Here is a 71,751-nt window from a genome sequence, read left to right on the forward strand (position 1 = left end):
CTGATCCAGTGAATGCTGAGTTATCTGCATTCAATGCAGTAGAATATAGAGCACTTCTGCAGATGGAATTAAAAGTTATAAAGATACCTTTCATTTTTGAGAAGGGGCTTGAGCTCAATGATCAGATCACTCGTGCCATTTTTCTGTTGTCCTGTTTTCTAAAGAAATGGGAAGTCGATTATTCACTGGCCCATGCGGCATCTCTTCACCATCGCTGCTCCACATGAACCACTGCCGGCATCCCCTCCCGAGGAAGTGCTGTAATAGTGGCAGCATTTGGGGGGAGGCGTGGGAAGGCGGGGATGTGGAGCAAGGGAGGATGAGCAGACGTTGGTCTCCTCGGTCCCACTGATGAGTTGCACAAGTGTGGGTCTTAACCTACTGACTCAGAGCAGCAAAGCAGCAACGGTTTTGTTTTTCTTGTCCTATTTGGGAGCAGCATACCCAGCTGGAGTCTGAAACACTTCCTAATGTTCTTCGCCAAGTCCTTCTGCCAAGAATTTGTTGGGTTTGTTTGTTACTCTCTCCAGTCTTCATGCAGTCTGGTGCCCTTCCTGGCACTGTCACCTCCCAGTTTCCTGGTTGCTACTGGTGCTGGGATGGACCACCCTGTCTGCATCTGCTGTAGACAATTGCCAGGGCTCTGCATTGCTCTCCAGTGTCAGTGTCTGCTTTAAAATTGCTGCCTGCTTTCATAAAGAAACTTGCCTTTCAAATTACTAGCAGTGGTGTTTAAAGACATGTGGGACTTACCACCACCACCCTTTTTTTTTTTTTTTTTTTTTTTTTTAATTCTTCATAAACTTGGCCTTCATCACTGTCTTTGAGCCACCCAGCAATTTCACTGAGGTACTTGTGCATCCTTGCTTTGGGGTTTATTCTTCCATGTGTGCTTTCCCCCTTGTTGCTGTGCTGTAAGCTTCTGCATGAGATTTCCTTGTCCATTAGTTTATCATTAAAAGTGTTGGACTTCAATGGGTATCTTCAAATTCCAACAGTTGGTTACTGCGTGGGTTTGCCTATGTCATTGACACTGCGTGAATCTTATCTTTACAGCTCCTGATGTTGTCTTGTCCTTGTTGAGTCAGCCCGCTGGCTGTGTTGAAAGGGTGGTGCAGAATTGCATAGCCTCTGTTCATCTCTGATTTATGAGTAGATTTCTTTTGGTGATTATAAGCTAAAATTGCTGTCATTTACATGGTATGGCAGTCAGCACGGAGATGCTGAAGAGGCCTGCCGTCTGAAAGCAGGCATTGAGGATAACCTTTTAACTAAGTGATGCGTGAAGGTGGAGCACATGGTCGGTGAGAGGCTTAGCATGGAAATAAACCATGATTCTGTTATTTGTTCAGTAGCTGTGATCTGCAGCGGAAATCGATACACAGAAATTATTTTTTTAATACTATTTCTGTACGTGCTATTACTTAGCGGGGGGGGCGGAATGTCCTTTTTTCAGTGTTGCTGCAATTTCTTACGCTTTTCTCAAAAAGTCTTGAGCATTTGTACAAAGTGGCAGCAAAGCTTTTCACCAAGATGGATGGAATTGCCAGTTGGGAATACTTGTAAAATGTGTGGGAACTGATTTGTTTGGGAGGATTGGCATCTTACAGAAAAATAGTTTTCTGTCAGTTAACTAGAATTAAGTAGCAGGTACTTTTGGGGGGTAATTTCAGACAAGTTTATTGTTAGGGATTTCTAGCAAGACAGGATTTTTTTTTCACAGATGTGCTTTTTCATGTCCTGGATTGATAGGCATTGTTATTTCAAAAAGCAATTTAAAACCAGTGCAATGTGACTCTTAACAGCACAGAACGTGTTGCAACTTGGAAAGGGATGAAGCTAAATTACGTATGTCTTTGAGCAAGCTGTCATGGCTTGGGAGCTTAAGAGTTGAGCTTCAGCAAAGGTAGAGTCATATAAATGGGATTTCCAGCTTCCACCTGTGTGCAGCAGTTGGGTTTGAGATATCTGGAACATAAGAAAAATGAGACAGTGTTACTACTCTTCTGGCCTTACTGGTATAACGATGTGTCTTTAAAGGTTAGATGACAGCAGAACATTTTGCATGTGGGGTAGCCTGTTGCAGTTGAGCAAAATTATTACTTCTGAGCTCTGATGAGATCCTGTCAGTTATTCAATGTGACTTCCGATTTAAGCTTAAACCATTGCTTTCCTATCTTCCTTTTTCTCCCATCATCTCACCGACTACTGTTTTCTTCTTTATAAAATCTGGGGAACACAGCAAGCATGTCCTGAGGGCCAGCTGTGGGATCAGGCAGCATCTGACCGAACTCTGCATGTATGGAGCCTTTCGCCCCCATGTAGGTAGTTCTGCCAAGTCGGTATGGTCTAGCATGAAGAAATATAGTATGTGCCTAAGTGTGGCTGGATGGGGTGCACGCAGGAGACTGCCCAGCTGCCTGGAAGGCTTGTGTGTTTTTGAGAAGTCGGTGATGTTGGCAACAGGTCTTTCTGTCCACTCCCGTGGTAAAATCAAAACCAAAAGCCCGGAGACGGTTGTTACCATTGAGGGATGTGAGTCAGTGCTAACAGCCTAGATGTTTGTGGAAATGTTGCCTAGTGAAGCTATCAAACTTTTTTTTATGTTATACGCTTAACAGGGACTGCAACAATTGTTAATGTCTACGGGAGTGCTTTTGGCAGTTCTTTCTACAAAGAGATTGCGTCCCTGAAAACTCGGCTGGAGAAATGATAAAGCTAGGTCTTACTTTTCCCCTCTTGTTTTGGCACTCAGGTTTAACCTTCACCCTATCACAAAGTTCAGCGTGCATTAGTCCAGCCCAATAGAGCACATAAATTTTTATCCATATAGTCTTCTGGGTCCAGCAGTCTTTTTTATTTTTTTCTGTTTGCTTGGGTTTTTTTTTCCCCTGGGAATTCTTATCAAAACCAGTTGGCATCTTTGCAGTTTGGCAGTTTACTGGGCAATCAGCTAAATGGCTGCTGAGATTTAAAAAGCAGGAAAATGTTTACAATCTTTTACATATTTGTAAACTTGAAATATTTCAAGAAGTACTTTTACCTTTTTTGGTGGTTGTTGCTCTTTTGTTACTTCAAAGAACACTTTCTTCTTCCCAGTGTCTCAGTGCTGCTGTGTTAGTATTTCCAGGGCAATGTTTACATCCAAACAAAATCTGTTTTCTTTGAATTTTGTAATTGCAAACATTTGTGTCCATAAAATCCTTTCCACAAAACTCAGTCACTCTTTAGCTTAATTTTTTTGGTTCTGTGCAAAGTCTAAAACTCAGATCACATTCAGTTTTCAGTGTTTTTATTTTCCGAACCATGAAATATGAGTATTGTATCTGCACCTACATCAGCAGGTGCAGAAAATAATAGAATCATAGAATCGTCAAGGTTGGAAAAGACCTTTAAGACCATGAAGTCCAACCGTTAACCTAGCACTGCCAAGTCCACCACTAAACCATGTCCCTAAGCACCACATCCACACATCTTTTAAACACCTCCAGGGATGGAGACTCAACCACTTCCCTGGGCAGCCTGTTCCAATGCCTGACTACCCTTTTGGTGAAGAAATTTTTCCTAATATCCAACCTAAACCTCCCCTGGTGCAGCTTGAGGCCGATTCCTCTCCTCCTATCGCTTGTTACTAGGGAGAAGAGACCAACCCCCCACCTCGCTACAACCTCCTTTCAGGCAGCTGTAGAGAGCAATAAGGTCTCCCCTCAGCCTCTTCTTCTCCAGGCTAAACAACCCCAGCTCCCTCAGCCGCTCCTCATAAGACTTGTGCTCTAGACCCTTCACCAACTTTGTTGCCCTTCTCTGGACACGCTCCAGCACCTCGATGTCCTTCTTGTAGTGAGGGGCCCAAAACTGAACACAGTACTCGAGGTGTGGCCTCACCAGTGCCGAGTACAGGGGCACTATCACCTCCCTGGTCCTGCTGGCCACACTATTCCTGATACCAGCCAGGATGCCATTGGCCCTCTTAGCCACCTGAGCACACTGCTGGCTCATGTTCAGGCGGCTGTTGACCAACACCCCCAGGTCCTTTTCCGCCAGGCAGCTCTCCAGCCACTCCTCCCCAAGCCTGTAGCGTTGCATGGGGTTGTTGTGACCCAAGTGCAGGACTCAGCACTTGGCCTTGTTGAATCTCATACAGTTGGCCTCAGCCCATTGATCCAGCCTGTCCAGGTCCCTCTGTAGGGCCTTCCTACTCTCCAGCAGGTCAACACTCCCACCCAACATGGTGTCTGTCTTGCTGCACTTGGTGTGACTGTGCAGCTAATGAGGGACTTGAAGCAAGAGGCTTGTCAAAGTGCTGTGGGTTAGGAGGAAAAGCATTTTGTTTTCTTTCTTTCAATGTCATTTTCCTCGTCCTTTCTCCCTCACCAACAGTCTCGCAAGCCAGATATGTGACTTTGTTACCAAGTGCTCGTGGATAACAGGGGAAATCTTGCTGGCATTACATTGGATTGTTGGGAGGAATGACTGACTGTTTACATCTCCAAGAACATGGAGGTTTTCCAGAAGCAGCACAATAAATTTGGTGGTATTGAAGGGCAAAAAAAGTCACTTCAGGGGACTCCATCTTTCATTCCCTTTGCCATTTAGGAAAAGGAGATGCAGCTACACAGCTGAATGTGGTATCAGCTAGGGGAAAAGCAATGGGTACAGTATCTCCATGAGGTTTGGTACCAGAAAGTGAACATGCACATTGTTACTGCTATTGGTGCTTTGTAGGCCACTATATGAGCAGAAAAAGGAGCCCTGGCCAGCAGGTGAAGCTGGCCAGGCTGCTGGTGATGCTGACCCACCAAGCATGAGGCCACTTCACAGAACTGGTTATGGAGCTGTGCAGCTCAAGGAGGGAGCTTAAGAGATCACTGGTCTTCTTGTGCCTTAGGATGCTTTAAAAAAAAAAAAAAAAAAAAGACACATAAAGTACTTTCATTGTATAAGTGGAATGTGCAACAAATAATAACAACACATCAGCTACAGTTGCAAATGCTTTTTGAGAGGAGAGTGGGTGGTATCTGGTATGCACCATTTCCTAAACCACACATTTTTTATTTTAAACATTTTGATTGCATGCAAACAAAAAGGAATAAAATTGAATCTTTCAATACAAATAAGGTAGAGAACAATACACTTTACCAGTGTGTTAAGATTACTTAAAATGTTTTGTGGCTTTGTTAGTGAGCATTGAAGAACATTGTTGGTGGTTTTTTTTTTTTTTTTTTTTTTTGTCAGTGCTCAAAACATTGAAAACACAAAGTTTTAGCCTGTTACAACACTGTTGAGAGCAGCACAAGTTACTTGTGGCTCTGTACTGCAGAGAGGTGTAAGTAATCTCAGTTGTTCTCCATCAGAAGGGAGACGAATGGATAAGCATATGCTCTACCTGCCTCTTGTACGAGGGAGCTGTTAATATGGAGTTGTTTCCAAAGTGGAGAAGCTGAGAACAAGACCTTGGGTCACCTGGTTCCCCACTGGTTCACAACAACTGAACTGCTGGGCTCTGAGATACGCGGTACCTTTTTGCTTCTCTTGATCTCTCCAGCCCGCAGTCTCTGAATGAGCAGTTTCTGCACAGCACAGAAATGAAGAAACTCTTCTTTTTTGTGTTTTTTTCTGGTGTTCCTGCAGCTTAGTCTTGACACCTTGTCCTGTGAAGCTCCTGCAAGAGGGAATCGCTGGAACCAAGAAACAAGTGAGGAGCCTGGTAGAGATGTTTCCTCTTGAGCGTAAGAGAAGTGCAATGAATGCTACTAAGCTTTCCCAAGTCTGGGAAATGTTGGTTATAGCTTCGTTCATATCTCACAGTGGTGGAGGACCAGAAAAGGTAAACCTGCTTATTGCTATAGCTCGTGTTGCCTAGCAGTGTATGACAGTAAGCCCTGTTTATCATCACAGAGTAGCATGGGCATGGGATGGTTTGGCTGTGGTAGGAGGAGAAAATTATTTGACAAAACATGTCCTGGTGAGATGTCTGACTCTGTGGCTTAACCTGGCAAACCACAAGAAAGTAAAACATACTTTACCTCTCTTTCAAAATGCAGAAGTGACTTTCTTGAGATGAGGATGTTGCCTTGAGCACATGTGCCTGTTTGATGTAGCGAGTGTTTTAAAAATAGTGTTGCAAATGCTGGGCCTGGTCAAGCAAGAACCTGAAAGCTTTGAAATGTTAGCTCTAGATAGCTTTGTCTGTTAGTTTGCTCTGCTTAAAACTACTGGCAATTAAATTAACTGCTGTATTGCCATTTTAATGCCTGTGAAGTTCCACCACAGCTTTCCAGTGGTGTTATTGCTTACTTTATGAACAACAAGCAAAGGACCTATTCTTTTGATTTGGTTTCCCTCCACCCCCACCTGTGGGAGAAAGACCATTGTGAAAAGGAGAGCAATGATGTCAAACATCATGGTGAAGGCTAGAGTTATTTAGGAAACTGTAGAGAATGCCATTTATCTGATCCTCCCCTCTTTGTTGCTGCACCCTTTGAAAATAGGCAGGACCAGAGTCAAAGAGCCAGCAGGTGGGCCGGCGGAGTGAGCCCTTTGAGAGCTAAGGATGGGAGAGTTGTCTTAATATTTAGTTAATGACCTTCATCTGTGATATCCATTTTAAGGATTTGGGGGACGTAGGAAACACACCCACATGCACACCACATGCTAGTAGCGACACAGGACTCCAGAACAGGGATGAAGTTTGGGGCTGGCTATAGATTCCCTGCTTTTCCTCCTTGCCTCTCTGCCGCGCCTGCTGCGGAGGCTTTGGCAGGAGGGAAGGGTCAGTTCACCAGCCCCGTTCCCCATGACACCTGGGCTGGGAGTTCAAAAGCGGTGCTGGAACAGTTGTTAGTGCTGCTGGGAGAGCGGCGGGGTGAACTGTGGCTGAGGGCTGGTGGGAACGACACAGAAAATTAAGTGGTGCTGTGCTGGGGCTGCACCGCGATTGCCTGAGCTCGTCTTGGTCTGGGAGCTGATGGCAAAAGCAGGAATTTAGTTGATGTCTAGAAAAGCTGAGTTTTACAAATTTGTGTGTGAGCATGGGAAATTGTGACTATAGAGCTACAGGAGGCTGGAGAAAACACAGTCAACAGTAAACTATGGGAAGCACTCTTTTCTTAGAAACCTTTTCCAAGCAGCAAGGAAATAGCAAAGTCTGTCAGACTTTGCTGTGTGTCATGCTGAAGACAGTCAATACTGAGAGACGGGTCAGAAATTAGAGAGATGCATTGTACGGGTCAAATTGTTGAGTGTGGCATATGAATATTTCCTCACTCTGATATTTCCTATTGTGGTTTCCACTCCAGTCTTTGTCCTAGAATTACTTTTTTTTTTTTTTAATAGGAGTTCCCAGGAGACAGTCAGTGGCGGTGCCCTGAGTACAAATTGTTGAGAGCCCTCTGAGATATACTCATGGTTTATCTTCTGTGTGTGCTACTTTGCTTTTATATACGCTGGATTTTACCTACTGTTGTTCTGTGTAGTCTGATGGTTTGCCTCTGCAATTTCTCAGAATTTCCTTTAAAGATGGACTATCCAGCCTGCATAATTTTAAAATATCCCAGCATTCCTTCCAATTTCTTCTGGCTGCAGGTGCTTTCAATGTCTCTAAATACCTCTGCTAGGTAGCGGGTAAGAGAAGCTCAACTTCCATGTCCTCGAGTTTAGTGTGTTCCTGGCAGGTCTCTTGTCCTCTGAGACACCGTGCTGTTCTTTACAGTACAAGCTTCTGCTGCTCGTGTTTCTAAAACAAAGCTTAGCCATCTGACCTTGGATTCAGCATTATGCAAAAAAAAAATTTCTAAACCCATTTTGTTTAAAGTGAAGCCGCTCCTACTGCAACTATATAAAAATTGCTCCAGTTTTTCTCAACAGATGGGCTCCCTATGTTCAGCATCACACCTGTGTACATGTATCTATTATTACATCTATTTATAGAAGTATTTCCAATCAAGTGTTTTCATTGTTGAAGATGTTATTTTAACAAGTTGCAGCATCAGAATAGTTGTTTGGTTTGTTTTGGTTTTGTTTTTTTTTTTTTTTTTTTTTTCCCAGAAAACAGCAATTTCTGTAAAACAGAAAAGGTACTGAAAATCCATCATCTCAATTATTTTAAGATATTTTTGCTCCTTTTTACTCCATGAAAGGAAAATGGATTACTGTAGGAATTTGCACAGAAATTTCTTTACTGCAAATCCTTGGAAGTACATAATAATTGTCCTGCGATGCAACTTGTTAATGCATAAAGGTGTGTGCACTAATGAAAAAAAATGAGTCTTGGCTTTTACATTAATGGAGATGGCCTACTATACAAGTGGGATTTTTCAAAGCATTATTAAATCAGAAATGTTAAATCATTTCTCATTTTTTTTACTTAGAGGATAACCAAGCTGATGTGAACCAATTTCTGAGATTATATTTGTAGCACTATCTTTAGTTTCTATTTTGGTGGTCAGGCTTGGAGCCGGACTTTTTTTGTTAACTTTTCTGGCACAATGTAAAAATGGCTGTTTTATTGTCCCTAACATTTTGCAAAATCTCCCTTCAGAGCAGACTTTTCTAAATTAACCAATGCCTGTGCAGTTATTTTCTACTTCTTACAAAACTACAGCTGAAAGGAGCAATTAAAAAGCTTGATTGCTGCTTTAAACTTGGAATTTCATCTGTATTTAACAGGAAGAAACTCTTGTTTCAAGATTGTTTGCAGCCATTTCCCCATCAATGTTAATTGTGTTTTTGGGTGTGCGCAGACTGTAGGATCTAGCACTTAGGGATTTAGAAATGATGGGCTTTCATACAAGTGATTCCAGATGGTGGGATTTTTCCTCTGGACACTGTCTTGGCTCTTCCCAAGACGTAACTTGTACCAGCCATCCCACGATCACAGCATGCTGGCTCTAGAGAGGCATTTTGTGTAGCTTGGCTGTATTGTGCCACTGTAATGCTGCACTGAATTTCTCTCATCCAGGCTTTTAAGCAGAATAATAGCAAGCCTTCCCATTACCGGCACAAAAAGAAACACCTGAAAAACCCCCGGAGCTGCAGACAAGAAGCCCAGGAGAGAAAGCTGAACCCAGGGCACGTGCCTGCCTCTGGCACTGGCATGGCAGAGTCCCTGCAGCTTCCCTGTCACGACAGGGGAAGGGAGATGCTCAGTGCAGAGGCAGCTGAGCTCATCCCGGCGTTAGGTACCGCAGAGCTGTGGCAGCATCCCAGTGACGTAGGTCTGGCGAGTCCAAGTCCCTGCGCGGTGCTAAACCGCTCGCTATAAACAGTGCCTCCAGCGAGACAGAAAGACGAAGGAGGTGAACTGCTGCTCATCTGTCACTTTTGCACAAGGCAGATGTCCATCTCTGTAGTGTGAGCTACAGAGCCAGGGCTTTACTCACAACGCATTCTGAGCATACAAGAGCATTAGATCCAAGTCACACCAGACCAAACTGCGCCAATGATTAAATCTGCATGTCATGCTGTCAACTGCTCTATAGGAAGCCAAAGTATTTTGCCTGGCTACCTTTTCTCCTCTTCCCCCGAAACATAAAGTGAAGTTTATACAAATACATAAACCCCACATATGTAAATATAAAGCTAATTTCATTTTCAACTCTTAAATGAATGTCAATGGTCTATGCATAAATAAAGAAATAAACGGCCACACGTGTCTGTTTTATTCAAAACCACATTTGCAATTCAGAAATGTCTCTTGGAGGCATCAGACATTCCCCAGCTCTCAAGCAGAGAGGGAATCTTCTGTCAGGAAGTCCGCCGCCTCGGGTGCTGCGCTACCAATAGCTGTGGATGTGCTGCATCCACGGACTGCCACGGCAGCCCCTCTCTGCAGTTCAGGGGTGGCAGCTGCTACCTCACCAGTGCACCACAGAGCTTGTCACATAGATTCAAGGCACCTCTTGGTGGACCAACCTAGGTAAGTGGAGTGAGGACAGAAAACCAGATCACAAACAGTTGGTAAGACACAGCGTCTTTTGATTGCTCTCTTGGTGCACATCATTCTTGTATCCCAGGAAAATTTCCCTCCATCAGAAAAATATGTCCTGTTTTAAAACAGGATGTATCTTCACATGCACAGGGATGGGTATCCACTAAGCTTCAATATAATCTTTTCTTTCCTGGGTAATAAAAGTTCTCATCATCCTCCTGGGGCACTGATAGTCTTTTCATTTATTGCTTTTAGATCTCCCAGCAGACTACAGAGCAAACAACAAACGAGTACTTTGATTTTCACCAGCTTTTAGTAGATGGTATGTTTTCAGAAATCATTACACAGATTGTCCTTCTGGCTGGAGAAATGAGTTCTAACACACTGCAGAGCTTTAAGAGGGAGAATTCATTCTGAGGACAACCATGTATCCTGGGAAAAAGATGGGAAGAGATAAACAAAACAAATAAACATTTGGAATGGAAATGGTGAGTTAGTAGATGCCCAAAGTGGAAAGCAGAATTCAAGTGTATTTCTTCACATGCACGTGTAGTAGTTTGATATCTTAAATCAAGAGAAAGAGCACACAGAGTCCATCCATTTTTTTCCATCAACTGCCTGCGTGCTCACATCCAGCTAATATTTGTGTTTTCAGTGTAAACAGGAATACTGTAATGACTCCTGGCCAACCAAGGGACAATATATTGAAATTGTTAATTTGATATATTGTTAATTCTAATCTTTTTTCTTCCCATTACATTTAGATACTCATTTTGCTTTCAAGTCAAAAACTTACAAATGTGGAGGCTCTGCTGTTTGATTTTAACCATGTACACCCATAGTGCAGCTCACCAATAACCAAGTCTAAGCATAACATCATAAAAACTAGGCTGAGGAGTTCTGAGTTAGAGCATTAGGGATGGATCCATCCTCCTTTGCACTGTTCACAGGTCAGCTGAGGATTTCACTGGTGCGGGAGGATGTATGGCTAATGTGAATCAGCAAAGCTGGCCCTATACAGCGCTCACCTGGCCTCCTGCCAGCATCAGAGACGTGCCTGCTGAAAGCAAGAGGTCATGGTTAGTGCACCGCTGAAATATGCCTGTTGTTGGCATAAGGGTCCCTACTGCAAAGCAGCGTAATTCAGAGCAGCCCTCAGGATCCGTTTGGCAGCAGCCCATGGGTAAGAAGCTGCTTTGTCATTCTCCTTGGGATGTGCTGAACGAACCCTTAGCTGAGCAATGCAAAGAAGGCGCATTTCCAAGTCGTGTCAGTGAGTTACAGTGCAGCACTGGAAACGTGGCGCCGGTCAGTAACTCTGTGCAAGCTCCCATTCTGCCCTGTGCAAAGAAAGAGATGCGTTTTAGCGTGCTCTGGGGAGGGGTGAACTTTTGCAGCTTGCAAAGTACCTGCAACTGCTCTGGCTGAGTATCAGGCTGATTTTTCAGCTCCTTAAACAAACCAAAAGATTAAAAGAAAAAGCACTCTCAGTCTGTTTGAGCTGACTTTTTGTTCTTCTGATAAAAATACTTTTTTTTTTTTTTCAGATTAACCTAAACATTTTTAGAGAAAGTTGGAGGTGGTTACTAGACCTAGCCCTATTTCTTGATGATAAGGAAGAGACATCATTTGAGAAGGCACCTTTCAAGGACACAGGCCTACAATGTAGGATTATTTATTAAATCTGAAGTATGCCTCTTCTAAAGTTTCTTCTGAGCTTTCTATCATCTTTTACACGTACTCCCTACGCTGTTAGTTTCTTTCCTCCTCTGTTGTTTATCCTTGCTTTAATTTCTAAAAATTATTTTTATTGTGAGTCAGATTAAAAACACCCCTGTGAACTTTCTTCCCCTTGCCTGACACCTGGGGCCTTCACCATGCACCCAGTTTCCTATGACTGTCTCCTCATGTTGTATGCCGGAGCCTCTCTACGCCCCATCTCCCTATAGCAGCATCCTCCCCTTCTCTTCCTTCACCCAAGGCTCTGCATGTCCTCCCACCTGCTTCTCCTCACCACACCTTTGAGCGCCATGAATGTGCCTCTCGTTCTCGGTTCATCCTCACGCTCGCCCTCGCTGCGGTCCCTCCCCAGGTTCCCATCCCGGCCCCCTGCCGCCATCCCCGCCACCCGCCTCCACTCTGCTCCAGAGCCCCTCTCCGAACTTGGCCTTCAGACTAGGAGACTCTTTCCCACTTCTGCTGCTGTTTTGTTTCCCTTCTCACCCACTCCTAACTCAGCAGCTTGGGACCTGGCTAAAAACAGAGTGCTGTTTTTGCGACAAATAAATAAATTGATCTTTAAGGCACTCCATGGCTCTAATCAGCAAAGAAAAGGTGGAAATACTCTTGGCCTCATAGAAATCTCAAAGGTAAAAGGAGATACATTGTGGGAGTAAGGAGGACAGATGAAGCAAATGATATTCAATTTTGCAGCCCATTTTTTTGTTGCTCCATACTGCCATCATTCAATAATCTCCTTTTTCAGTGTGTCCCGTATGCCTGCAATACTGCCTAAACTGGCTTAATTTTTCCCCTTCCACTTTCCAGCCCTCAGGTTTCTGGCTCCTGGGCCCCTGTGCTCAAGAAATGAAACTAGAAACTCTCTTTCAAACCCATTGCTTTTGCTCAATCGTTGTAACTTCTGTTGGGCAAGCTGTAATTCCCCTTCCTCCGAGAGCAGGCCTTTTTGTTTCACATGCCTGAAAGTCAATTAGCTGCGGCCTCTCTCCCCAAGAGAAATCCGCTATGTTGCTGTTGCTCTCAAGTCTGCTCCCAAACACTACCAGTCCCTGCAAAAATGCATGTTCAGCACGCACAGTGTAATAAAACTACTGCCTAAAACTGGCTTGAGCAAATGCTGAACTCCAAGTAGTTCTGTGCTGTTGTAGCACAGCCTAGGCAGAGAGAAAAAAATACCTTCGAATTAACTTGACTGACATAACCAGTCCTCCTGTCGTCACAGAGCGATGATAGTTCCTGCTTATTTGCTACTGTGTGCTCTAGCACGTAGGATTCCCAGTATGTACTGTGGCCTCATTACAGGAGCAGCCATAGGACAGGAAAAAATCCAACCAAAACAACAACTCATCCCCTCTGCAATCTCACTTACAATCTACTGATGCGGAGCGCTGGGGCTGCATGGCGTCCCAGAGAAGCAGAGACTGCTGAACCAGGACAAAATGCTGCAGACAGCTGCCGACCGGTTTTTCCGACGTTAACTATTCCCACAGCAACCTACAGCCTTTTTGTGTGACTTCAGCACGTCTCACGCTGTGAGTCTGTAGCCAGAAGCACGTGTGCAAGCTGGTGAATGATTATCTGGAAAGATGAGGTAATGCAGTTTCACCTGTGATGTGAAACCTCCTGGCCTCCATGAGCATCTTGATAAGGCCAGCCCCACTCAGCCTGGCAGGTGCACGCCTTTTAAAAGACAACGTAGAGAAGCATATCTCAGGAATCAAACTACAGGTCTGAAAAGGTCTGAGACACAGCTTTGTGAGCCGCTTTTATTTTTTTCCTTCAGTCACAAGCCTTATCATGGGTATGACTTTGGGAACAGGATCATTGAGAATTAGGAGAATTCTAGTTAGAGAATTAGGAGTGCATTCAGATTTGCTACTAGGAAAATGAAACCAGCAGCACACTGTGTTAACAGAGCATTGTAATTAAGAAGGTAGGCAAAAACAAAAACCAGACCGAAACACTCCCATATTTTGAAGCCTTTAAAATCCCAAACTACGTCTAATCTTTGTAGCTTAAGCAGATATCACTGTTAGATGCCTTAGCTATCTGCCTTGGGCTGAGGTCATCTTCGAGCCAGGGGCTGATCTCATGACAGGTATCACATCACATCACACGTTCCTTCCCTGCTCTCCCCAGGGCTAATAATACATGAACAAACCAGTAACTACACTGAAGATTTCTTTCAAAAAAATACCATAGGTACATCAGTTTAAAAATTAGTTAAGATGTGGCACTGTTAAATATAAAATGCATTTTCTTAAAAGCTAATGATGTACTGCTCCTTATTTGTGGGAAAGTCACTTTTATAACATTTTACTGAATGAGATTAAGTCAAAGCTGTTCACTTAAGAAATGAAGCACTCTTTTAAAACCAATTAAGTTACCCAGTCTGTTTCAACTGGGGGAAGCAAAGCAAATGAGAGACTGACGTGATCCAAAACCCCCTGACTTCAGAGGGAGTTTTGCTGATTTTTGGATTAGGTTCTCCTGTAAAAAGTGACATAAGTCACAGTAATGGACACAGAAGCTGTGCTACTGAATCACCTGGCAGCACAAATTTGATGATATCAGATGTGAACACCTCTGCAGTATGCTGAATCAGAGTGCAAAATATGTTATGTGTGTCAGTTTTATGCCAGCCATAGGAGGACAAACAATACCTCAGCCAAAATAAGGTGTTATAATACTTTATATAATACCTTAGGTATGCCTTGTATAATAACAATTCAGACAGACTATGCAAGTCGCTAGGACAAGACATACCTCCTACCTACATTTTTTGAACCAGTATGAACCAGCAGAGTGAGTTTGTCCAGCACTTTGCAGTCCATGCCTGTTAGATACGGTACGAGACACCCTAAATCATCTTGTCAAACCACAGCCTAAGCACCTAATAAAACAAGCTATTTCATACAAAGTTTCAATCTCACAAGCACAGCTGAAGTCTCCTCTGAAAACAGACGTGTGGTCAGGGGAACCCCTCTTGTGCTCGGAATTAAGTAATTAGCTGAAAAAATTGCACAAAAGGGGCATTAATCCATGATTTCCACATTTCAGTTTGGCCATAAACCTGCCAACGTTTAGCTAATACCCCAGAAATCATTCCGGGCTGGAAGGATACCTTTCCACCTTCAGCTGGAAATATTAAACAAGATGAAGTTTTCTGCGTGGTGGGATCCAAACACTGGTGCTGTAACATGTTTGCGCAATCTCTGCAGCAGGGTTTCTGAAGAGGTTCATCTAGGTCCAGAGGTTCTCAGCAGTACCAGAGGTGCACCTGAAAATATGAAAAGGGCACAACCTAGAAGAGTGTTTTCCTGTCGTTAAAATATGAAGCGCTGTTCCTTCCCTTACTTGGCTCTTTAATAGAAGAAGCCAAATATCAGGAAGAATGTTTACATATGCCTCCACAAAAATCAAGGACGCCTTTGCAAATCATTTGCACCAGAAATCGTCTATTTGAAAAATGCTGTCCTATTTATACTAACATCATCTGCGAAGAGAATCAGAATTCCTGGGAATATTATTGCATGCTTAAATGACACCTGAAGAAACACAGAACTGTGTTGGGCTGAGGCTGAACATTTTGGAAACTATATTTTTGGCTGTGTTCAGCCCTGTTAATTAAGAGGGCTAATCAGTGTCTTACAGAAAGTTTTATTATCATCTTGACAAACCCATTTGAGATCACTACAAAAGGAAATATATGACAGAGGTTTAACCACAGCAAGTCTCACAACAAATCAGATATTTAAATTAGCTTAAACAGAAAAAGCATCCTGAGGAAGAGAGGAGGTTCGTTGTCATAATAGGGTGGAAAAGGTAATCATCTGTCTCCAGAGAGGCTGTAAGCTGTTGGCAGTAAACATTTAACAAATAAAATGCAAGCTGGTAATCAGTTTAGTGCTGTGCCTTCACCCTGAAATTGTCTGTATAAACCCAATTTAGGGCAGAACATCACTTAACTCACGGCACCCAAGCTATGGCAAAGCAATGCCAAGCTGGAGCAAAGACAGAGCATGTTCATGTTAACAGTACACAGAGCTTTCCCATAATAAGGAAAATGAACCACTGTACAAGAAAAAAACCCAGAAAAGTCCTGGAAAATCAGGTGAAAGCTGCGGTTATCCATCAGGTCCTGCTTCCCTGCACTAGAAGGGGGCTCGGCGGTGGCCTCTTGCCGGGGAGGCCGGGTAGAGCCGCGGTGCCCACAGCCAGCCACAGCATCCCCAGCAGGCTGCAGAGACCGCAGTACCCTCGGCTCGCCTGTTATGAGATGAATGGGCTTCAGCACTTCCCTGGAAGTAAACTATAACAAATAATAGCCTCTTTTACATTGTAAATAGGCTGTGTATTCTTTTTTTCCTTGCCTGAACTTAGATTTCGCTTCAATGTATCGCTAAAATGTGGGAGATGACCGTAAAACAATCAGATAAAGCATTTTCCTTACCTCAGACTGTGTTTAGCATTGGAATGACATGTTATGTTACTGTGGAGTAAGGACTGCATTTGTTTATTCATTGAAATATAGTCAGAGTCTAACAGTATTTGTGCTCATTTGTCAGCCTTTAAATAACCATGTCTTTTCCCATCTGTTAGTTTTTCTGGAACTTGATCAGTAAAATGTCTTTAGTCTTCATTTTTAAGTTCATGCTCTACTTATAGACCATATGGTTCTTATATATTATGCTCTGTCTATATGATGCTCTACAGGTATAAATCAGTTTTCTTGTATCTCCTTTTCAAAAGGTACTTTAAAAAATTCTCAGGAACTTTTTTCTAGTCCTTGGTATTCTCTGATATGTACAAGATATAAATCTATGCCACTTTCAGTAGCCAAGGCTATTCTGCTTAACAGCTTAGTATACATGATCCCAAGAAGTTTGGACATTGCATGAGTAGTCTAATATAAACAATTGCCTTCAATAAATAAATTAAGTAGAAATATAAAAACAACAGTGTCATGTAAAGTGATTTAGTTTGCACAGGAATCTAAGTGCAAAATGTCATCCTTTGGATGCCAAACACTGTATTAATATGGGATGGGAATGAGCCACTTACTCCAGCTAGCATCTCTATAATCCCAACATCCTGTCTTTCCAAAGTCAGTAATGGAAAGAGCAATCTTCTAGACTGTTGGAAATGATCCACTTCATAGATTATTCAGCCTTTCTCAGCTCTCCTCCTACGTTAGTCACAATCTGAGAAGACCCCAAGACTCATCTCAGTCCCCACTGCCCACCAAGAAGATTCCCCCCAACACTAACCCTTTTGGATTTGCAGGTTTTGTTACAAACTCCCAAGGCAGTCCTCGTTTGACGCTTGATGAAGGAGAATCCTGCAGCCCCCGCCAGGGTCCCTGGGCACTGAGATGCTGGGCATCACAAGAGCAGACCTGGACCAAGGGTTAGGACCTCTGCTCCTCTGGGCACTTGAAGGCCTCTGGTTTGCCACCTTCAGTCATTCTTAACTGACACATGCAAGGAAAATAAGCGGAACACATCTTACACACTTGATATTTGGCTGCAAGGCCAATAGCAGGCTGTCATGTCATCAACAAAGAAGATTTTCACATTTTCCCCAGACTTGGGCCCACTGTTTTTGACAAGTTTCATCCTGGCCTTGGACTCCCTAAAGCAGCTACTGACTGTATACTGACTGTATTTCTACTTTCCCTCCTTAATTAGTAAGGCATCTATTCAATATAGCTTTGTTGAAGGGGTAAACTCCTTGTGATTGACTTAATTAGGACAGTAACTTGTCCTTTAATTCCTGGTGACTTCTTTTACTCTAATCAGTGAAACAGCATCTTATTCAAGCCCAGGGGAATCCAGACTGATATGTCCTGACACTGTTCAGGCGCAGGGTATCCACAAGTACCTGAACTTACGGACAGGAGAAAGCAATCTATACAGGGCCATCAGAGATGTCAGAGGATACCTAGAATACCTTCAGTTCGGTTTTACAACCCCTAGTACACTATGTATGGATCAAAGAAGGACTGATGAGTACTTGCCAGAGAGAACAAATGGGCCCTTCCTATTTTCACTTTATCATGGAAAATTGTTTTTGGAATAAGAAATTATGAAAACAAAAGCAGACCCATCTACCTAACCAATAAAAAACCAGCAGTTATATCTGTGCCTGCATTTGCTTTCTTAAAATTGCTGCCATCTGAGGTGTGTGATGAATTGCTGAGGGTGCCAGGACACAGCTGGCACAACAGGGCAGGTGAGGGAGGTGTAGATGTGCATGCCCATGCCTGGATTACACATAAGCGTGAGGGACTGAATCCTACAGGCAGGCAGAGCACAAGATGTAGCAGGCAACACTAAACTTCCTCATGGCAAAGCACACAAGATCTAGCACAAAAAACTAACGTCATCACCGCCAAAACCCAAAACAAACAGAAAAAAACCCCCAAGCAGACAAAATGAGCAAAAGACCTGTCAAGCTGTCTTCCGTGCCTGTTAGCATGGCTGTTTGTTCTGACCCCTGGGTGTCTTGAGGTGCCTGTGGCTGAAAGCAGCAGAATACCAAGAGCCTCCCACATCACTGCCACTGTCCTGTCCCCTACAGTCTGGGCACCATCCTCATCTCTGTTGTCCTGCCCTGAAAACAAATGAGAGCTCAGAGAAACTGGGCTGAGAAACTTCTTTCCCTGGAGAAATTGGAGAGCATTCAGGGATGATGTTCACCTCGGCTTTGGGTGTGATAAAGCAGGTGCCTTCAGTGTCGTCACACTGGTGCTCCCATGGTTTCCATTATTTTCCTTGGCTTTTGTTTAGGCCAGCCTCAAACACTGGGTCCCTTTATTCCTACAGCAGCCATAGTGATGGATTTTCAGACATGCATGCTGGCTGGTATGGCTGCTCATGGCCTCTTTCATGGATGCTTCTGCCCAGAATCCATGATAGTTCAGTGCCTCTGCCCAAGCTGAAGTGAATCGAGCCATGGGAACACGAGTCCAGCCCGCACAGCCTCCATCACAGCTGGCCCAGGCTTGTTGGGTGCTCTGCTCCCATGCGGCATGAGTCATTTTGGCTGTAGTTGGGAGTTGAGGTGGCTTGGCAAGAGGCACAGGCAGGGAAAGAGGCCCAGGCCCACCTTGGCCCAGGTGAGAAAAGTCTCACAAAGGGCTGACAAAGATGTGCCAGGCCCAAAATGCTGGATGAAAGTTACATCTTCCAAAAGTTTGGCTATCTTTTACCCAGAAGAATCACTGTGTTAGCAACATGCTGGCATTTGCAGGCCACCCTTTGGTACCCACAAATCAAACTGCTCATCTTCTAAAGCACTGCCTTCAGCTCACCCCTTGCTTCTCTTCTCCCTCTGACCTGACACATCACTTAGCCTTTCTGCACTGCTGTCCCTGAGGACCTAGACTCACTTTAGCTAAATACGCCAGCAGCACTGTTGCAGGGACGCGCAGGCTGCTCTTTCATTTGGATGCTGTCAACTACTTACACAGTTTGGCAAAAATTAAGCTGGTAATAATCCACGTGATTTTTCCCAATGAAAAAAGTTTTCTAACTTTGCAGTTGGGCCTTTTGCTATAATCTAATGGAGTAGAAAGAGAAGTTACAATTAACCGCATTGGCCACTGAGGAGGTGCCACAGCTGTTTCACAGTTACCCAATATCCCTCCTCAAAAACATGCCTATTCATAGATAAATTTGGCTGGATCAGAGCTATTGTCACTGACTAAAAGATGTTGCTGCCCTGGCTACACTGTGCAGGAGCTGGCTGATGATCTGCCGCAGACACTAGCCCCAGCTTTGTAGAGGATTCATGCTGCAGAGTGGAAGATGCCACTGGAACTGTCTGTTTGCCGGTCAGAAGGGCATCCCCTGGGGGCTGGCGTGAAGAGCTCTGTGCTCAGGGCTTATGGAAAAGAACCAGTGGAAAAGATCTTGCTTTTGCTCATGATGAATTAAGCATTTCATTGTTACCATTCATTGGTTTGTAGTACAACTCCAGGCAGTCATTTCTTGAGTACTTTTACTGTATCTTATCAGCTCACTAATTTTCAAAGAGATGATGGCAAACTATTTTGGTGAGCTGGGCATTTAGATATCTGCACCATTTTGAAGTCAAATGAAAAACCCATGCCTACAGATAAAAACATGATTTGAAGTGCTGCTGCCTGATGGATCTGATTTAATGTCAGTTTATACTGGCCCATTCACTTGCCTGCAAGTATGAGGGGCTCTAGATCAATACACGTTTAGTGGGTGTAGCTCACTTTCTCTCTTGAGATCTAATTGTTAAAAAGACAGGTAGTAACAATAGGCTTCACAGGAAAATCATTCAGGGCTTTCTCTTTCCCCTTATTAGTCAAAAATCCATTTTTCCCATCTGTATTTTGTTTTGTCCTGTAGCCAAGTTTTTTATTCTTTCTCATGGTTCAAGGATAATCCCCTGCTGCCTTTAGTCTAACTAGTCCATTAAATAGACCCATATCAAAGCCTTCCTGTAAATCTAGATTAACCAGGGCATATGCATCTCCCATTTTCCAGCTTGTCCCTAAATTCCTCCAAATTATGTAGACAGATATAGTGACAAGAAGGACAGCTAAGAAGCTTTCTTTTTCTAAAAGACGAATTTGTCAACCTTAAAGATTTAGGCAGTTTAAGCCAGACGCTGAAGTAGATACTAATATTTCAATGTGTATTAATACTCTTTGCTGAATAGGAACTGAGTTTAGCTTGTGCTTAATTTCTAGCAAAACAGGGAACTTCAAACATGGGCTAATTATGTGTTTTGCTGAATTTTCAGCCTCCAGAAAAACAACCAAAGAACATAGGCAAGCCCACCATCTGAGAAGCTTTCCTGCTTTCTCTTTTCAGAGTGCGTTACCTCTGCTTAGTTGTATTTGCAAATGGTAAAACAAACAAATTGCACTGTGCATTCTTTAGCTGAACCATTCCTCCCTGGGAAAGGCTGGTTAGTCCAGAGCACACTGACTAATGCCAGAAGGCAGAAGAGACAAGAAAGAACAAAGACGCATTCACTTAGCACAAAATAAATATGTTGAGAAAGAAATTACTCAAGGCTTGGAAGAATATGAAAATACATTTTTAATTCTCTAGGTACCAGTGATAGCAGCCTGAGTAATAGACAAGAGGAAGTAATTGCTTTAATTTAGCATAAACAATCCCCTGAATTTTACTAATAAAACATAGTGGGAACATTTATGTTATTAAATTTTTAATAATAAAGCTTATATCTAAAACTGAACAAAAGAAAAGAAAGCAAAAACCATCCCATTAACTGGAAAATTCATTTTAGTTGTACTGAAATTAATTTAAATATAAGGTTATTAGAACAGAAGTATCAGAGGAACAGAGTTGTTACTCCCAGTTCATCGAAGAGAACTCCCTTAAGGTGGGGCAGACCAGGGCTATGGTAGTTTCTTTACCTCAGACATCTGAATCCACCTCTCCCAAAAACTGAAGAACTGCTGTGGTCACCAGCTGCTAGACTGGGTTAGAATGACAGGTTTTCCTCCTGACACTTTTCATTCTCTGTGAATAATTAAACATTGCCTGGAGCAGGGGTAGGTCCAGGTCCTACCTCCTGGGGAAGGACCCAGCCACCAGCCTGCACAGTCATTCCTCATTACTTAGTCTTTTTTTCACAGTAGTATTTATACACAGCAAAACAATATTAAGAGAAGCCTGAAGGAAGCTCATTGTGGACTACTTTATGAATTGAACATTGGGTGGTATTCTAAGAAATGGGAGAAAGTCTCTGGCAATGAGAGAGAGGGGAAAACAAAAGCTTTATTTTTCCACTCCCATTTTCAGACTGGTTTGCATAGCCTTCCTTATAACTTAATTAGGACGGACCAAGTGGGCAGAAGGGATGGGGAACATGTGCACTATATTTCTGAACTGGATTCCAAGTCGCTCAGAGCCTGGAAGCAAAGGAAGGACTGAGAGGGTGGGGTTTCACACCGCAAAGGCATAATTCACAGAGATCGATTTGACTCCACAAATTCTTTCCCACACCATCTGCTGCTCACCACTCTTAGCCCTCGACTCATAAGCCCACCTCTGACCTCTGCCTCGTGCCAAATATCCTTCATTTTATAATCGTAGCCAGGGCTATTGTCTGTCCATAATAATTTGTCTCAGCTTGGGAAGAGAGGAAGAAAATGTGGGAAGACACACAACTGCTCCCAGAACTCCACCCCTTCCTACACTTATTTTTCCAAAAGCCATTAATGAGATCCTCACTCTGAGGGCAGCAATGGCCATTCATGGTTATTTCCCATGAAGCCAGGACTGCCACTCCAAACTAAAGTACTCCTTTGCAAATATGCGTCACATGGGGAACAGCGTGGAGGGCTTCACTGTTTCAGAGAGAGTTTTCTTTCTGAGCACTCAGAAAAATGACATTCTGTTCCAAAGTAACTACATGCCAAGTTTCAAGCTAAAGCTATTTTGGGGTTATCCAAGCAAGCAAGAAAATAAAATACACATCCCCAAAATGTTTTAACTACAGAAATTTATGCTCAGGGTCTAAATGACTCAGGAGATGCCTAAAAGACTTTTGTGAATGATAAAAAAGGTCACTTAAAAGCATATGGGTCAAATAAAGCATGAAAAATGTCAAACTACTGGAAAAATCATAAACACATGAAAATGTGAATTAAAGCTTTAAAATCAGCCTTACCTCCACTATTATTTCTTTAATGAAAAGAAAAAAAGTAGATTAAGTTAAGAAGCAATTTCCTCAATATGAATTTGCCATGTCAGTTCATTTAGAAATAATTCAGAAGTACTCTTGCCATGTCAGATGAAAAACTGTCACGAATGATCCATGGTAATATATCTTCATTACAGCAGGCACTGTTATTTGTGTCTTCCAAAGGTTACCTTGGTAACTTTTTTACATTGATGTTCCACAAATTGCATAGTCCAGATCCTGTTGTACTAGAGACAGGCTAAACCTTTCAGGAATGCTAAATCATATTTCAATGACACTCTGTGCCTTGACTTCGGAAACTTTGCTTTGTCTGACTTGTTCAATGCACAGGTACAGAAGCAAAGGGAGGAACAGAAGGTGTTGACTGAGCGACCTTGCAGAATAAAAGACCATATTGCATCTTGTTATCTCAGGTATTTCTTTTTTAAAGTCTCTCCCCTTCTTTATACTTTGGAATAAGATGACCACGAAAAATAGAGCTTAGCAAAAGAATGGGCATACGAAAAGAAAGACTTTACTGTATCAGCATATCAACTGAATGTATGCAGTATGTTTGGCAGCATAAGGACATGCCTCTCTTTGCAAAAGGTAATTTCATAGTTCAAGAGGAGAAGGTGCAATTTGCTCACCCGTACTTCACAAACTTTTCTGACTCTTTGAACAAGTGCACAGGGTCAAATTTTTGTATCAGCCACCATTTACTTTAGTAAATTGCCAATTTATACTCTTAGAGCTATATGAGGGAAGATCTTGACCCTGTGCATGTGCTCACCCTTCCCTTTCTGAGTCATGCAAAAACCCCTACATCCAAAGAACATTACTGGGAATCTTGCACTCCAACCAAGTGAGTGGGAAGTGTGGGGAGCTGAAGGCTACAAGAGGAGACCAGAAGCTGTGGCAAGGGCAGGGTGGAAGTTGCTTACATGGAATTTCTTTTGCCAGGAGTCTTTCCTGAGCACTACTAGCAAGCCTCGGGAAGGTGCTCTCAAGCTTCTTATTTGGAAAGCTGAATGGGAATGAAAAACAGGCTTAGGTGAAAAAGCAGATGCAAATTTTGTCACTGATTTTCCATGCCAGGGAGAGATATCAGCCCATTTCTTTATAAAACAAAATGTCATTTCATCTCTCTGCACCTCACAAAAATGGGAGGTGGATGGGAAAAAGACCTGAGGAAAAGCAAATGGTTGTGGGGGACAAAAAATGATACAATGAAAGCGGGCAAAGAGTCAAAAACATTAAAATAGGAAATGGGGGGTGGAGAAGAGCAGGATTGCTGGGGTTACAGAGCTTATTAAAAAGGAAAACAAGAGCCATGTGTGCAGCCTGAGGTCCCCTCCAAAAGTCAAGGATTTCACCTCAGTCTCTGCAGCTGCCTGAACTCGAGGACTTTTCTGCAGACCACATCAAGGGACTGCCTCCCCGCAAGCATCAGCACCCAGGGAGTGGCTTTACAAAGAAGAAGAAATCAAAAAAACACTTCTCTGTGCTGTGGGCGCTGCAGAATGGAAAAGGCTGACTTCTAAGGCAGTGCTCCTCATACCTTGGGCACCCCGCTCCGACAGCTGGGGGGATGCGCACTGGTGCACAGCCCAGCCATGCTCCACGTCCAGAAAACGGCTGCTTCTGCCCTCCGCTTGGGAGGGTGGGGTGCCCTCTGCTCTGTCTGGGACAGGCTGCTTCTGCTCAGCCACAAAATGCTCGCCCACCTAGCAGGGATGGGAGTTGTTCCCTCCCTGCTCGAATTGCACGTGCCCTCTTACACTCTGCCTTGCTCAGCACTTCTCTGGACACCAAGGCAGCCATAGGGTCTGTATTTTCTTTTTCCTTTCCAAGCTCCTGAATTTGGGGCAGCAGCTTACTGCATTATTTATGATGCCGCAGTGAGAAGGCCAGGAATAAGGGAGGTTTGCATTCCAAGAGAGCCATTTCTTTCCCAAGAAAAGTATGCACAATCCTAATGACCAAAAAGAGTGCATTTTATACCACGGACAATTCACTTCTATGGTATGTCATATATATAAATACCTTATTTCTACTTCTTCCCCTGTAATAGCAATGCAAAATAACGACTGACCCCTGCAGGAAAACAGCAAAGTTTTGTATATTTTCCTTATATTTATCCTGTGTGGATGGGATTGAGCACTTGTAAAGCCTCAATGAACACCCATTGAATTACTCATGATTATGAATATTTCATCCTTTTTTTTTTTCCAAATACTTCTGCAGCTTCATCGACCCCACTCCACTGCCATGATCAAGCTTCTCTCAGAATAAGTGTGCTCAGAGTCTCCTAAGAGTCTTGGGGCACGGAAGGGCAAATCTGAGAATAAAGCTGCAAATACAACTGAAGGCCCAAGGATTGCACAGCCTGCTGCCTGGATGCTTGCAGGCTTCATGCCTTGATGCCAGCACCGTTTCACACTCCATGATTACTGCACGGTCCATTTAAACCAGAAAGGTGCGAAAGTTTTAGCTTTAGTTCCCTGCTGGCTTGAAGTATTCTTACCATTTTACAAGACAGAAATCAAGGCAAAAACATTGAAGACAAATGTAATTGGGATGTCCACCGGGAATTATTTAAGTCTTTTTTTTTTTTTAAGAATATGTGTTACTATATGTTGTTTGTATTTCAGCCCAAGCTTCAGCTCAATTTTGCTACAGCTATAAAGTCTCAACCCATCTTCGGATCAGCCTCCCTGCTGCGCACACAGCTGTGCCAGGACAGCTGATGGCGGTGGGGAAGAAAACAGCCAGCAGCAGAAACTTCTTAAGCTGCTTTAGGGAACCCTGGCCTGAGACCTTCTAAAATTAAAGACGTCTCTACTGATCACGTGCAGTATAATGGGTTTTGCCCAAAGGACTCTAAAGCTATGTCTACAGCCCTCGAAAAAAATGGGCCTGGAAATGAGCTTAAGCACTGGACTGCTAATTGCCCATTATGCTTAACTGCAAGCATGTGTCCTGGAAAAGGTTTGGCTCACGTCAACTAGCGCTGTCCCAGACAGTGTCCAGATCAGGAGACGCTGCGTGTGCAGCCCATTCCAGCGGGCAGCATGCACCAGGCAAACGCCACATCAGCCTCCCTCCTCTCCCCTTCCCGTGCCCAGCATCATCTTTTTTCAGCACCCTCAGACTCCCCAGGGCACGGAGTACATGTTCTCAGCTTTGTACTATGAAAACATCACTCCAATAAACTTCTTTTTTTTGCAGGAAAAGAAATAGCCAACAGAAAAAGCACAACCATACTAATGGTTATGTCTCAGGTCCACGGAAGGGAAGCAATTGCTTTGTAAGGTGGATGTGGCCAGGTCTTGGCACTTGGCCAGAGAGCAGTCCTTCACTGGTTTTATTTGGTGTTATAAACATAGCCCAGTTGCAAAAACCTGGCTTTACCTTCACAGGGATGCCAGAAGGCACTCCTGTGACATTAAGGCCACCATCCTGCTGAAATCCTTGAGGGCCTTAGAACAAGCAAAGATTTTTTTTTTCCATGTGTACATAACAAATGTTAGCTTTGTCCCTAGAAGCAACAATTGCTTTGGCTGAAACTTCTCAGTTTGAAACAGATACCCAAACAAGAACATCAGGAGGAATGTCCTTCATAAGTAACAATAATCTCCCCATCTGTAGCATATGGAAGCAAAGCCCTTTTTTATCCCAGAGATGTCTGTAGCGTTACAGTAAATTAGGTTTGTTCTGGTTTTTTGTTTTTGCTTTGTTTTTATTTTTAAGATCTCACAATTTTATCACGTTGAAGCAGGAAGTACGCTTCATTTAAGCGATGTCAAGATTTCTCTCTCGAGCTGTTTCATGGGAAGAATCCTTACTTGTTTTTCTCTGTTTAGGTTGAAGGTTTATGAAGCCAATGTAAACAGCAGAAATGAGTGTAAACACTGGGGATTAACTTTAGGAGATTTGAAAGGAACAGGGTTTGCCTTAATAAAATGAAGCAAATGGTTTAGTATTTCTATATATCTCTATATATAGTTTAAAGATACTGGAGAAGTGTGTTCCCCTTGTTAAACATTTACCATTTGAGCTTTTTGAGGATTATCTCAAAGAATCAAGGATAGCATTGTCTTGGTGTTCAAGCTAATTTTTATTAACTTCAGGGAGAGGACAACTGGGCTATTACTTCATTAAATGTGCAGACACACACTGAAATGGTATTCTCTGCACTGCAATCCAGCAAGATTGTTATGCAGTAAAATAGTCTCAAAGGGTTATTGTCTATTACTTGTGAGCCCTGCTTTGATTCTAACTGCCTCCTCCGCTCCCTGTAGATGTCTTCTGCTTCCTCTGAGTGTCCTGTAATATTAATGGGAAAATTTCCATGGTGCTAGTACTAAAACTACTGGTTATAATTCCTTGTGAAAAATGAGTGGGCAAAAAGGAAGAATGTTACTCTGCCAAAAATAATGTATTCTCTTCCCCCGATCAACTTCAAAACAAATGATTTTGTTTTCTGACAAACAAAACATACAAGAGAACCTATGCAGGTGATGGCTGTTAAATAAAGGTTTAGGAAGAAAGTTACACAATCTTAAGGGATTCCAGTCTGGGCAACATGATGAGAACCTCATGAAGCCAAAATACCCTCAGAATGCTCAAACATTTCTGCCTGAGGTTTCCAGCCTGAAAGAATGAAGGAGGAATTTTAAGGAAAAACTCATTGCAGGGATAAAAAAATATTGATTGCTTAAGTATAACTGAAGTTTCACCAGCAATTATAAGAAGCATACTAACACTGTGGATGCTGGACAAAAAGAAAACATTGATGAAATAGGTAGTGAACCCCTGAGCCCACCTCTTGCAAATATGTGTATTTTGCTTGCTGACCTGCTGGTGTTTGAGAAGCACCTTTGTTGTTTCTTAGAGATGCTACATTCTATGGTATAATGTGATTTAGACCAACCCATAATTAATACCTAATTTACTATATTAACTATAAGTAATGTGTATGTGTCTCTCTCTACCATCGCTTCTGGAAATTCACTTTTGCAGTTTGTGCTCTGAATGTACAAGACCTTCACTACATCCTTAATAGTCAACTTGAATGGCAGTACCTTGGAAACTCTTTAGTGGAAACGTGAACAAACTAACTTGATTGTTTTCATCTTTTATTACTGACTGATTGAAAATCGATCTGTGTGGTTTTCATACCTGTGCTGATTTTGGCTGGGATAGAGCTAATTTCCTTCATAGTAGCTAGTATGGGCTATGTTTTGGATTTGTGCTGAAAACAGTGTTGATAACACCCAGATGTTTTCGTTGTTGCTGAGCAGGGCTTACACACAGTCAAGGCCTTTTCTGCTCCTCGCCCCACCCCACCAGCGAGGAGGCTGGGGTGCACAAGAAGGGGACTGACCCCAACTGACCAAAGGGATGTCCCACACCATATGGCGTCATGCTCAGCACGTAAAGCTGGGGGACAAAGAAGGAAGTGGGGGACGTTCGGAGTGATGGTGTTTGTCTTCCCCAGTAACCGTTACGCGTGATGGAGCCCTGCTTTCCTGGAGATGGCCGAACACCTGCCTGCCGATGGGAAGCAGGGAATGAATTCCTTGCTTTGCTTTGCTTGCACGCGCGGCTTTTGCTTTCCCTATTAAACTGCCTTTATCTCAGCCCACGAGTTTTCTCACTTTTACTCTTCTGATTCTCTCCCCCATCCCACTGGGAGGGGAGTGAGCGAGCGGCTGCGTGGGGCTTAGTGGCCGGCTGGGGTGAAACCACACCACCACCACAAATGTATCTCTGTATTTATGTCATATTCTAAGGTGCTGTCACATTTTTTGCCTGCAGGTGTGGCAAACAAAGAAGTTACCGGTATCAGTAGATGCCGAGTCACAGCAGACACGGGGGTAACACTAAGGTTACACGCGTTGTGGCAGTGAAAGCTCTGCACGGAGCCGGCTGCCGGCAGGCGTTGGCCCCTTTGCCCAGCAGCCACGCAAAGGGCGACAGGTAACGTCCCGACCGCACATCACAAGGCCGCTGCTGCCCTCCGCCCCCAGCGAGGGCCCGCCGCCCGCCGGGCAGCGCCGCGGCCTGCCCGGAGCCCCGGCTTCCCGCTGCCCCCCCCCCCCCGGCCCCGGGCACCGCCTGCTGCCGCGGGCACCCCTCTTCCCCAGCCAGCCCAAGCCCCGCTCTTCCCCAGACGGCTGCGCAGAGGGGGCGGAGGACGCATCCCGCCCCGAATGCGCCTCTGTACGAGGACCTCTCACCCCTTCCCCGCGGGGCGAGGGAGCCACCCCGCTCGGGGCGGCCCCCCCCGCCGGACTACAGCTCCCAGCATGCCGTGCGGCCCCGCGCCGCCTCCATCTTGTGCGGTGGGGGGGCGGTCGGGCGCCCGCTCTCTTTCCCGTCAACAAACTCCGGTTGTTGCGTTGTTTAAATAAAAACTGCGCGGCCGCGGGGCTCTCCGCGGTGTGTTTTTTGAGCCCGCAGGAAGGCAGGCAGTTGAAATACTTCCTGGAGAAACGCTTAGCCCTCAAGATCTGGCGGGGTGCGCTTTGGCAGGGGGTGCCTGGCAGCAGGCCGAGGTCTCCTTGACGGTCTCCTCTCCGGGCCCGCTCCGTTTCCCAGAGGAGCTGTGAAACCGCTTTTCTTTCCAGGAAACGATGCAGTGTCCTGGGAATCTCTTCAAAATACGCGGTGGGTCAGCTCATCCCCTGGCTCGGCGATGTTGAACAAGCCCTGCTCCACTGGACGCTCCCAGCCCTCACCCCTCTCCCTGTTCCGTGGCATTTGGGACATTGAACCCAAAGACGCTGCACCTGACAGAGCCCTGCTGCCTTCGATTTCTTTTTGTAACAGACTTGCTGGATACAAATGAAGATTTATATTCCAAGCTTTGCTATATCTGATATATCTGCTTATGTGCTGTACATGGCAGGTGCAACTCATCACAAGCGTTGCACAGGCAGTATGTAGATGCACACGCACAACCACCATTTTCCAAGTGTCCATTGCTCTTTTTTTCTGGTTTTGCGCAGCCATTTGGCAGTCCTCGCTGTGGAGAATTCGCTACCTTTGAAAAACCCATGTTCTGCATTTAATCTCCTGATAGACTGAGTGTCCTGGTTTTGGCTGGGATAGAGTTAATTTTCTTCCTAGTAGCTGGTACAGTGCTATGTTTTGGATTTAGGGTGAGAATAATGTTGATAACACACTGATGTTTTAGTTGTTGCTAAGTAGTGTTTACACTAAGTCAAGGACTTTCCAGCTTCCCATGCTCTGCCAGGTGCACAAGAAGCTGGGAGGGGGCACAGCCAGGACAGCTGACCCAGACTGGCCAAAGGGCTATGCCATACCATAAGGCGTCATGCCCAGTATATAAACTGGGGAGAGTTGGCCAGGAGGCAGTGACCACTGCTTGGGGACTGGCCTGGCATCGGTCGGTGGATGGTGAGCAGTTATTATTATTATTATTATTATTATTATTATTATTACTATAATATTTTATTTCAATTAGTAAAGGGTTTTTATCTCAATCCATGAGTTTTCTTACTTTTGCCCTTCGATTCTCTCCCCCATTCCAGCTGGAGGGGGAGGGTGAGCAAACGGCTGTGTGGTGCTTAGTTGCTGGCTGGGGTTAAACCCCCACACCTAGGCATTGCCTGGGTAGGCTATCAGAGGGCCAGTTTCTCATGAACGTGCCTGCCTTTCTGTTCTCGGGGCTCCCTCTGGGTGGATCTTAGTTAAGCGCAGCCCATGTCCAGGTTTTTAAAAATCCTGCTAGAGCAGGAGCCTTGGTGGGGGATCTGGCAAGGCCAGGGATCTGCTGGCAAGGATCATCTACAGCAAGGTGGCTCAGGGAGATAAGGGCGGATGCACATGTGGACGTGTCCGAGCGTGGGAGCAGGGAGAGGGGAGACAGGGCAACAGCGGGACCTCAAACGCTCTGGCAGAGAGCTGTATGTATGTTAGGAAACCTAAGTGAGAAGAAATTTGAGTCAAAAGGCTTGAGGAGTAGCTTGGGTGGGAGCCATGGAAGTGGACTGCGGTGAACTACGAGAGGCTGAGACGAGACGAACGAGACGCAGAGTCTGCAAGTGGAGACCAGTGGGGAGGAAGGGAAAGGGGGGAATCTAGGAGACAGCGTGGGAATGCATGAGGCTGTGCGGAAATGGTGGGAGGCTGCTCTTGTGTGAGTACTCAACACCAGGTTGGAGGCAGGGACACAAGCACAAGTTTCTTGTTCTCCTTCCCCTGCTTTTTTTTCTTTTTCCCCATTTTTTAAAGCATGGTGGTCCCTTGGAAGCAGCTTTGTTCTGCAAGTGTCCAGCACCGTTTCCCTTTTCTTTAAAAAAAGGGAACTTCAGTAACACTTTCTGCAATTGACATTGCATCCATACATTTTTGGAGTCTGTTTCTTGGCCTAAGCAGCAGTGAGCACTGAACAATTTCAGGAACACTTCCTTAATTTTCTTACACTCTTTCTCTTCCATCAGCTGGCTTCTCTCACTCCACCCTGTCTTAGCAACAAGTTTGCAGGTTTTTCCCACCACCCTTACTATACAAAATACATAAGTTTTGAATCAAAAGAAACTGAGTTCCGTCCATCCTATCTCAGGGAGCAGTCATCCTCTCAGAATCTCGTTTTCTGGGCATCCCCTCTTGCCTTTTCCCTTCAGAAACCTTCTGGTAATACATTAGCGGCTCCCTGTTCTTTCCCATGGCATTCCTGCCAGTTCCCAGCTTTGCTATCAGCCTCAGAAACTGGAAGAAAGGAGGATTTAAACTTCTCTCCCCATTAGCACCAGACTAGTGTATGCTCGGTTGCAGTTGCCTTTCTCTGTTTAGAGTCATCCACCTCTTGAACAGCTTTTACAGAAAAGCAACTTCAGAAAGGCTAAATAATCACAAATTGGCTGGTCTGTCTACAAGGCTGGCTAAGCACAGGCCTCCTGGCTCTATCATGGTCTTGTGTACATCAGAAATGCATAACTGGCATCAAAACTGTAACGGCCTGAGGGAGCATCTACTAACAGTGTGTGGGAAACTGCACTATTCCCCTGACAGAGCCCCAGCCCCTTCCAGGCTTCAGTCAGCATAAAGTACGCGCGCAAGAAAAACGTGAATTGATCTTGATTATTTCCACTATTTTCATCCTGTTTGAGGCTCCAAGAATTTGAAGTTGAACATTGGAAAGACAAATCAAGCTCTAGGTAATTGAATTTCTAGTCCAACACCCTGTTTATTTTTAGTTTATTTTCCTGCAAGCAGGCTGAAAGAACAATGGAGCGGAAAACCAGCCCCGAGGGAGGCTGCGATGTATGAATAGCCGTCTGGGGAGTTCGGGCCGGTTCTCTGCTTAGCGGAGAACACCGGGTAGAGGGTAAGGAGCGGGAACCGCGTGGCGATGGCCCGGGGAGGCGGCAGGGGAGAGAGGGGCTGCCGCCGTCCTCGGGGGGCACCGCCGCTCTCCGGCGCGCCGCTCCGCAGGGCCTGACGGGGCGGGGGGCTACCGCCAGCACCGCCGGGCGGCTCCCCAGGGCCGAGCCCTCGCCTCGCCCAGCCCCGCTCCCCTGGCCCAGGGCAGGCGCCCGGCCGCCCTCCCGCCCGGAGGGACGCGTCCCCTCGCCACCGCCCCTCCCGCGGCCGGTTCCCAGCCCACCCGTGCCACGCACCCCGCGTGACGGGCGGCGGGGCGGGCGCAGGAGGCCAGCGCGGCTCGGCAGCGGCCGCCGCTCACCCGCGGAGGGCAGGGGAAGGCGGGCGCGGCGCCCCGGCTCCTTCCCTCCCGCCCGCCTCCCTCCGCCCGAGGGGCCGGGAGCGCGAGGGGCGGGGCGGGGCCGGCCGCGGCACCTCCCCCGCGGGGGGGCGGGGCTCCGCTCCTTTGCGCCATGATGAACAAATGACCTCGCGGGGAATGAAATTTAAGTTCCACCGGGGGGAGAGAGTTCTCTGCTTCGAGCCCGACCCCACCAAGGCCAAAGTGCTCTATGATGCCAAGGTGACACGCCGGGCGCGGCGCTGCCCGCCCGCCGCCGGGCAGCGGCGAGGCGCGGCGCGACGGGCAGGAGGGAGCGCGGCGGGGCGGGGCCGGCGCGGAGCCCGGCCCGGTGCCGTTGCTGCCGTTAACGCTCCCCGCTGGGCGTTGCGCGCGCGTCCGGTCGCTCCCCTTCCGGGCGGCGGGGGAAGCGGCTGCGGGCGGGGGCAGGCGGCTCTGTCACCAGCGCTCGTTGCGGGAAACGGGCGCTGGCCCGGGGAGGGGGGAGCAGGAGAAGAGGCCGCGGGGCGGCAGCCGCCCGCCGTCAGCGGGCTGGGAGACAAAGCGAGGCGGTGCCCAGCCGCGCTGGACTTCTCCTGCCCCCCGTCCTTCTGCCGCCGCCGCCGCCCCCCGGGCGTCTCGTCCCGGCCCCCCGGCGGAGCTTGGCTCTCTTCCCCCGCGCACAGCGGCCCCTCCGCCCGGGGGTGGGGGGTGCGCGTTGCTGCTCCGCAGGAGGCTGTGGGCCTTCCCCGCTGCGGGGCGGGGGCGTCCCGCTGCCCGGCCGACAAAGGGGCGGCGGGGCCCGGGGCCTCGGGGCCTCGCTCTCGCGTCAGGTGGAGAGCGGAGCCGCCGTGGGGGTCTGGAAGTGTCGGACTCGGTTCCCGCCTTCCGTTCTCGGCCGAACACCTGCAAAGTAATTCTGAAATCTTGTTTTCATCCTTGCGCTTCTGTAGCGTAGCTTGATTTATCCCCCACCCTGCTCTCCTACACTTGCTGCCCTTCCTTCTGCCTTTCAGAAGGGTTTAAATGGTACGGATGGTACAGGAGAGTATAGAGAAACATGACAGCAAGCAGTGAGTGGTGGACCATAAGTGTTGCAGTAAGAGGTGACTGACTCACTTGGGCCTGGCCTTAAGAATAGTGACAGTAATTGTAGAGCTTTATGTAAATATAATATTGTTTTGGAGTATCAGTGGGAAATGCAATAATTTTTCAATCCTAAGTCATCTGTACATAACTTGAGAACAGAGTTCTGTTTTTGTGTTTTGTTTTGTTACAGAGAGGGGTGAAAAGGGAGGTATTGCAACTGGATTCCTGACCAAATTCATACTTTTTGCTGCCAGTTTGCTCGTTGTGTAGATCAGTGTTTTTCAAACATCTTTGATCAGGAACTCCACCTTCCTGTAATACTTTGGGCTGCTTTTTTGTTTGTACTTGTATTCTTATGTTCTGACTACCCCAACAGCTTTAATTGCCAGCCCTAGAGGTAACCTGAGTGCAAAAAATAATACTGCCTTTTCTTCTTTACTTTCAAATACCCCAAACTCCAGCATAACTGTCCTTGACTCCATCAATAGTTCTTAAATTCTGGAGTCCCAAGTTAAAACATGGGTGCATGTGGAGATAGATGGTCTATTGGGAGTCCTTCAAGTGCAGGCAGAATGATTCCTTTGTTATTACTAGTTCTGATACTCTTAATGATCCATCTGAAATGTCTTGAGATGCAGGCCCTTTCAGACTGGCCCATTTTACACGTGCGAAAGGCAGGAAGAAAACAAAGGCTCAGATATTCACAAAGCCTTTTAATGTTTTGTGGCTAAGATTAAGTGTTCAAGAGAGCAGCGTTTCTGAGGTTTATATCTGTAGAACTTTGTTGTCTCCTGCTTTGAGGGCATGAAGAGACAGCACGCAGGAGAAAACGTTAGTAGCCCAGATGTGTATCTGCATGTCTGTATTGTGATACTGCATTGTTGTCTCCCTTTGTGTCTTGAAAGCATGGGATATTTAAGGACAGGACAAAGATGGCTAGCAGTCCCCAGCTTTAAATGTGCTCATCAAAAAAGCTAGTTTTTCTGACCATTTAGTATAATGCATATCTCCTGCTTATATCAATATTCACTGGCAAAATTATAGGTATATTTAATTTCCATAAATAAACATTTCTTTTTTTTTTTTTCTTTGTGCATAAATCCCCTAAATACTGGAAAGCTCACTTTCTCTCAAGCTTTTTAATACGTGCTATTCAATATTTGTTTCAGATTGTTGATATTGTTGTTGGAAAAGATGAGAAAGGCAGAAAGATTCCAGAATATCTGATCCATTTTAACGGTTGGAACAGAAGGTAAGAACCTGTATGCATGGTTTCAGTTCTTCAATTTCATCCATTTTATTCAGCAAAGAAAAGCATTATCAGGAATATTAAATACTGAGATTAAAGAATATCAAAGGACTTTGATGTTTGCATGAATATTTTTGGTTTTGTGAGTGCCTTTAATATACTTGCTCATGTTGACACATTGGTCTGTATCCGTAAATTTCAGTGGATCAATGTGATAGCCATGAGTTTAAACTTTATGGGATATCTGTCTTTGGCATATACTTGTGGCTCCTAGGTTTCCATTAATAAAAGGAGTTTATACCTTGTTAAATCTAGACCTGGATTGTTTGGTTATCAAGGCCAGTACATGAGTGGAGTCTCTGACTGTGGTCTATAGCATGTGTCAGTGCTACAAGCACTATCGCGTGTTAAGTCAAGGTTTGAGAGATTTTAGATAGCAACACGAGAGTTGAAGCCATGTGAATACAAAAGGATGTATCTTGTGATACAGATGTTACTTATGAGTGACATTAAAAGAGTGCTTTTTAGACTTAATGTATATTAATTCATTATTAATCATGAGTCCATCTATTCGTAGCCATTAATAATTTTCTTTTGACCTATCCTTAGCTGGGATAGATGGGCAGCTGAAGATCATGTTCTTCGTGATACAGACGAAAACCGCAGATTACAGCGTAAATTGGCACGGAAGGCTGTGGCTCGCATGTAAGAAATCCTTTTGGTCTCAAAATGAATGAGAGATTAACTTTCAGATTCAAACAGATACATCCAGGTGTCTACAAGTGAGCTTGGCCTCTAAGCTCATGCTGTACATGGTAGATATCCACTCAGTGGAGTCAGTGCATTCTAAAGAGCTACTCTTCTCATACTAAGGTAGATACCTACATACTGTTATTAAACACCACTCTAAATGACTAACACTTAATAACTATGTTATTCTTAACTAATGCTGCGAAATGCCTGTGTATTGGATCTACATCTTCCCAAATAAATGTACTTGAAAAATAACTTGGGAAAACCTGAAGTATTTTTCAGCCAAAGGCAATAATCTAATATTGGTTGGCCATGGCTTGAGGATCTGCTTGAGAACACAAATATGAGGTAATGTATGGACATTAAGGTATCCACTCTCAAATAAGCATTGTCCAAATTATTTCAACATTAATTAACAAAAATAACTCAAACATACGTTTCCTGTGCATTTGCATGTAATGGAATTAGCTAGGACAGACAAATAATATTAGCCAAATTTCAGTGAACCATTTTATGTTCTGTAGGAGAAGAAAGGGAAGAAAGAAGAGACGTTGCAGGTTGCCTGGTGTTGACTCTGTATTAAAAAGCCTTCCTGCTGAAGAAAATGATGAGAGTAGCGAAAACTGTGAGCTTGTTTTCATTCTTTGATAACTGGCATGATGCCTTTAACTTTTTGAGCTAGGGGTACAGTGCATGCTGTAACTTGCTATTAGGATGACACAAGAGTATCGCAGTCCTATTTGAAATATACAGAGGCAGTCATATGAAGAGTGAGCACTATGTTTCATGCTAAGCATCTATTAAGATATCTCCTTTCTTCTTGTGTTCCAGAGGCTTTTCCTTGTTTCACTTCCACTCAGTCATTCTAATTAGTGATTTCAGAGCTTAATGCTGCTTTGTTTAGTGTAGTATTACTAGGTGCAAGAAGCCCTCAGTTTTTTGTTTGGTATTAGGAAACAAGTCACTTTCCCTGCTAGTGTTTCTACATATTTTAGGGGGCAATAAGATTTTCTTTTTCCCCTGTCTACTTGACACAAAGGTCTGTTTCTTGTCAGCTGACTGGCTGACTTCACTCTCAAGCCAGCTCTTTCATTTCATAGCATTTTTCTTTGTAGCTTGAAAACCAGCAGGAACACTGGCTGGCACTTAACTGATGTTCTGGCAACTGTTGCTGTACAGATCCAGACCTTTTGATTTATATGTTAATCCCCTGTTCAGAGCTGAAGTCCAATAAAAATTGAAAAGATCTGTGAGTGTTCAGAAATGTAGGAAGCTTTTAAAAGTGAGTTTTTTTCAATTAGAGAGGATACAAGAATACTTCCTGTAAACTTCTTGTCTTACATATTAAAAAAAGTTTATCATGTGCTGTAAATAATACCGTGTGTTTAATTCAATTAGAATTATTCATCCTCATTAAATATAACTAGCTAGTTGTGGGGTTTTTTTTTTTGTTGTGTGGGTGTGGTGGTTTTGGGTTTTTTTTGTTTTTTTTTGGGGGGGGGGGTTGGTTTGTTTTTTTTTTTTTTTTTTTTTTTTTTTTTTGCATTGAGGCCTGAAATGGCTCGTAACCTGTGCAATGTAATAATGTGAGATAAATATGTGAAATCTCTTTTACACAGCTATAAGTAGTTCTTCTTCTGATGACAGTGATGAAGGAACAGACGAAGAAATAAAAAGTGAAGAAAGTGACGTAGAAGAGAGGACAGAAATGGTATATTTATGAGCTCGTTAACTTAATAGAATTTAAACATCTGTATTTGAAACTCTGGAAAAATTGAAGTATATGAAATACAGGCCACAGCTGGTTATTTAGCTGGAATTAAAAGCATGATTTTCTTACTCCTGGTACATACTGTGGTTGAGTGTTTGAAAATTATAGAAGATGTCATATTCTTATAGAATTCTTTGATATTAATCTAAAAATACACATTTGTTTCTTTTCCTCTCTTTCTACACATAAGGCTTATGTGGAGAAAACATAGCAAACTAGATTATCCAGATTTGTGGGTGCTGTAAACTTCTACTCGTCTATGGAGGTTGGACAAATCCTAATAGCAGCAGGATCTTTCTGGCTTTTGTATTTTACTGTGAAACAGGCGTGTCAACTCTGGTCTTAAATTAAAATGTAGAAGACTGACTTCAAGAAAAAACATTTATTTTTCTCTACATTATCGAAAAGAAAGTACAGCGTAAACAGTTTTTCGGAAAGTCTGTGGAATCTAACTACCACAGTGTGGGTGATCTGAAGCAGCAAAACCTAAGAAATTTCTGTTCATTCTTTTGTGTTAAATACTTAAGCAGATGCTAAATTAAAAAAAAAAACAAAACCCTAATTCACAGATCACTTCAAAGCAGTGTTGTTAAATTGCTTACAGTAAGTCTACTATCCACTTAAATATTTACTATACTTTATATATTTTATTTTTGCATGACAAAACTTGATTGTTATATTGTATCCTGACTACTGAAGTTCTTTTTCACTAATATTTGTAAGCACAACCAATATATTGTTTCTTGCACTGGTCTGTTGCAGAAAGAAGAACAAGACGCTCACACAAAAAGGGACATGGAGGAAAGAGCAATAAGCATAGAAATTCCTGAAGTCTTGAAAAAGAAGCTTGAGGAAGACTGTTACTATATTAATAGAAGAAAACGGGTATGAAATAAAAGCTATGAAATGAATGTGCACGGGGGGGGTGTGTGGGGAGGGCATCAGAAATAGTTCTTGCGTATAACAACTCCTCGTTTTTTGAACTTTATTGCAAAGGTGAGCTTAGACAGTATAAGGAAGAATAAAAAGAGTATAGGGAGCAGACCTCTCTATAGCTATAAACAGTGAGTTGTCATTATATTTAAGAATATAACATTTCAGTACCCAATTGTGTTTTAGAGTGCAGATTGTTTTTTAAAGCTGGAAATGTCATAAGCTTGTTAACCTGACCATATTTTTGTTTCTCCCAATGTTTTTAAAGGATTGATCAAAAATGCAGTTTAAGGGTTCAGATTAATCACTCATGAAATAACTTCATGCAATAGAGACTTACTAAACTACTCAGTACATTACAAGCTCCTGTTTTAGCTTGGTATACTCAATAACTGTTTTTGCAAGACATTAATTTGTTGTTTCCTTTTCAGCTAGTGAAGCTTCCTTGTCAGACAAATATAATAACCATCCTGGAATCATATGTGAAACATTTTGCTATTAATGCTGCTTTTTCAGCCAATGAAAGGTCTCGGCACCATCAGATGACTCCACATGCTAATATGAATCTTCATTATGTGCCACCAGAGAAGAAGTAAGTAACCTTTAGTCCAGCACTGTTGTCACAAGAAGAATGACCTTGTATTCCATGTTCTGTTTCAAGGCTGTTCATTTCTGTGAGCTTATACTGTGATGTATGTCTGTTTATGGGGCTTAAAATATTTGACAGATACCTATAGTACAGTAACAATGACAATTCGTTTATCAGTGAGAGAGTCCCTATAATCTGAAAAGTCATTATGCAAAAGCATCAATATCCCCTTTGATCATGTAAGTTATTGTGAGTATTGTGACCCGTTTTGGAAGGATGTGTTGCTGTTGTCTATGTGAAGACTGCTTTGAGCACTGAGAGAATATCTGATATGAGAATTCCCTGCTTAAATAAAACTGAACAGGTTCAAATTTTATAGAGGATAAAAGTTTTATACAAACACTTACAGAGAGCTCCATTTTTTTAGTTGACGTGTCATCTTAAATCCTAGAGTCAATATGTAGGGAAACAATGTGTATAGTAACACCAATCCTGTTTGTAAAAACTGATTGCATCTTAGTTACTGTTTTCTCAGCTGAGCTGTGTATTCTTCTCCCATGCTACAAATGCAGTGTATTAACCCTGCGTGTTTGCAGTGTGGTTTGGTTTTTTTTCTCTTCTTATGTTAAAGATTTTCGCTATTAGATGAGACTGCTTCTTTATCAAAGTCTACAGTGGGGTGAAATCTTGTATTTTATCAAAGAGAAATCTTGACTTTTGTTACCACATTCTATTTCAGTGGTGCATAATTATGCTATTCCTTGCAATATTTTGGTCTATGTGAGTGTCTTGGTTTATATTGAGGTCATTCATTATTTGAATGATTAATGATACTTTCCTTCTTTGTAATATAATCTCCCAAACAAGAAGTAGATGAGGCATTAGAAATATGAATGGAAGCTTGTATGCACATTAAGTGACTTTCTCAATAAAGAAGGTGCTTTAATAAGGAAAATGTGTATAATTTCAGTGATCCATTAAGTAGGAGAGATTCATCTGACAACTTTATTCTGTTGCCCTTACTGCTCTGACACAGATGGTAATTGACCTTCTCTAATGTGATAGAATTTCTGAACAGGATGGTTCCCTGACCCAATTTATATACAGTGTTTAAAAAAAAAAAAGGCAGTAGTTTTAGCAGGTGTTATGGAATGGTAATATGTGGTATGGAATTTCTAACGTGGGTCATTGTGGCAGAATCAAATTACTGTTACTGTACACATATATGTACTTGAGATGTGAGAGATGAATACCTTCATAGATGTGAGAGGTGTTGGAGGTGAGCTGGACTCAGTGTTGTTGGTTCTGCTTGTAACAGCACATCTATTCACCACCTAGCACCATGAGTGTTTTACACAAGCCCAAGACTGAAATTCCTAGTAGCCTATAAATGTAGTGCATTGCTTACCAGGAGCAGGCCTTTGGAAACTGATCTCTAATGCAAATGTATCTGGTTTTGTTGGTTCACTGAATATCTCTTAAGCACAGCCTTAACTGCATCTTAGCAGCTATAGATCAAATTCTTTATATGCCTTTTAGACAGAGATTCAGTCTATTGAGTACTTACTTTTTCTGGGAGGTGCCTCTTTTTTGAGCCTAGTAAACTTGGAAAAACAAAATAATGCTTACATGAAAAACAAAATAACTTTTATTTACTGTGAAGTAGATTTTATTAATGCAGTAAATAGTAATACAACAGAACAATTGTATGATTTTGCTTGACCTTATTAAGCAGACTTTTAAAATTTGTATTTGTCTGAAGTTACCAGCAGCAATCACTGTCTCTTTAAGTATGCTTTTAATTACTTGTCATTACTTAGTGATGAAATCAGCATATTGTAGTTAAGATGTTAATGATCTGTATTAAAAGGGAATTTCCTACAACTACACTGAAAAATTTTGACATGCAGCTTTGAAATTCATAATCCTTTTTTTTTTTTTTCCCCTCTAGCGTTGAGCTGTGTAAAGAGATGGTGGATGGGCTGAGAATAACCTTTGACTTCACACTTCCATTAATTTTGCTCTATCCTTATGAACAAGCTCAATTTAAGAAGGTGACTTCATCAAAATTCTTTCTTCCCATCAAAGAAAACTCAACAAATACTAACAGGTAGGTTGGGTATATGGAGTCTAATACTGCTTATCTCCTGAGGAAAATGCAACAGAATGTGCTTATGTGTTCCGAATAGGATGATTTCTCACAGGCTTTGACTTAAAATTGTCTTGATAAAACATTGAACTTTTCTGTGAATTTCGTGCCTGAATTCAGAGTTATCTGAATTAACTATCTGGTTAACTTCAAAAGGCGGTTGTACTGACTGGTGTAGATTTACACTGCAACTTTGTGGGGAAAAAAATTTACATTGACAGGTAAATTTGTGTTCATTAACTTTTAAATTTGAAAATAAATATACTTCTGGAAAACACTATTTAAAAGAAGGCCTCATCACTTTGGTAGTTATTGTGAGGAGACTGTCTAATCTGAATAAGTATTTAACAAGATCAGTGAAAACAGAAGAATCTCTTTTGTGGGAAGAGCCCTCATCTCTTCACATCTGTAAAGCTGCCTTTATTTCCTAGAAATCAGGAGGAGCTTTCCCCAAGTCCTCCTCTGTTGAATCCGCCAACACCTCAGTCAACTGACAGCCAGCCTACAACAGGGGAGCCAGCCACGCCAAAAAGACGAAAAGCTGAACCTGAAATTCTGCAGTCGCTGAGACGTTCTACACGCCATAGCTCTAACTGCGACAGGTTATCGGAAAGCAGTGCTTCCCCGCAACCGAAACGACGGCATCTTGAGACCCCAGCTTCTATGCCAAAGCTTTTCTTGCACTTAGAAAAGAGTAGGTTTTGCTCTTTAAATTGTTGCTCTAAACAACATTTTAAGTCCTGTTCTTTTTTTTTTTTAGTGCTATGTGAACTGAATGATTGAAGTGGGAATTCATTACTTTTTGTATCAATTATTTATCTCCGAGGCCTTATACCAAAGGGAGAAATACAAAGCAATATTCTCAGTACTTCTCAACAGAATTCAAGGAGCTGCTTTTCTGTAGCTGACTTTAGGATAGCATTTATTGAATTCCAGTGTTTAAGACTCTAAACATTTTAGGAGCAGGCCTTAGTTATGCTTAATGGCTTATAGTGCCATAAAACAGATAAAATTTATTTCTGATTTCTTTTGTTTTGCTTTTCCTTCTCTTTTGCAGAAACCCCTGTCCATAGTGGATCATCTTCACCTATAACTTTGACTCCTAGCAAAGAGGGGAGTGCGGTTTTTACTGGCTTTGAAGGTAGAAGAAACAATGAATTGAATGAGGTAACAGATTTTCACGTTACTGTCCTAGATTTAATGATTAAAGATTTCGTGGACCTTCAGAGTAGGGCTATATAAGAAAAGGTTTTGTTTGTATTACTTATTTCATCTTTGATTTTGAAGTTCTGTACAGACTACATTATTTATGGTGCTATAAAGGTTTCATAACCAACATTTTCATGTTTTATGTTTAGGTTTTGTCCTGGAAATTGATGCCAGAGAATTATCCACCAAGTGATCAACCACCACCTCCCTCATATATCTATGGATCTCAACATTTGCTACGGATGTTTGGTAAACTGATGCAAAACTCTGTGCACAATCAAAATTGCTTTATTTGTTGCCTCCTTTTTTTCCATATCTGTGTGATTTTCTGTTTGCTTTATCACATTTAGTTTTATTCCTGGAGAACTTTAATCTGTTTAAAACTCTTAGGCTGTTCATAAATTTGGTTATCTTTTACTGGCTCTAAGTCTTGATTTAACAAAAGCAAACAAGCATTACTTCCAATACACTATCAAACATCGTTAAACCAGGCAGCATTCACTTTCTCAGCATGTTTCTTTTTAGTAAGGCTTTGAAAGATCACTGAGTAACTTGCAAAGAAAAGTGGAGGCTGCAGGGAGAAGAAATTTTTATATACTTCTTTTCTGTATAGTAGATAAAATCATTAGAAGTTGCTTTTACAAGAACAGGTGTAAACATTATTTCTCTTATTTACAGTAAAGCTACCAGAAATACTGGGGAAGATGTGCTTTCCTGACAAAAACCTAAAGGCTTTAGTAAAACACTTCGAAATGTTTCTGAGGTAATGTGACACAATGTACCACAGCACTGTTTGCATTGTTACATAGATCTAAGTGTCCTGGAATTACAAAGGGTTTTTAAAATAAGATGTTCATTTTCCATTACTACAAGAGTATGATAAAATTAATATAAGATTTTAGTAATAACAATTTGAATAAAGGTAAGATAAGATTTTTCATTCTGTAATTCAAATTGAAGGGGATCTGAACTTCCTACTTAAAGTTTTGATAAACACGGTGGTAGAGGACTGAAGTATAAAAGTTTGTTTGCTAGTATATATAGAATGATAAGTCTGTCTTGGTTAAGCAGCATGTTTTATGAAGAAATACAAACTCTGCATTGTTATTTTTGAGAGCATAATCTGAGAGTTTTGATGTTGCATCGCTACTGCAGGGGGAGAAACTTGTGGTTTAGAACATGTTTTTAATTATGGTAGTTTTTTTAAAGAAATGTGTATCCTAACTGAGCTTTAAACAGAAAGGTTTCTCTGTTATGCAATGCAGCGGCTTGTAGGGGTACCCAAACTCTTCTTGACCACACTAGCTCCACAGCTGGAGTCAGTATGGTCATACCTGCACCATGATCAGCTTTGTCAGGTACCCTCACTAATGTCTCTGCGTGACGTTGTAGTGGTAGTTAGATATCTAGTGTGGCACTGTATTGTGCAGCATCAACACAGTGGAAAATAAATTTGCCGAGGAAAACTTACAGGAGAAAGTGTTGTAAATGGTAAACATCTGGAACAAATGTGGAACTTGTAACTTAATTTTGGTCAAAGACACTTAAGTAGCCACATACTGAAAAGTAACATAATGTGGCACTAGCATATCAAAAGTCCTGTTAGAGATCAGAGATATGAAAGCTTTAAAATGCTTTTACTTTAATTGTTTATTGAAAATAAAAGATGTCTCAAATGTCAAAGTTTCTACAATACAAAATTTTTCTCTTGTAGCATTTAATTTTTAAGTTTTTTACTGATTCCTTTTTACATCTCTCTTTTGTCAGATCCTTGTTAGTATTCAAAATATCTTTAAGTTAAGCAGGACAGCATTAGTGCTTATTGTTGGAAACCTATTTTTACTTGGAGTGAATATTATTTAGGGTGCTTAACTCACTGTGGACCAAATCAGTTTTTATCAGACCTCTGCCTGTTCAGGTTCTTCTGTGTTGGTCAGAGCAGGTCTCTACTCTTTAGCATCTTAAATGCAGTTTCTTCATACCCGTTCTATGGATGAGCTGTGGTGGAGTGGAATAGAGGGAAGGAGGAAACAGGTCCGCCGCCCCCCATACAAGTAGGGAAGTGATTAAACTGGACGTTCTAGTGGTAGTATCCATATGTATCTTATTTTTTCCATCTGACCATCTTGTTGAAATGCGTAGTCATCTATAAATAGAAATTAAAAAAAAAAAATCAGAAAATGTTTCTGCATCAGCATTTTTAGGTCAGATAGAACTGTGCTTTTGAAGCAAATCTCTCAGTAGTTCCTGCTTACCGTGCTTTGTGTTGCACTGCAGAGTGCTCTGAGTACACAAGCTGGATTCCTTTTTGGAAAACACTTAACCAGAAGCATGCTCCAGTACTAGGGGGCATTCAGTCCTCATGACTAGACTACAACTAAACCAAAATGAGTCCCCCATGGCAAGCATAGTGTGGATATCTCATATGTGGTACAACAAAATATTCGAGGGCTGTGTGTTTTTTCAAGTGCTTTCTAAGCCAGTGTCCTGTATGTTTTGCTGATGCTGTTCTCAAGGTTTCTTTTCTGTGCTGAAATAGTGATTTCTACGGTTTTGTCAGAACTGATCAAATTGAGAGCCTTCCTGAAAAAGCTTCCAAGTTACAGTTGCTGCTGTAGGAAGCATTCGATCTTAGGTATTTTTGTCATGAATAGTCTTCTTAGACTAGTTTCCTTACTGGATATGCTATTGTGTATTCAAATAGGTAACATAGAAACCAATGCAAATTATTAGACTTTTTTTTTCCAACATGTGTTCATGGGGCTTTAGGACGTCTTTCATTTGAGTATTTCTTTCTTTGTCCCATGTGTCATTGAAAGTGGTCAAACAATTACGTCTGCTAGGAAGTTGTTCAGACGTGATTTTTTTAATCACAGAAATACTTCTGCATTATCTGTTTCTCATCACAAGAGAAAACTCGAGGCTGAGGTAGGTGACATCTTGTACTAGTTTTTCAATTTTCACATTCTCTTTTCGTTTTTGGGAATGAAAGGATTAATGGATGTTTATTAAAAATGTTTTCTATCAGTTCTGTTCTGGCTTACCTTTTGAAAGGTAACTGTCCTACACAGTCTGTATGCATTAGAAGACAGCAGCCAGCTTACTTAAGACTCCCTAATTTCTTTTGGTGAATTGCTCTTGAGTGACAAGCTGAAGTACTCTCCTTTTCTTTATTTTTCTAATAGCAGACAAGGGATTGAAGCTGTCAGTTTACATTAATAAAACTGTTTCTGTAGAGTAGTCCAAGCATAAGTAGTTTATGCATTTTAAAATAAGACTTTCATGTGGTACACAACTGATTTAGTTCTGGCATGGATACTGATTTAATTTTGAATTATGATTTTATGGCGAAAATTTACAGTTTTATTTAACAATTGTACTATTAATCTCATGTGGGCTGAGAAACTGAGACTTACTTAAAATAACACTTTGTCTGGAACCTTGTTTTATTGAGTTTACTCAGTACTTGATAGATGCATTAAATTCACTTTGAAATGCTACCTGGGTAATGTTTTCCAGTCATGCCCTCAGATTGCTGCTAGACAAGATTGATCTCAGTTTCCCGGACAACATATATTTTTAAGGGATGTACGAAATACATCTTTTTGAGTTTTGTATTAAGTAGAAGCTGTACACTTTGTGCTTAGTGCAGCTTTCTACAAGTATGCATAATGAAAATTTCTTCATGGAGAACATGAAAGTTGATTTCTCATTTATAGAATTTGCAGAAATAAAGAAAGTTAGTTTCTCAAATTAAGTACAAAACTCATAGTCTTCAAATTATTTAGGTCTGAAATAATTCATAATACTTGCAGAATAATAACAGTCTGAAATGGACTTTAGTGACAAACTCACCAGTTGGTTTCACTGAATTTCACTTGCAGTTTGAGTTTAGTCTTAGAAGCAAGCAGTCGTAGCTAACAAAGTAACTGGTGCCTAGTGACTGGTAATCTTACTAGCAAAGGACTCCTGATTAAGTCCGCCTGCCTGTTAATAGTTTTTGAGATAGAGTAAATATTGCCTTTTAACCAATTATATTATTTCAGCCGTATTTTTAATAAAATGCTGTATGTGCTGTATTACACGACTTCTCTGTATTGTGAGGTGCCTAGCAGTATCTGGAGGCATGTTTAAGTGATGAGAAATGATAGGGAAGAAGGTGCCAGTTTTTGTTTTGCCGTTTCCATTGATTTGAACACAGCCTTGACTTGTGAAACTGTTTTGGGACCAGAGAGGTCACTTCTCGGGACTGTTGACCAATAGGAGATACTTAAAAATTAGGAGAATATAGTATGTCTGTTTTTAGGAAGACCCATCTTCACTGAGGTAATTTCAGTCAATCTTGTTTGCATTTTAGGAAAAAAAGCAAAACAAAATGGTACAGCACTTCAGAAAGCCACAGGTATTTTGACTTTCATGAAATACAGAAGAATGAGTAAGTGATGAAATATTTCTAAGATAATGCTTCTAAAAATTCTAATACACTTTTCCAGATGAGGCCAGCATGTAGTATTTCAGATTATGGAAAACTACATTCTTAATGGTTAAAGGCTTTGGTTTTGTTAAAAAAACACTGATATTTCAAACTCGGTATATCCTGTAAGTTGTCTGTTTCATTTTAGATCTCATTTTTTTTCCTGATGTTTTACAACTTGCTTCTAACTATTGTTAGCCATGCTGCTCCATGGATAGAAAAGTATTTTAATACTGTTGAGTATTTTATGAGAAGGAAGCAAAATCAGAATGTCACCAAATTAGAGGGCTGTGATAATAAAATGTGTATAGAGAAAGATGACAAGGTGTTTGAAGTAGCCTTAAGAAATAGATCTCTGGTTTTGATAGCACAACATTTTTTGAGTGTAGTAATTTTATTATATATAACTGCAGTGGTGAATTATGACCACTAGTCTGTGCTAATGTGCAATTAATGAGAGGTTATTAGTGGCATTCTGAGAATGAAAAAACGAAGCATGGTGAATGGAATAGAAAATATCTTTCTTTAGGTGAAGTTGCTTGTGACGGAGTTCCTGCTCATTGTGACTTAATATTGCAAGATGGCAACTGATTAAAAAATCACTTCTTGAAAGATCACAAAGAATGCAATTCTGTTACTGTTTCTTATATTGATTAGGGCTTTTCTATTTGCTTCTCAATTTTGGGATTAACCAGTTCCTTGACAAAAAAGTACCTGTGCAGCATAGCAGTTATGACATACTAGAGAACTTTATGGAATTGGAGCCTAAATGTGACAAAATCAAGGTTCTGAGTGTAAATGGACAGGTGTGGGTTTAGAGGCACAAACAGGCAAAGGCACTTCTTAAAAAGTTTTGAAACACTTTGAAATGAAGGAATTCTACTTGCACAGTGAATGTATATGCCTTATTTTAAGGCGTTACTACCGTTGCTTTTGGGTTTCGCTGTATTCGTTGAATGGGTAGAAAAGTAACTGCCATTTTGGGTCCTCTCAAACTTTTGGCGCCTTTATGTTGAATGCTTCTTAGTCAATGAGTTCCTGGTATTGTACAGGTTCTTATTTTCAGTAGGCTTTTGTTGTCTGGTTGCTCTGCAGAATCTGCTTGTGTGTGCTTATTGTTCTTGACTAAGGTTTGATTGCTTTGCCAAAAATAATTCCTGAAACTGCACCATGTGCATTGCTTGTCTTCCCTCTGCCTACCAAATCATCAGGTGCCTGGGTATTTGAATGAGCATATTCCTAATCAGAATAGCAGAGGTTTAGATCATGCATCTAAAGTGAGGGGTTGCCCAACGTATTTTAAATGTGTTATGGTAGCTTTTTTAGAAGGCAGCTCTAGGAATTGATTCCGGGATCTGTGCTGGCCTTGCCAAAAGTGGGTCTTCATCTTCAAGACCAACCAAGGACTCCTGTGTTGAGCTCTTGTAGGACTGTTTTCCCAAAAAGTCTACTAGAAGTTACCACTTTTAATTTTCATTCACTCAGCCTGATACCGGAAATGTTATGTTGGCAGCTTGGCATCTTGGGAGTTCTCTGCACTTGTCCTTTAAAGGCCAAGGAAGATGATCTCGGTTTCTCTATGTGGATGAGTGACAGGAGTCCAGTCAACAAAACAAGCCTATTTGTTCCTTTGTCATGGTTCTTGAGACACTGGATATCAGAATAAACATCTGAAACTTTTCACTTCACTTCTTCTGTTGACTGCATTGGGGTTATGAACTTTGGCGAGCTTTTGCCCTGAAGAGCCTTCCAGATGGAGACATGCCTGTGCATTGGAGCAGGTGGGGGGCAGGTAGTGGCATACGCTTTTGTGTGAAACTAAGACTTTTAGCTTTCAAATCCTGCCTTTGAGTAGTAGTCTCGGAGAGGAGATAGCTTCTTAATCTGCAAATGACATTTCTTTTGATGAGGTGACTCATAGAGTTAGGACCCATCATGCTCTTTAAGCAAATTCCTTTAGATAGATCATTACAGTTACCTTTCAGACATCATCTAACCCAGGCCACTGATCTCATCAAAGCATCTACTTACGTTCTAAAACTCTGTAGCGGAAGTATATAAGATGTCACCTTCCTGGAAACTTTTTTCTTTTAAGTCTGTATTCTTATGCCTTTATGGCTGAGGTTGTCCTTCTTATTAAGGTTTTCCTTTCTTCGTAATTTTCACTTTTTAGGCTGTCCCCGAGTTTGTTCATGTGATGGTAGCTGATGTTTAGAAGAATGTTATTCTCATGCAGATACTATTCAGGTAATAGCTTGTGTTGACCCGGCCAAGACAAGGACGTTTCCGCTACCAGATGACGCTCTTAAAGCTCATATTAATTCAGTGACTCTGAGAAACGTTCCTGACATATATATGTCAAGTGGCCTTTTGGTGTGGATAATGATAGCTCTATGCCTCTTTTTGGTAGATCTGCCTGCGTAACTCTTGGCCAGATGGTAGTATATTTGTGAGGCTATTGCTTGGAGTCACCTGAGGTAAGCTTGCTTACAGACTGCTGCACTTGAAGATCAGAGCATAGGAGTTCTTCAAGCTAAGTTGCCCACGTGTCTGTTTCCCTTGTCTCCATCCCTCCTAGTCCTTTCTGAAGTGTTGGTCTTCTAGGAACCTGTGGTAGAGATAGCTGCATTGTGCCATATTACCTCTATGTTCTGAGCATGAGTCTAAAGCATAAGTATTGTGTTTGTGGATGCTCATGATGAGAAACAAGTGTGCAGTCTTGCATCAGGATGTTCATGTGGACTGTGCATCTCAAAACTTGGTTACTCGTAAGCAGTTTCACTGTGTAGATGTAAGCATGTGAACTCTGTAAAAAGTATAAAAATGAAAAAGGCGATAATTCGGTTGACTGAATTTATCAATTTCTAAGTTAAAAGTAATGAAACAAGTTCTGAATAGCTAAATAGCAACGTGCTTTCTGATCTATAGCTGAACATTGGCTCTGCTTGCTAACAGCTCCCTCTGTGTTTAAGTCTCGGCTCATGACTTACAGGTGCCAGTGTAATTGATCTTTGTGCTATTTCACCTTTTCCAAGAGCAAAGCATTAGTGAAATATCCAGTAGCTAAGTCTTATGAGACTCCTAATATTTCTGTGCCAGCTTTCTGCACTGTGATGTAGTTTGAATAGAAAGCAGCTTCAGAAGGGCCACTGCTCTTCATATGCAGATATACAAAGGATTGGGACAGAAGCAAACCTTGTGTTTTTTGCCTGTTTCCTCCCGCTTCTCTGCAGAAAGTAATTTGTATTTGCTAGCTCTGGGGTATTTTGCTTTTTACAACTGTTACATTAAGACAGAGAAATGTACATCTGACTGCATGCATTCTGCCTGCCCTTTTTTTTTTTTTTTTCCTTTGGGTTGTAGCTGTGCCACAAGCATCTCAGCTAAAATTTCTTATCTTTACCAGCTGTCACTTTAGCTTGCACCAAACTGGCATCTATGATGGATGATCTTAAGCAGAAGTCAGGAAATTTGTAAGAGAAAATGAACCTGCTTCCCATTACTGCCCTTAAAATTCTTGGAACTGTCGGCTACCCAGTGTCCTCTGAAGGTTCCTCTGTTTTATTGATGTTCTTTAAAACATGCTCCCTTGTATGATCTAGCACTTGGTACTGTGTTTTACGGAATGTTATCCAATGACACTAAGAATTTGACTGGCCCCTGTAGGTTGTTTATCTCTTGAGGTCCTTAACGTGTGTTAATGAAGAATTATTAATTAAATTCCATTTGTGGCTCATCTTAATCTTGTGCAATCTAAGTATGTTAAAAGTTAGACTCAAGTCTGGTAAGTTTTAGGCCTCATCACACTCACTTCATACCAACCCCACATACCCCAGAAAGTGATATGTAGCTAACTACAGTCAGAGGTCATAGCCGATGATGAATTGGGTATTTTCATAAAATTGTAGAATTGTTAAGGTTGGAAAGGACCTCTGAGATCATATAGTCCAACCTGTTTTATTAGTTTCTAAGTTGCTATAATTTCAGTACTCTTTTGTAGTGGTTTTCCTCGAGTAAGGTGTATGTAGTGCAAATGAATGATGTGTTTCAGTGAAGATTAGGAGGATCTGATTGTGTGAATTGGTTTTGTGTTTCCTTGGATTATTTTCTAAGGAGTATCTATCTCATGAAAAACAAAACATTTTATAAAGTATTAGAGCAATCTGTGGCCTGGTAAGCCTAGAAATGTAGGTGGTGAATGGTTTTAATGACAAGGGCTAGTAAATCACTAAGTAGTGTGGTTCAAACTGTATTAATCAAATACTGGTGGTATTAATGTAGATTTTTCCTTTTTTTTTAGTTCAAGAAAAGAATAAAACTAATTTTTTCTGGTTCGTTCTTTTGCCAAAGTTTAACTCATTTGGATTCACTGCTTAGTAGATGCATTGATTGTGACTGTGGTTTGTTCTTTCAGGGAAAATATTTCACTGCTATTTTTTTCATTTATTTAAATGCCTTTATTTTTGTTAATAGGAAATTGGTATAATGCAACTGTAACATCATGTAATATTAAAAACATTGATTTAGCAAAATAGTTTCCATAGAAGTGTTGGGGTTTCTAATTATCTCTCAACCTTAATTATGTAATACTTTTTGCTTTGTACTATTTAATAAAATTGGAAGCTGCTGTTGGACCCAGTTAGAAACTAGCACAGTATGAATACTTGTAAGTAAAAAGTATGCTAAAGTGTTTAATGCAGTCAGGATTGTGTGAATGACGACTGTGTGGAACTTTAAATTCCTTGGCTCTTACACATTTATTATGATAGCTTCTGTGGTGTCAGCCTGTGGCAGAGCCAGTTGGATCCTTGCTTTAAATACAAGAGAGATATTTCTCACTTTTGGCAGTACCTGCCCAGCTGAATATTGCCAGAAATTATGTGCTTGATTAGACACTGTTACGGGTCATGTAATGGAGCCTTTTCTGCTCAATTCCTTGGCTAATGTTTAAAAACAAAAACAAGCTGCCATTTGATTTTTCTGGAAGTGTATTAGTTGTCCAGCCAGTTCACTTGCATGTCTTTAAACCTGAAATGTTTTACATCAGAAATGACTCTAGGTCCATCTACACTGTTAATTACAGAATTCCTATGAAATAAGTAAGTACGGAGGAAGTTGACAAAGTGCCTTCTAAATAAATGGTGACACACTGAAGGATTGATTTCTTGTAAAAAAGCTTATATTTCTCACTGCTTTTCCTGCAATTAGTAGGATGTAACCAGTTATTCCTCCAGTTTAGCACTTGCTTGATGCCTGTGTTTAAGTACAAGGGTTGTGTGTGTGGGGAAAATCAACCTTTTTTCATTTATCTGTATTTTTGTGCTGTAACCCTTCTGTATGAGCTCTCAGCAATTAGTATATTCCTGATTAAATTTAGATGGCCTTATATAGAGAATCTTGTCAGTATTCTTTGATGCTTTGGCTTTCTTAACATCAAAGGACATGCCTAGTTCAGGCAGTGTAGCTGTGAGTGAGGTTGGAGAAACACTATGGTTTTAATTGCATTCACCTATACTTTTTTTTTTATTTGCACTTTCTATGTACAGAGTACTGGTCATGTAAAACTGGTATTTTTAGCTTCCAATAGTGAAGTCATCTCCCTAGCCAGTGGTTCTTGAGAGAAACCAGATTCTGCAAATGACATTGTTTCCTGTTGTTTCTGTTGCTTCCTACCCTAACTCAAACAGAGAACCTGTAGGTAACATTTTGCCATGTTTATTGATGCTGATCTTTAATATCCAGGTATTTTTGAAGGTCTGTGGTTTTTTTCTGAAGTACAGCTTGTTCGTGTATTTCAGGGTTTAAGAACCGTTTTGCTCTTTTGCTCCCATTTGTATACCCAGTGTCTTTGTATACCAAGGGAAGAGCAGAGAGCTTATCGTCATTTTAGCTGTTTGTTGCTGGTGGTAGTAGCTGCATTGTTTATTTTCATTTTCAGTCCTAAACCAAAGAAAGAGTTGTATGTTAGCAGAGCAGGAAGACATGATAAAATATTTGGTGCTTGGCTGTTTGAATAATATTTGAAGGCCAGCTTGCAGAAATCTGAAATTAGGGAACTGGATTTGCAAGGCATGCACGTTTGTCTTTGAGAGCCATATTTAAATCAGATACTCATGAGGGATGGGGACCTTAAACACGCAGACACATGAAAGAAGAAATCATAGCTTTACTTACCTTAAAAGATACAGTTTGACTTAATGGTTACTGGCCATTTGTACAAGATACTGACATAGTGATAAGTGAAAATTCTGTATTTTGACATGAATGAAAATAGTATACTGAGCAGGTGACTGACAGAAGTTGCAGAAAGATCACTTTTTTCTTCTGTGATAGTTCTTTGCATTCTTTTCTGAGTGTGGCTTCAACTTTTGGATTTTTTTGTATTGAGACTGAGAAAATTTTTTTAATGCTATTTGGATTTGAGAATGATAGGGGAAGGCTGTTTCTCACCATGTAAAACTTGTAAAAATAGGGCAAGCCTTTGGTATGCCAAATTTCAAAGTGTAATAATTCTTAATTCCCAGGCTGTGGTTTTGCTGAGCTTAAAAATTAATTTGAAAATAGCTTTTCTCTTAAATGTTTCATGTTCTGTTCTTTTTTTGGTGTGCTTTCTTCTCAGGTTTTTAGCAGAATACCATGATGATTTCTTTCCTGAATCTGCTTATGTGGCTGCATGTGAAGCCTACTACAGTACTAAAAATCCTCGGGCAATCTACTGAAGCTATTAATAAAGATTAAATCCTACTATACGTAGCCCATGACAATGCTGTTTTGCCACATGGCTACAAGATGAAGATGAAAAAGGAATTAAAACAACTTCTGGAGTTGAAGAAATAGGGAAATACCTTCTGTGATGGCTGGATTACTTAGGAATGCAGAACTTCTTTTCAGAGATGTATATAGACTGCGTTGTAAGTTGCTTAGAGGATTGAATATAACTCCAACTCCAGATGAGTGAAGAAGCCTTGTTCCGACTCCTAATGCATGGGACTGCATAGGACTATTAAAGAGGAAAGGAGGCAAAAGCAGATGCATTAGCAACAGGACACTTCCATGAAGATAGATCATCATGCTGTGTTTCATTTTAGCTCAATCTCTCCAGCCTGAGAAATAAGACTTGACTATGCAGTTACATGAAGAGGATGCATAACTGGGATCTTATGGATTTTTTTCCTCACAAATTGCACTTCATTTTGTGGAACTGTCATGATAGAAAAGATTGCTTAATGTAAAGGTGTTCTTGCTGTTTGGCTAGCATGACATCTGCCTCAAGAATGACTTTGTTGCTTGAATGGAAGATGTGTTGCTTACTTTGCATTTTGCAAAGGTGTATATAGCTCTTTCCATGGTAAGGCTGCCAGAGTTCCAAGGAGAGCATACGTTGCCAGTGATTCAACATTTACCTGGCAATAAATGATTTCCAGAGCCATTATCAAAGAACTGATTTTCTACAAGTAAGCGGAGAAGTCAAAGTGATGGCAGTTTAACTGGCAAACACTTCTTTTCTTAATAAAATTCACAGTGGCTGCTGTGTAAATGTGTGATTTTGACTGTCTAAAACATCTTGTTTGTGCTTGATTAGTATTTTTGAGATTGCTAAGTGTGCATATAATGAGAGGTGGGAGCATTGACAACATAAGGAGAGAAGCCCTTTCTGTATCATTGGGTTTTCTTCTACAGACTTGAAGATGTCTCTTTAGACAGTTTTAAACACTTTAGCTCTGGAAATAGGAATTCAGTGAGAACTGAGTTTCTCGAAATCTGACAACACATTCAGTAGAAATTAATTGAAGTATAGTTCTTGTGTTGACTGTCATCAAATCCTTGTCCATGACTTAGAACTCTGGCCTTCAGAATCCTCTGCTATGTCAAGACAGACAGAGCTTTTAAAAGCAGTGAGAGAAAATAGGACTCAAGGCTGATAGACTACTGCATTAATCACTCTGCAATCCTTCCTAGTTCAGAAAACTTCCATTAGAACACTTACCGGTAATGCGAAACTCAACATATTCCTCCCGGATTTGCAGAAACTAGTAGTTAGAAGGAATCATCTTTCAAATGTAAATGGCAAGCTTAGACTAAGAGGCCAAAGGAAATCTGAAATCTACTGTTGACATTCATTGTCACTCACTTTTCGGAGTGTACTGGTGGGTTAAAGCTTTTTGAACTGAAAAGATAAGGATTACCTTCGTCTTAACAATTTAGGTTCTGCTGTTTAGAAAAATGTCTATAAAGAGTCTGTTTAAACTTAACGGTTGTTAAACGAATGTTTGGCATGGATGCATGCAGATTGGGTGATCGTTATACTACTCTTTTTTTTAGTGCATTTCTATTGTACCAAAAGAACCTTTGTACGATTTAGTCTTTTTCGAATTACAGAAGTTTTGAATCTCTAGCAGAATCCAGGTACCTCAAAATCCACTTTGCAAACATGTTTCACTCCAGGCTTAGACCCTATTTTTCTAAAAAGACAATTCAACAAAATACTAATGACTGTCTACCAAGAGATTAATCTTGGAATACTGCCTGCAACTCCATCCTTAATCCTTTCTATTGCAGGAATGTTAGAGTGTGTATAATATGGCAAATCTGGTTTTGTTCCACTGTTGGTACCTGTGACTATAAGGCAAGTTATGAACAGAGTTTAAACCTTATTGTGTGACTGTGTTTAACTGTTAAAATGACAATTTCTGCATGCAGGGGTTATTAATACTGTCAGTATTGCCTTGTCGATACATCGTGATGATTCTCAAAAGACATGGGGTGGGAGGGATGGAATTCTGAAGGTCCAGTTAGCGTAGTCATTATGTGGACAAACATTTTGTAAAATTCTCTTGAAGCTGCCATTGGATGTAATATTACAAACTATCTTGCTCTTATAACAACCAAAAAACTTTTCTCAAAAGTAGCACCCTTTTGTGCTTCTTGACACTTTTAATTGACGTGACTTCCCCAGACACTACATCTTTGACTTTGAAAAGTTTAGGTTTATGTATTTAATTACAGTCATGTGCATCTTTGACATCCTCCTTCCCTACTGTCAGTCTTCTTTTACTACTTCCCTATTTTTATACCTCATTTTTTTTTTTTAAGCTGAAGCAATGCAAAAGACTTGCACAAACTTGAACCAGATTGCTTAAGAGGGTAGTTCTTACTAGTCTTAAAACAGAGAGACTCAAAATTCCCTTTGAATGGAATATTCAAGGGCTCATGTGGCTAGGGGAAGTTTAATCGTATAGTTACACTGCTGGTGTGAATCTATAACTCTGCCAGTGTCCTTGACTGATCAGATTTTTGATGGGATTCATACCCATCTGAAGTGATGAAAGAGGTTCCTCCACCTTGCTGTTTGTCATTCGTTGGTTGCTGTTTGTAGAGCTACTCCTATCAATGTTTTCTAACCTGATTCAGTCAAAATGGCTTACGTTAGCTGAGGAAATGCGAAAAACTGACTGAAGCAGGCTAGGGAGCGTTCGCATGAGCCAGTCTGCCAGCAGACTTCAGAGACAGTCTCCTGCAGCGGAGGAGCAGAGCTGAGAAAGCAGGTTGACGGGCAGTAAGAGTTTACTCTGGCATAGCTGTTTGCATAACTCGCATGTGCTCTTGTTCCAAATTAAAGGGGTTTTGTTTATGTATTTAAGGAAATTATACCAGCGTAATTATCTCCGCTGAAGGCAAGTCCTTGCACTTGCCTTCCAGAGGCGGCCACTCCAGCGTCAGGTGTGGTGCAGGGTTTTGAAGGTGACGGTTCGTGGGAGAAGGCAGAGGAGGAGGATGGCAGCCTGGGGCGGAGGCGGGCGATGCAGCTGCTGCGGCGCCTGAAGCGCGCTGCCGGGTCGCTACCCGAGGTGCTGGGCCTGCACCAGTGCTGCTCGATCCGCTGCCTGCCCTGGCTGTGGCGGCATGGAGGTACCCCAGTAACTTGACGCTGTGCCACAGAAATGTGAAACTGACTGTATGGAAAGTGCTTTACATGGATTGTAAAGACTACCAAAGCAGAACATATTAACAGAATATGACTTTAATATTCTTCAGTTTTATTCCTAATTTTTGGCTTTACTTTGTATCCATCCTGCTTCAAAAAAAAAAAAAATCATACTGTTCTTTCATGTGCACCATCTAGAGTTGCCTTTCATTTTGCTACTGTGTTGCTATGTTTTTCAAGCTCTGTTACAAGCTCCTGTTTCAGGGCTCGGCTTTCACGTAGTGTCCTCTTCCACTGAGATGACCGAGGCAGATGTGACCAAGTGCTAATTTAAAGTATGTTCCGTGTCCCCTTCTGCAAGCAACCTTTTGCAGGTGTTAGGGTTTCACTGGGCGTTTGGTGTGGGCTAATGGTGCGAGTGTGGTCAGCCGTCACGTCGGAAATGTTTAGTGGGAACTTGTCAAACAGTAGCGCAGGATGGCCTTGCTCTGGGTTGCGCTGAGAGGAATGCCTGCAGTCCAAGAGGAAATAAAAAGCTGATTGGAAATAAAAAGCTGTTACAGCTTTTCATGTTTGCATCATAAAAAGCATTATCAAGACATTTGGGAAATACACTGGGGAGATTGTTATTGGACTTAAAATATATATGTATATATTAAATCCTTCATTTCTTGAAAATCATACGTTTTCCTCTCTGGAGACTTAAGCGTGTCTCCCCAAAGCATGCATGCTGGGGTGGAAATAAGCTTTTCAGGGCAGCGGGAAGGAAGCAACATGTATTATCCTTACACGAGTCTCAAGTCAAGCCTTCATTTTGGTCGTTAGCTGTACAAAAGCACAATGCTGACAGCCCTTAGACAGACACATCTTCACTTCTGGCCTGGTGCATACTTGATTGCTTTTAACTTCTTGACTTATCAACAGAACTGGAAAGCAAGTTTGCACTTCAGAGCGCACAAACTCTTAGTCTCTAAATTCAAGGAGAAAATGCCAAATAGCCACAACACAAGCATCCTTAGGCCAAATGCATCAAGAAATATATTTTTGTCCTGTGTACTGTAGAATCTCCTTTGTGATATGAGGTCACTGCATTTAATTGCATTAACAAGTCACGTTACCTATTTATTTTTCTATGTAAATACATCTCAGTGTAATGAGGTTCTCTGGAATAACGGTTCTAGATGGTATGTTACTTTTGTAATGTGTTTGTTCATAATCGGTACAACCTTGATGTGTTTACATAGTCAATTTTTCACTTGTTTCTGAAACAGTGAATTTGGAGAGATTTTCAGCTTTTTGTGTAGCTGCATTGTTTTTCTGTATGAAATGAGTGAATACAGGTACTATACTTCTACAGTCAGAGGTACCAATGCAGTGTTTCTGCCTCAATTTTTGGTGGCTTTTACTTGAACAACACCCCTCCTCCAACTCCCAAAACAAAGTTTGGAATATATATATTGCCTTGGGAAAATGCTGTCAGCAATGACTGAGTGGCAGATGTAGATGCTTACTAAGATCTAACTCGATGCATCCTCCCTGTTGCATGCATTATGTATTTTCCCCTTCTAATTCATATAGCAGATGACTTTTTTGCATTAAGGGTAAGGATTTATAGCAAGCTGAATAAAATCAGTGAAGTATAAACATGTGCTTAAAGATGAAAAGGAGAAATCTGTTGGTTTTTTTTCTTTTTTAAAAAAAAAGGGGCAAAAAAAGTGCATGTTTTTCCTCCTGTATGTCAGTTGGGAGTGGTCCCTCACATTGTGTGAAGTGGATAACATCATCATAAAGAGAATGAACAAACCTGTGAGATGCAAATTGATAAATCCCAGCACTTATACAGACCTTTAAAAGTGTCTGCTAAGGAATGGAGTCATTTCTCTGCCATTTTGTTGCTAGAAATGGCAGACGGTTTTGCTTGAGAATGACTTCTTTTTTCTCTCACAAATACAAGATATTGGATCTACTTCTGGGGAAAGCAACCCAGGTATTAAAGTGTTGAATCATACAATATGTTCATGGGGATATTTCAGTGCAATGCCAGAAAACAAAGTTTGTTTATATAGTGAGAAATGTAGAGATAAATGTATTTAGTTCCTGGCAAAATGAACAGCAGACATTTCCATCACAGCAGTAGTGTGCTGGCTGTGCCTCTAATATCTGTGAATGTTGAGTAGATGTTCAATTTATTCAACTTTTTCTAGTCTTTAATTATAAGCTATTAATAATTACCAATCTAATGATTAAGTTATTAATCTTTGAAGTCCTTGAAACAAAGATATCTCCCGAGTACTTACTTTACTGCCTTTCTTCTTTTCTTGCTTATATTTTTCTAGTAGTCTGGAAAATTACAAAAACATGCTTATGAGATTTGTGGAGAGGAGGAGAATGGTTCTGACTCAGACTAGACAAGTTGCACATAGTTTTCTTAAGTGTTTAGATGTTTCTGATTCATTTTGAGGTATTAATCATCAAATGTGTGTTAAATATAATTAGGATTTTATTTGTGGGCTCGAAAGGAGAGCCAAAATGAAAGAGTCAGGTGAATTGAATGGTGCGAATATCTAGTCAAGTTATCGGATAATTTAAATATGCCTGAAATTATTTCTACTCTATGTATGTCTATGTTTTCTATTTTAAATGTGGCTCTCCGATTTCTCTGGTTACTTGATGCCAAGCATTGTAAATGAGGGCCTTTCTCTAAAGTGTAAAAATTGATTAAATGTCAACATGAGTAATCAAAATATCAAATTTTGCCATCAATTTTAATTTAAACATATGAAATGCTACCATCCCATGTTATGAGCAAAGAGACATTCTGCCCTTCTTTTTGCAGAAGCTTCTTAGAAATACAGTGTACAACAAATCCGCCGTCACATGGCTGACCTGATGAAGGCGTCGCTCTCGGTGGCGTGATGGCGGTAACCTGCAGCTCTTCACCAAGTGCCTTCAGCCGACGCAGAAGGTGCTCGCAGTGTTCCCCTGGTGGGCTGGGGGCATTGGTAAGCATGCCGTGAGGGACTCCTCAGACAGCATAAACCTTCACAAGTTGCCTCTTACACTTGTATTTTAATGACAGCAGTACAGTGAATGCTTCCATAGTTGATAGTTATAAGAATTTTCATGGCTTTACAACCTTCTGTTTTGTAGGCTGCTGAGTTAAGAAATCTAAAGTAGTTCTGTTCAGGTTTTGCATGCATGACTGAGTAGGAGGTAGATTTTACTAATTGTTTTTAATCAGATTAATGAGGAATTTATTTTCTGTTGCTGTGAGTGAATACTGCAGTGATATAACTTCTTTGGCATCAGAGATTTGTGCATTTTTAAAAAAAGACTCTATTAGAAACAGTATGAGGAGTAACTAATTGGACATTTCATAAAGATTTTGCTTACTGGCAGATGGATGATATGACACATGTAATGTATATGCAGTGTTGCCAACTGTAGGCATTAGAAATCATGAGTCAGACCCTTAAAAGTCTTGAGAGTGATTAAGAAAATGTGAAGATTAACTCCTGTTCTTTGGGCCCCTAGGGTAACATGAGTCAAGCTTACGACAAGTCTTGCTTGAGACCTTAGAAAGGAAAACAGAGGTTTTTGGCTAATCACATGTCTTTTAGAGTTGGAGCTTTAGGAAAAAAAAAAGGCACAAAACCTTGCAAGACTGGCAATAAAACGATGATTTGGCAATGCTCTAATAGAGCAGGATGCCATTAATCTGAAAATAATCAGAGACCAAATTTATTTGTGAACATCTGTGCGAACATAACACAAGCCTTGGATAGCAAGGTTTTCCGGGTAGGGTGGTTATATCTGCTAATCTACAAAACAGTCTGCCTCTGCCAAAGGCATAAATCTAAATTTCTAGATTTTTTTTTTTTTTACTTGTTTGGAATGACTATTAATAAAGTGAGAGAGATAAATTGTTTACCATTGTAACAGAATTACCCTGTGCATGATGATGAAGTTGATGAAATCATGCATCAGAAGAAAACAGGAAGCAAGATGAGAACTCCATTGTGTCTACCTGGTATGTGCAAGACTAATACGTTGTTTATGTTGTTAGATCCACTTGTTGAATTATTTGTCTCTCTCAGGTTGTGACGAGAGAGACAACAAGTTGTCACTGTTGCCTTAGGCCCAGCTCTGTCAAAGACAAGTAGATGTCTAAAGAAAAATCTAGACTGAGGTCAGATCTGTGTAAGCCAAAGGGAGCAACCCACAAATCCTTTCTCTTTCCAAATCCAGCATGGCAATCTGTATGGCTGTAGTTGCCTAAGTTTTTTCCAGTGAAGTTATTTAAATATTAAGAAGCTGAACTGAACTTTTGGCACCTGTGTCAGGTTTGCAAGGCTCTACAGACTGAACATCAGTCTTTGCACTCGCATCTGCTGGAGGATGCACGCGCGTCTCGCCAACGGCAGTGCAACCACATTACAGCAAGAGTGGCCACTGTAACAAAAGTTGGGAGGAGGAGCAAACTGGAAATGCTGTGGCAAGTTCCTTTGATGCAGTACTTTAAATGTTGATTAGGAAGTGGGAGATAGGGTTTGATAGCTATTCAACCTGAGAGGTTTTGCCATGCACTCTACAGACCTTGCTGCGTGAGGCCACCTTCTACGTTGCTCGTAACACTGTCTCACTGTGCAGAAAGGGCAGCGAGAGCCACAGACCTGGAAGGAAGAGTTTTCTTCCTCCTTGAGCTGGAGAGTAATATTTCCACTTGTTCTGATTTCCCCTTACCTTGGATTCCTTTTTTGCATGCCTTGTAACTTCAACAAGAGAGGACAGCCTTGCCACCAGCCTGCTAGGAGATCATAGAATCATTAAGGTTGGAAAAGACCCTTAAGATCATCGAGTCCAACCATTAACCTAACACTGCCAAGTGCACCACTAAACCATGTCCTCGAGCACAACGTCTACCCGTCTTTTAAATATCTCCAGGGATGGAGACTCAACCACTTCCCTGGGCAGCCTGTTCCAGTGCCTGACTGCCCTTTTGGTGAAGAAGTTTCTCCTAATATCCAACCTAAACTTCCCCTGGCGCAGCTTGAGGCCGTTTCCTCTTGTCCTATCGCTTGTTACTAGGGAGAGGAGACTGACCCCCACCTCGCTACAACCTCCTTTCAGGTAGTTGTAGAGAGCAAAAAGGTCTCCCCTCAGCCTCCTCTTCTCCAGGCTAAACAACCCCAGCTCCCTCAGCTGCTCCTCATAAGACTTGTGCTCCAGACCCTTCACCAGCTTCATTGCCCTTCTTTGGACACGCTCCAGCACCTCGATGTCCTTCTTGTAGTGAGGGGCCCACAACTGAACACAGCACTCGAGGTGCGGCCTCACCAGTGCTGAGTACAGGGGCACTATCACCTCCCTGGTCCTGCTGGGCACACTATTTCTGATGCAAGCCAGGATGCCATTGGCCCTTTTGGCTACCTGAGCACACTGCATGCCATTGCTGCCTACGGAGTGGTGGCTAGTGGAGGTGACTTATTTTGAGGCCATGTTTGGATTTGGGAGGATAGCTGGTGTATGAGCTGGGAGTGTGGTCCATATGGTGCTGTGAAAGGGTTGGAGGACAGCTGAGCTGTGGGCCACCATGTGGATTTAAGAGGCTGGATGCAGCACAGGTTTTTGTGTGGCTGCTTAGAATTAGCAGAAGGTTGGTTTTCAGGCTATGAGTGAAGCTCTGATGAAGATGGCTGCAGGGCATCATGAAAAGAGTTATTTCTGAATATACATTTTTCTAAATATTTTATTTCTGTCCTGAAGTTTGAGGCCACATAAATTCTAGTCTGTTTGACACTACTTTTGTCATTTGCGTGTTCATTTAGGCTGAAAAATGTAACACTGCATTTTGAAGCACAGTTTAGAATTTCTCTGTAATGCTCTTTTTTTTTTTCTTTTTTTCTGCCTAAACAATGTTGAAGCCATTTTAGCCTATAGCTATGTTAAAAAAAAAAAATGCAGTGACACTTGTATTTGAGATCAGATGAAGCTGTAGATTGTCTGGAGTAATCTTGGCTGCTAATGTGCTCAGTTCTTTTCCAAATAGACTTGTGAGTAGTCATCAAAGCTAACAAATCTCAAAACCCCAGTTCTGTTTCCTTAAGTCCATCCAAGGCACGTGTGTATTGGGAGTACGTGAAAGGAAATGGTAAGAAATTGGGCTTCCTGCATTGAAGAAGGTACAAGGGAGACTTGCTCGTCAGGAGTCGAGCACTCGGTGAGTGCCCCAGGAGAAGTGCTGAGGGTGGCATTGCAGGGGTGACGATGGGAGTGGGTTATGGAGCGGAGAACATCCAGGAATGCTGAGGAACTGCTCAGAAATATGGTAAACAAGTGGATTTTGTAGACATGTAGTGCATGCTTTATGAACTGGGATGGGTGTAGGCTTGTCTGTCACTATGGATGAAATGATGAAAGGTTCATAAGGATAAAGAAGTTCATTTTCTGGGATAGTACAGGTGCAATTAGATTAATATTCAGAAGAAGAATGTAGTCCCCCACCTGGGATTTAGACTCTGGAGTAGAGGATGAAAACTGAATCACCATATGCTGCTCAGCTCTGTGTGTAATTTGGTAGTTGTTTCACTAAGTAATTGATTAGATGATGCTTCCTGTCAAGACATCAGTTTGGGGTTCACTTGAGGAGAACTAACATGAGGTCCATCAAACCAGAGAGGATTTTATTAGGAAAACCATGATTAAAGATTCAAACTTTAAATGAGGACTTCTTAATTATGCTGTCCAAGTGCAGAGGGAAAAATATTTAGTGTATGGAAAGATTACAGAAGACTTCTGCGGACACCTCCCTATTCCTTGATTTCATCTCAGAGCAAAACAGGAAGAAAATTCATATCTTCCTCTTAGAAAAATGAATTTGACAAGTCTTGTGGAGCTATGAGTGGCAGACATGAAAGCATAAGAGGCAAATCAGTCAAAATATTTAAAAAAAACTTTTCTCTCCCCTAGTTTGACAACACCATTTCCTTGAATGCAGGGTTGTGCTAGGTATTTTTCCAGTCATCTTGTAACATTTATTGTGTTTTAGCTGAAATGTGCTAGAGGAAAGTGAAGTCAGCGCCTTTGCCTCTGATAAATAACTCGACAATTGTTAAGTACAGCTGCCTGTAAGGACAAGGAGATGTGCATAATGTCCAGCCCTGAATTCTGGGGTTAGCAGTGGTCATTGGCTAGTCGGAGTGGAGCAATTTCTGTATTGTCATCTCGTAGTGAGACTGGATGAGGCACAAGATGATCTGAACAGCGAGGAAGGGTCCAGTTGATGTGGATATCAAGCATTTTCTATGCTCTCTGCTTCATGGTGGAAACTGTGCTATTTTAAGAGAGTATTATTGTAGAGGAGAAAGATGTATGGGATCAGTATTAGACTTCTTTATGTGGTATTTAATGAATTAATGCTTAATGTTTGGCTGGAAACAGTAAAGAATATTTTTTTTCCCTAGAAGAGCAAGAAGTTACCCCTCATTTTTGAACTTCTATATCAGGAAAGCATTTATAAGGAAACATATAAATACTGAGCTAGTTCTCTTTCCGTCTTACCTGCAGGAAGAAGAGATAAGGAATAAGAATTTCAGGTCCTGCTCTGCTAGTAAAAAACCTGTATCTTCAAATATGCAAGAGTAAGCAACTCTCATTATAGTGAGTGGAAAGTAAAATTTTGTTATGCTGTGGACAGGTTCTATATACCCAACTTCCATACAGTATGTATAGAAGTATGCTACATATAGAAGCATGATATGTATAGAAGTATACAGTATGTATACTGCCTTTACAGTACAGTAAGTACAAAAGTAATTGTTGTGTAAGCAGTCATATATGAGTATAACTAGATATGCTGCAGGCCACATGGGTTGAAGAGAAGCCCAACAAACTTGGTTCCTTTCTTTGATTAATTTGTACTTCAGTAGATAAAAGAAAAAAACTTTCTGCAAAAATTTGAGGCATTCCACGAATGGAATCCAATTTAAACAATTTATTTAAAAAAACACGAGGATAATTGTGGCTTTAATACAAAACTGGCTGAACAATCGGAAACCAAAACACTCATGTGTGGTAAAATAGCAAAGTGGAGGTCACTGGGGACTAGTGTTGAGCCTAATACTCACTTCTCTATAAATGACCTAAAATAATAACAGAAGAAAACTTACTCATCAATCAAATTCACAGATGGTATCAAGAAGCTGCAAAGAAAGCAGAGACAACAGATAAACCACCAAATAAACTAAAGAGTTTAGAGAAAAAAGCATTCAAGGACAAGATGCAACTTTGACACGTGTAAGGTTCTTTTGTGGACTAAAAGAAGGCTAAAAATGCAAATGTATTCTCAGAAGCCCATGGACACCGATTTCGTCAGGAGACACGGACAATCCTATATCATCATGCCTCACATCGTGTAACCAGGGGCAGAGAGTTTAAATTGTTTTTTAACGGCAGTCTTTGGTCTCGAGCCTGCACTCTCTGCCTGAGGGAGAGGCATCCGTAACTATTTTGTTTCACCGCAGAGAGGCTTCAGGATTTTGTTTTCAATCTGTTGGAAAGAAAGCAAAACTTTTTGAGTCTGTTGTTCCCAGTTTTGTCAGTGCCTGTGTTTTAAAAGAATAAAGTTTGGCTGGTGTTTTGTTTTGCCAGTGGCAGGAGACTCTCCCTTTAGTAAAAGCTTTAACAAAATCAGTGCGCCTGTGAAACTTGTTGACTTTGCATCCATCAGTGATGTGGCAGGTTGGTACGTGGCTAAATGTATCTCTGTCTGCCTCTGTGTGTTGTTCGCTTCCATATCTACAACATAACCTCCTTGTTTTGATTTGGCATGCCTATAGCAGGGTGGAAAAGCTGTTGTATTTAGCAGAGGGCTACAAAACTGTATGAGTTTGTTATCCCTCGGTAAAGGACAAGCAAATAGTACTCTGCCAGATGAGCAGGTAGCCATGAAGTAGATGACCAAACTGAGTTCTGGCTAATGAAGGACATTGCCTAAAGAAGGGGACCAGTACTTATAACAGGAAAAAGCTTTTTTGACATGCAGCCTTTCTTTGATTATCAGAAAAAGACAGATGTAACTTGCCTGCAGGGACAGGAAGAGATGAGGCTTCGGTAAAACCCTGGAGTCTCTGCAGACACTGAACAAATCCAAAAAAGTGGTGGAAAAACTGAGGCAGTGATTCAGATGTTATTTTTTTTTTATTTGCTTTTCTATAAATCTTTGTTTCTTTCACTGCCTGAATAATGTGGTGGTTTTTTTTTTTTTAGACATCTTGGCAAAGTTTTATGTGCTTCTATTTTCACAGATCCCTCAAAAATTGAACAATAAACCAATGTATCTGCAAAGGCAGATGCATGTATCAGAAGCTTGGAAAACATTTTGGTGGGAATACAGAAGAAAGCAGGCTGCAAAATGAAGATGCTTATGGTCTGAGATGATTGTTGTCATCCTACCAAGACCTCACTTGGTAAGGGTGCACCAAGATAATGTCTAGGGCTATGGGCCGTCCCTACAGCTGCTATATGAAATTGGGCAGTTAATTAGGAAGGGCTTAATTTTGTTTTAACTGACAAATAGTCAAAGCAAGGTTGTTGCAAGAATCAATATGTCTTTGCATATAAATCACTGTTATTTGCAGGGCAGTGGGAGCGGCTGGTGGAGGGGAAAGCAAGTCTGGTGGCTCAGTCTGGAAAGCCTGTGGTTCAAGTCCACCATTCTGGTCATATTCATTATTGGTCTAAATTCCTAAAAGATTGAGGTCCCCTAAATGGGAATGAATAATTTAGCATCTTAAACCCCAAATTTTGATCCCTACCCCCCACTCCCTAAGCTAATTCTTTTGATACACAGGTTTTCGTACTTATATTCACCGAGTATTTAATATTTTGTTTCTGTGCACACTTACAAACAGCTGTTGGAGCAGCAGTTAGAAACCAAGCCTCTACACTTCTGATCAAGTTTCCCAGTCACTGGTTAAAGGATTAGGCAGCTTCTCTCTAGTCTACGGAATCTTTAATTACTTTTTTCCCAGGAATACAACTGCAACAGGAGGGGAGAGGAACATCCTGACTGTAAAAGCTGCGGCAAGGTGGTTGGGATAGCAAGTGAGGTCTGTACAAAATAATCTGGTTAAAATCGAAGCCTCCCACTTCCCTGTCACACAGGTAGTGACTTCTCTCTGTGTTACACAGGGCCCAGTACGATGTGCAGTTGCAATGCAGGAGAGGACTCCAGGCTAGAAATCCCAATCCAATGCTAATCATAGAATCATTTAGGTTGGAAAAGACCTTTAAAATCATCAAGTGCAACCGTTAACCTAACACTGCCAAGTCCACCACTAAACCATGTCCCTAAGCGCCACATCTACACATCTTTTAAATACCTGCGGGGATGGGGACGCAACCACTTCCCTGGGCAGACTGTTCCAGTGCCTGACTACCCTTTCGGTGAAGAAATTTCTCCTAACATTCGATTTAAACCTCCCCTGGTGCAACTTGAGGCTAATGTTATAACCGTGACTTGGGCAGGTGCAGTCCCACAAGTGGCAGGCTGTCAGATGGGTGCCTCTCCGCAGCATCTCATGGTGAGCCCGCAGCATCTCTTGGTGAGCCCTGGTGCCTCCCCACTCCCAGCTCTGCCTGTTGCGAGCTTGGTCTCTCGGTGCTGGGCTCTGGTGGTGCCTCGCCATCTGGCGGAGGTGGCACTCGGCAGCCAGGCACTGAGAAGGCAGATACTGTGATGCTCACTGCTGCAAAACCTGAATCCCTTAACACATCTAACCCTTGGGTCTCTGACTTACAGAGCAGATAATGGTGTAGAAGGGATGTTAAAAATCAGCAAGTTACTCAGGTAATACAGTAACAGAAGGGAGGTGGTGATAACAGACCTCTCTACACTTGCATTTTGCTCTTCATAGCAATGGGACATCTGTAGGGTGGGATGGAAAGTTCCCCCATTCCAGAGGTGCCACCTTTTCCAGCGCAAATACTTTTTTTTCCTCCTCAAAATCTCTGGCTTGATCCATGTCTCCTGGGTGCTGTGTGAACTGTGCCACATCGCATGTGGGATGCAGACCCATACTCACCTCCCTCCCAATGGCGGGGATGGAACGTAGGCTGCAGAAGAGCTGCAGAGGAGTGGGGCTGGTAGGATGGATGTGGCCCGACAAACCTTCTCATCAGCCAGCACCCTGCATTTTTGATGCAGAGATTATGCATGTCGACCTTTTGTGTGTTTTCTGAAAATGTCTACTGTAAGACTTCCAGTTAATTGCAGTGTTCTAGCAGGTCGTAAACATAGACTTTGTGTATGTACTCAGTGCGGCTTGCTTCTGCATAGCACAAGCTGCTGCGCGATGAACCTTATTTCTGCAAACCTCTCATAAATGTTTTGTTGTACATTTTGAAATGTACTTAATTCTACAATAACTATAATTCTGTAACTTAGTTCTATAATATGTTATAGAAGCAGTTTGACCACTGGCTAGCTGTAGGCAGTACAGTTTTTCAGTATAATGGCTGATCTGTTGTTGAAATTATAGTTTCACCTCTAGTGATAAAGGACTTCTGGATCTGTCAGCCTGAATGATTTCACATACTTTTTGGGCCTACAGCTGTTAATAGACTTCAAAATCACCAGTTTGATAAAATGACTCAAGGAAGATCTCTTTATTGCAGCTTCATTTTTCATATTTTGTTTTTCTCTGGTGATTGTAGCAAGTCTGTCTGCTTTAAATTTAATTAAAGCATCTTAACTTGGCAGGGCAACATAATTTCATAACATACAAGAGTTTTCCAATATGAAAAAAATTAATTCAAATGCTTACTGTAAAAAAAAAATCTTATTTCAAATGAAATGACAGACTTTTCTCATATATTTAACCTAAGTTTTAAATCACTGACTTAGGGGTTAACTGTATTGCATAATTAAGCAAACCCTAGAAGGTTCCAATTATTTTACTGGAACTAGAAATTTATTTCATGCTTTCTAAAATGTTTTCTCAATATATTGGCTGCTTCTTATAAAATAGCAGTTGGCGGTAGCGAGCAGTGATCCCACAGTAAATCTGAGTTAATCTATATTCTTCAGAGATGTACTGGATTGTTTTTAAATGATGCATTCATGCCAACACTATCATTTTGCCATAATTACTGGATCATGTTGTTATAGGGCTTTCTGTTTTTTATGAAGTCACTGCCTTTCAGTCTAAGTGCATCACTGTTTTAATTGATCTCAGTATAAAAGCTGTCTATGTTTTTAGAGTTACAACTGTAAGGGCCCTGACATACAAGCATACGATTCTCTTGTTTCAGAAAAAATATCTCCTTTTCTGAGTATCTTGCCAGAACCTCTTGCAAAGTGTGTAGAGTTATCAGAATGGGAATGTTAATAGTTTTCAGAAGAAAATGTACAATGAGAATGTGGTCTGTCCTCCTTCAGCTTCATTGTTGAGTTCCAGCAGCATGAAGGCTTTACAGCATACTTTTAGCTTTTCTCTTTTGGATTAAGCACAGTCCCAGATGTCCTGTCAAAATAGCTAGATGGTGATAATTATCATGCTTGTTAATTACCACCATTTTCTGCTCCATAAATTATTGGTCTTCCACTTTCTCTTGTTAAGCTTCATTCACTGAACCACAGCCTACCATTTCTTACCTCGTGCCTGCTGAGAACTAAGAACAAGCGTGGAGTCAGCTGGGCTGAGGAACGGTAATTCATCCCACTGCAGGAACACCATCAAACGATGATGGCTTTGCCCTTTCTATGGGTGATGGTTGGGATTGAGAGAAAATTTTCAAAAATTTCATGCTGTGCCAGTGCCTGGAATCTCAGGTTCACAAAAGCATTTCTCTTCAGTTTAGAAATTTCTAACAGACAATCTCTGTTTTTTCTTCTAGATAATCTCCAGCCCTGCTGAATGTCCTGAGCTGCAGTAGTTTGATATTGCTGGTTCTGAACTCTAAAGACGAGGTCTCCAAGAGGTATCAGAAAGTGAAAGACAAGTAATTTTACCTTTGGAAATGAAAAGGTATTTTTTACTAAGCTCAAGTCTTTCCAAGCTTTGTTTTCAGTATCAAGTGCTATATTTGAGCCTTTAATGCTTGCTCAGTATCACAAATATATTGAGTAACTCAGCTGAGTAAGGTAGAGCTATCTAGAATGCCACCACAGAAATGTTGCTAAAATAATGATATAAATACAATTTTGTGTGCTGGGTTTTTTGGGGTTTGGTTGGTTTGATATAAGACCAGTTCAAAGATCGCAAAGGATAAGTGGTCCAATGTTGTCAGTAATCTAAATGTGGCAGGAATCACCGTCTGTGCTTCCTTCAAGGACACTCCAGCTGGGATGCTGCAGTTGCATGCACATATCATAAATATTGCCTTATTAGAGTGAGTTACAAAAGACTGTCCAGAAGAACCAGCAGACTGGCACTGGCGGGCTTGATCTTTAAATGTTTGCTTTTTGAAATACCGCTGAATGTAGAGGAGCATCAGAAAGGGTCATCATTGCTGAAGTAACAACTTTGCAATAATTTTTTATTCCAAAGAATGCTGTGTGAAAATTTTTGCCCTAATGACAATTAGAGTTCTACTTCCCGATAATAATAAATGCAGAACAAAAAGATAAACTCAGAAAGTCATGCTTGAAAGTGCTTTATCAACACAAGATATTCATGGCAAGAAAAAATTGATTTAAAAAATGGAAATCTATTGGCCTGTTCAGTGAAAAGTCTCAGAACAAATAAAAACTACAACTCAGAGAGAGAGAGAGCAGCTATTCAGTGCCTACTTTGCCCTTTCTTTAAGTAGGGTTTGGGCGTGCCCTTCCTCCCACTACAAAAGTGCTCAGTACTACACGAATATGTTTTGTTTGTAAGGTGCTGTGGAGAGATTCCTAAGCAACACTCCTGTCTTGAGATCTCTGGGCTTACACATTTGCATGCCTGGAATATTGTCTCATCATCCTCGCCTTTATGCATAGTGAAATGAAGCATTGACTCAAGTTTAACTTAGCTGCAAGAAAGACAGTTTTATTTGTAAGTGAAATTAAGTTAATGTATGCACTCTGGCATGTCTCAAGGCAAGTGAAGCTCTTTGTTTTAGACATATTTACATAACTTCCCATGCCTTTTGCATTTTGTTGTCATTCCACCTCATATTTCTACATTTCCTGTACTTCAGAGAACACACAACTGGAAAATAAAAGCTAAAAAGCTACTTCACCATTAAATTGAGATACTACTTCTGATTCTTAGGGGAAGAGGGTGCATTTTTTCGTTTTGCTTTGTAGTCTCAACTTGATTCTTTTCCACACTTCCAAAGACCATGTTCTACAATTAAATTCTTAATTTACCGAGAAATTAAGGTTTTATTTTGGTGGGATTCTGAATTTGTTTGGTTTGGGTTTTTTTGTTTAATGACTTAGAGAGATTGATAAAAGTTCTTTATCTGTTCTCATGCTAAGAAAAAAACAAACAAACAAAAAACCCACCCAAAACAACAAAACCCAAACCCATTTCATTTCAGCCAGCCCATGGTTGGCCTGTGTGTTCTGGCCACCTCCCACTTTTCCATTGCAGCAGTGCAGCTCCAGCAGTCTAACGCACCCTGGTCACGGGTCTTCTTACAGCTGGATCACCAGCACAGGCTTGAATTCAAGTTGGGCAATGCAGCAGTGGGGAGAAAACCGAACTTTTGGCAATATGAATGCTCCAGCAGTTGCCACTGTTGTTGGAGCTTGTGAAAGTGATGATAACGTAAAGTAGAAAATCTTCAGCCAGTTCTTGGCTGAAGTGGCAGTTGTAGAATCTTAGTTTTGCGTTTAGATCTTGGGAGGAGTTGAGGAAACTCAGTCTTATGCTACCAAATAGAGCAGGGCTGGAAGAGAGGCATGATTCTCCAAGCACCTGTGGGAAAGAAAAAAAAACAACAAAAAAAAAATCAACAAATGCAAACTCATTTCTGGAGGACAGGCAGGTTGTGCTGGTTACAGTGACTGGCTTCCCCAAGCAAGAACAATGGAAAGTGGCTCATTAATTACAGCTGGAAATATTAAATGTGAAAGGCTGCCAGCAGAGTTTGTGCTCAGGTTTGTGACAACGATCATTTTACGACTCGCATCGTGTCGGTCTCCCAGCAGATTCCCTCCTACTCACAGAATAAGTGAATAGGTGACTTCTTAGAGTTGCCAAGTAGTTTTGGGCACAAGGTTATTTACTAAAAGTATACGTGGTTTCCATATTCCTGGATCTAGTTTTAGCTTGTCTGCCTCGTATCAGAACTGTGAGATGATTGACCCCCATGTTCCTGCTCCTTGTTTGCACTTGGTAATGATACAGACTCAACCCTGTGGCTGAAGCAAGCTGACATTACAGTTTCCATCTATCAAAAAGTAGGTACCACCTTCATGAGTATTATATGAGCAGACTGAGGGAACAAGAGGTTTGAGAAGGTAAGGAAGTTCCTACGAATGTCGACAATGTTCCCACCACTCTTAGTGTGGGCAGGG

The 71,751-nt window shown here is 41.6% G+C and overlaps 1 protein-coding gene and 1 long non-coding RNA gene across 6 annotated transcripts; both read left to right on the forward strand.

Moving 5' to 3' along the window:
* Positions 1-28,678: 28,678 nt before the first annotated feature.
* LOC309600774 lies at positions 28,679-29,234 on the forward strand. The gene is made up of 2 exons (XR_014230473.1): positions 28,679-28,889; positions 28,999-29,234. It is a non-coding gene; the product is annotated as an uncharacterized lncRNA (long non-coding RNA).
* A 2,956-nt stretch (positions 29,235-32,190) lies between these two features.
* Positions 32,191-54,877, forward strand: MSL3 (MSL complex subunit 3). Of its 5 annotated transcripts, none has more exons than XM_082304435.1 (14): positions 32,191-32,342; positions 34,358-34,440; positions 35,047-35,142; positions 35,715-35,815; positions 36,810-36,901; positions 37,724-37,846; positions 38,326-38,486; positions 40,435-40,593; positions 41,064-41,326; positions 41,690-41,799; positions 41,991-42,090; positions 42,520-42,604; positions 46,199-46,276; positions 52,935-54,877. In XM_082304435.1, exons 1-14 carry the CDS (start codon positions 32,244-32,246, stop codon positions 53,032-53,034), a joined length of 1,650 nt encoding a protein of 549 aa, XP_082160561.1. In that variant the 5' UTR covers positions 32,191-32,243; the 3' UTR covers positions 53,035-54,877. The 5 variants fall into 5 exon arrangements, with proteins under 5 accessions (XP_082160561.1, XP_082160562.1, XP_082160563.1 ...); XM_082304436.1 differs by having other exon boundaries at positions 46,199-46,243; positions 52,935-54,428; XM_082304438.1 differs by lacking the exon at positions 32,191-32,342 and adding an exon at positions 32,461-33,012 and having other exon boundaries at positions 52,935-54,447.
* Positions 54,878-71,751: the final 16,874 nt, after the last annotated feature.

This window comes from Platalea leucorodia (genome assembly GCF_965183815.1).
Source record: "Platalea leucorodia genome assembly, chromosome: 2".
NCBI lineage: Eukaryota > Metazoa > Chordata > Aves > Pelecaniformes > Threskiornithidae > Platalea > Platalea leucorodia.

Bases quoted from the DNA above. Each gene is read 5' to 3' on its own strand.
- MSL3 (XM_082304435.1), top strand. From the start codon at position 32,244: ATGACCTCGCGGGGAATGAAATTTAAGTTCCACCGGGGGGAGAGAGTT. The intron at 34,441-35,046 runs GTAAGAACCTGT...ACCTATCCTTAG, and splicing joins TTTAACGGTTGGAACAGAAG to CTGGGATAGATGGGCAGCTG. The intron at 41,800-41,990 runs GTAACAGATTTT...TTTTATGTTTAG, and splicing joins GAAACAATGAATTGAATGAG to GTTTTGTCCTGGAAATTGAT.